Source organism: Phalacrocorax carbo, chromosome 1 (genome assembly GCF_963921805.1).
Source record: "Phalacrocorax carbo chromosome 1, bPhaCar2.1, whole genome shotgun sequence".
NCBI classification, from domain to species: domain Eukaryota; kingdom Metazoa; phylum Chordata; class Aves; order Suliformes; family Phalacrocoracidae; genus Phalacrocorax; species Phalacrocorax carbo.
The window spans coordinates 51,462,555-51,523,502 of record NC_087513.1 but is presented as its reverse complement, the minus strand read 5'-3'; the positions used below and the strand labels follow the sequence as shown (position 1 = coordinate 51,523,502).

The 60,948-nt window shown below is 42.4% G+C and overlaps 1 protein-coding gene across 2 annotated transcripts; it reads right to left on the bottom strand.

Moving 5' to 3' along the window:
• Positions 1-813: 813 nt before the first annotated feature.
• On the bottom strand, positions 814-42,347 carry ELK3 (ETS transcription factor ELK3). 2 transcript variants are annotated; one of them, XM_064451315.1, is made up of 5 exons: positions 41,890-42,347; positions 24,743-24,951; positions 13,753-14,547; positions 8,248-8,370; positions 814-2,445 (listed from the first exon to the last, which is right to left on the bottom strand). In XM_064451315.1, exons 2-5 carry the CDS (start codon positions 24,947-24,949, stop codon positions 2,347-2,349), a joined length of 1,224 nt encoding a protein of 407 aa, XP_064307385.1. In that variant the 5' UTR covers positions 24,950-24,951; positions 41,890-42,347; the 3' UTR covers positions 814-2,346. The 2 variants fall into 2 exon arrangements, with proteins under 2 accessions (XP_064307385.1, XP_064307395.1); XM_064451325.1 differs by lacking the exons at positions 24,743-24,951; positions 41,890-42,347 and adding an exon at positions 15,839-16,032.
• Positions 42,348-60,948: the final 18,601 nt, after the last annotated feature.

The window sequence follows — 60,948 nt, the reverse complement described above, 5'->3', positions numbered from 1 at the left end:
CAAAGTCATGAGAATCTGGATGCTTTTTCTTCTAAGAATCTTTTCTCTGTCACAGACTCCCCGCTCTCATCTTCATCTCGGGTTTTTTTGTTTGGTTTTTTTTCCCCCCGTGTGGTGCTCAATACTTCTTACTAAATCAAAGACTGAATTTTCATGAGTATCTGTCTTTACTGTTTAAACTCTTAGTGAGAAACACTTCATCTCTATGCCTTGTTCTCCCATTAGCTATACGGGCGTGTACAAGGCGAGACTTTACTGAAGTAGGTGTTCATACTTACTTCAAAATGAGATGAGAGTTGGCTCTAGAGTGTGAATAATTGCCTCTCTGTTACTTAGTTACTGAAAAATACTCCCTGTACCTGGGAGGAATCTACTCACAGAGAAATGTTTGACCTGCAAGCCCTTGTCATTTCATCTCCACTAGACTAGCGAAGCCCATCAGTTACATGCCACCTTTTCTTCCAGCCTATTCTGATTTTACTTAGCGTAAAATTTCCCTCCACTCATATGTTTTGCATAGGTTCGTTGTCTGGTTTTGACTCCACGGGGTGGTACCTCTGGGAGCTCTTACAGCGCCGATCCAAGTGAACGGCTTCCCATGTGTTTCATTCTGTCTCCTGAAGTCTTGCACCCAATTGCTGTGTTTATCAGCACTGGTCTGTCATACAGATACAGCAGGTTTTTATCCCGTTAATTACTGCGAGTGAAACTAAGGAGTCACTTTTGGTTGTGAAACCCGGGAGCCTAAGGAAAATTCCTGCTGTCTTTTGTCACACTATCTCTGCCCCAAAAATGGCTTTTCAACATCAGAACTGCATTAATAAAATGTTTATTTAGCACCTTTCAGGTTGAAGGATCCAAAAGCACTTTACAATTAACTACACACATCATCACTGAAATGCATCCAAACAGAAAGTCAGCAGACAACTCACTGCGTAAATTTCAAAAAAGAACAGACCTCTGACCAGCCGCTTGGCCAGAAAGCAAAGTAGAAGCTCTAATGACCTGTAGCAAACAGGATTCTGATTTTGGTTTGGTTTTTGAAGGTCTCATCTGAAAAACCTACACGGTAAAGCTGCATTCAACCTAATTTAGCCACCTCAGAAAACTGAAGATTTGCATCAGGCCTGCCAAGATTAGAATCGGTGGTGCCGGGGAGTCTAGCCTAATCCTAACCTGACATTTAGATGACTAAACCATCACCTCAGGGTAGAGGACATACCCAGTAAATTCAAGTTGCAAGTATATGGTAACGCAGTGCTGTTTTTTAATCCAGGGTTCAGCTGTTTATACCTAAACATCCCACATGTACGGTACGCCTCTCTGCAAGCGCCAGGCATTAATTTACACTCCTGTAACTTTTCCAGCTTTGGGGGAAGGGGAAAAGCGACCTTCTGAGCTTTAGTAGCTCGGATCATCTTTCCAGGGAAATGGTAGAAGGCACTTGGCACGACTGAACAAAGCACCTGGAAATTCTCGATCGGGAATGATCCTCATTCCCTGGGAGGGCAGAGATACCTGCAGTCTTTCCAGCTGAAATGTTGACAGTTCGTAAGAAGAATAGGCCAAATAAATTCTGCGCAACGTCTCCTTTTCTGTGGAAGTATTCTCAAATGCTGGAAATGTCTCATGAATATACACCGCCCAGTTCCTCCCTGTTGCAACTCCACAGAAGAACTCGGGCATGAATGTGTAAATGTTGGCTTTGTTACTCCTAAATGCATCTCCTGACTGTAACGTTGATTACGTTTTTCACTTCAGCAAAGAAAAATTATAAGGCTATTTTTATACAATTTGAAAGCACTTAATACAAAGTTACATGAATACACTGGATCATATGGCCTATCCGTGGAGAAAATACTGAAATACTACCATAGGGCTGTTCAATACTAGTTTTGTCTTTCAACTTTTTATCTTAATACTAGAAAATATATAAATCATTTACATGACATTATGCAAAAGAAGGCACAGCCGGTTATAGTTTACACAAGCACAATGCATAATATGCAGGAAAAGGGATTAAAAAGAAGCTTCACATCCTTATTAGATACCTTGTCGCAATCCATTAGGAAAAGTACTTCATCAACAACAGAAGTGTTCAACACTTGAGAGCTATGATATAAAAAAATTATAATTCATTTAATGCAAAACAGATTTATATATACTTTTATATATAAACACTGTTTTAAAATGCTAACATAATAAAAGTAGATTATCCATGTAATGAAAAGTGCAAACCAAAGTAATAGAGGGTTTCACAATGTCCTTCTCATGACACAGGAAAAACTAGCCCATAGGAATGAAGTGTTAAATCCACCAGTAAGTCCTTGGTGTGATGAGGCGTCATCAGGATTTCTGAGCATTTGGAGAAAGCAGTACTGGAGAAGAGGCTCCATCCAGACTGGGGAGTGGCACTGGTATGTGACCATTTAGCAGAGTTGGAAACTGTAAGAGGCCAAAAGGTAAAAATTACTCTCTATCTCAAAGTGTTCAGCCTGGAAGCACGTGCATTGAGCATCAGTAACCAACTCCAGATGGTTTCAAGACATGCCATTTCTGTACAGGAAGGTAGATACCAAATGCCTGCCTCAGCCATTAGGAACACAGAATGAAACTTGAATAACTTGAAAACGTACAGGGATGTATAAATCTATTATTGGCTGCATTTTATATAAAAGCTCACATAACAATACAGCTGTCATCAGCCTGGGAAAGTGAATGCTACAGAGCAAGTTTTGCCATCCATTCTGCCTCCAAAAATGTTTTCCAGTCTACAAAATACTAATTAAAATCCACGCTTTTCATCTGCCTTTCATAAAAGCTAAGCAGGAAACAGCTTTGCAAAAGTGAAAGTTGAGAGGTAGTTTTAGGGCAGAAAAAGTACAACTGTGAATACCAAACTGGGGAAAATTACTCTCAAGTCATTACAGTTTCTCTCTGTATTCACTAAGAAACCATAAACCAGGTACGCTGGATCATTCAGTACGTGAAGCAGAATACATTGTAATTTCGTATTAAGCTTCTACTGCTGCAATACTGTGCAAAAAATACTCATTCAATACATCATAAGCCATATATTCCTGCCTGCAGCCTGCCTGCAGCGACATGTATTGAGTAGTTCTTAACATCTGACCTGAGAAAAAGCAAAGCAAGTAGGTGGAATAAACTTGCTGCAGCATGAGGCAGGAATTATCCCAGTGGTAGATACTGATCCGGCCTCGAGGCCCGGTTCCACGAGCACGCTGCGCCGGGTTTCTGTTGGCTTGAGCGAGACAGAGCTGAGTAACAGAGCTCCTGACTTCAAGGGTATGGTGTATTTTTTACCCCTTATCAGATCAGTCCTTCAACAGGCAACTGTGGTGTAATCAATCTCTACACGTGCGTATAATCTGCCTGTAACGGGATTACTCTTCCACTAAGATGTTAGTTAACGATATCTGTCTTCCAACGGTTGGCTGAAAACCGGGCCGAGCAGCGCAGGCTCAGCAGCGTGCCGCGGGGGCCTGGCACCGCACTCCTCGCGTGGCCAGGACTAGCTGTCGTCTCTGTTTTAACCAAACCAGACCTCAGGAAATGTTTCTATCGCTTCTGCCAAGGTTAATTACAACACAAAACTCAATTACAAGTTCTTGCTTTTCTAGTCCAGGTTTCTAAAGTGAGACGTGTAAATTACAATGCTTTTCATGTGATTTCTAAAGCTAACAAAAAGAGGGCTGTGTGATCTTCGGAGTCTGCCGAGGCGGGTGGCATCCTGGCACTATGGCCTGAGATGCAAACGATGCTAACGTCACGATTTCATCTTTGCCCAGGTCTCCACCCCAACCCAGCTCTCTTGTTCTTCCTGTTGTCTCTGTAGCCCCTGGGGCCAGGACGATGCTCTTTATTCACACGCCTCCGTACAGTGGGGATCAGGGACTTGACACCTTCTCAGTGCTACCGTCTATACAGCAGTAACAAAGAAAATACACTGAATTTAGTTAGCACTAAATTCAAGCTAACTTGATATTCCTCAAGTTTGGCTGCATTTTCTTGAATTAATCAATTCTGTGCAAGTCTCTTGCTGTTCCAGTTATGTGGTAATTTCAAGCTAATGACGAAACATCAAAATAAGTTTTAATTACACAGCAGTGTGGCTTCAAAGGGAAGACTTTCCAGGTAGGTCAATATATCAAGGTAAATTGTGTGGAAAGAGACTAGATTTCAGTGATGCTCTACATAGGGTGTAAGGGTGTTTAGTCGTAGGTGTATGGGAGTTGCCATCACCTTATAAGCATCAAAGGAGAGGCTTTTACCAGTTAACAAGCATCTACATTCTCTGTGAGGGAGCACGTACGTAGTCATGTCCAGCAGTGCCAGAACAGCACTCACCTCTGTGCCTGGGAAGATCATGGAGTAGATCCTCCTAGAAGCTATGCTAAGGCATGTGGCGGACAGGGAGGTGATCTGAGGCAGCCAGCATGGGTTCACCAAGGGCAAGTCCTGCCTCACCAACCTAGTGGCCTTCTATGATGGAGTGACTGCATCAGTGGACAAGGGAAGAGCAACAGATGTCATCTATCTGGACTTCTGTAAGGCCTTTGACACAGTCACAAAATCACAGAATGGTAGGGGTTGGAAAGGACCTCTGGAGATCATCTCGTCTAAGCCCCCTGCTTGAGCAGGGGGCACAGGAATGTCTCCAGGGAAGGAGACTCCGCAACCTCTCTGGGCAGCCTGTTCCACTGCTCTGTCACCCTCACAGGAAAGCAGTTTTTCCCCATGTTCAGGTGGAACTTCCTGTGTTGCAACTTGTGCCCTTTGCCCCTTGTCCTGTCGTTGGGCACCACTGAAAAGAGGCTGGTCCCATCCTCTTGACACCCACCTTTCAGGTATTTATAAGTACTGATAAGATCCCCCCTTCAGTCTTCTCTACTCCAGGCCGAACAGACCCTGGTCTCTTGGCCTTTCCTCATAAGAGAGATGCTCCAGTCCCCTGATCATGCTGAATCCATGCTAACTACTTCTGATAATGTTCTTTTCCTCTGCATGCCTGGAAATGATCTCCAGAATGAACTGTTCCATCACCTTTCCAGGGATAGAGGTGAGGCTGACTGGCCTATAGTTTCCCACGTCATCCTCCTTACCTTTTTTGAAGACTAGAGTGACATTGGCTACCCCCCAGTTCTCAGGCACCTCTCCTGTCCTCCATGCCCTTTCAAAGATGATGGAGAGTGGCTTGGCAAGAACATCTGCCAGCTCCCTCAGCAGCCTTCTCTCTAAACTGGAGAGAGATGGAGTTGATGGGTGGACTGTTTGGTGGATAAGGAATTGGTTGGATGGTCACACAGTCGCATCCAGAGGGTAGTGGTCAATGGCTAAGTGTCCAGATGGAGATTGGTGACAGCTTGGTGTCCCGCAAGGGGCCATACTGGGACCAGTGCTGTTTAATATTGTCATCAGTGACACAGACAGTGGGATCAAGCGCACCCTCAGCAAGTTTGCAGATGACACCAAGCTGAGGGGTGCAGTTGAATCGCCTGAGGAACAGGATGTCAGCCAGAGGGATGTGGACAAACTTGAGAAGTGGGCCCACGTGAACCTCATGTGGTTCAACAAGGCCAAGTGCAATCTCTTGGTATCAAGGCAGGCTGGGGAACAAAGGGATTGAGCGCAGCCCTGCAGGGAAGGACTTGGGGGGTACCAGTGGATGAAAAACTGGATACAAGCTGGCAATGTGCACTTGCAGCCCAGAAGGCCAACTGTATCCTGGGCCGCATCAAAGGAAGCATGGCCAGCAGGTCGAGGGAGGTGATTCTGCCCCTCTACTCTACCCTCGTGAGATCCCACCTGGAGTGCTGCGTCCAGCTCTGGGGTCCCCAGCACAGGAAGGACATGGACCTGTTGGGGCAGGTCCAGAGGAGGGCCACAAAAATGATGAGAGGGATGCAACACCTCTCCTATGAAGACAGGCTGAGAGAGTTGGGGTTGTTCAGCCTGGAGAAGGGAAGGTTCAGGCCTTTCAGTACGTAAAGGGGGGCTTATAAGAAAGATGGGGACAAACTTTATAGCAGGGCCTGTTGCAATAGGACAAGGGGTAACAGTTTTAAACTGAAAGAATGTAGATTCAGACTAAATATATGAAAGAAACTTTTCCCAATGAAGGTGGTGAAACACTGGAACAGGTTGCTGAGAGGTGGTAGATGCCCCATCCCTGGGAACATTCAAGGTCAGGTTGGACTGGGCTTTGAGCAACCTGATCTAGGTGAAGATGTCCCTGTCATTGCGGGGGTGGAGGGGGGGCAGGGGGGTTGGCTAGATGATCTCTAAAGTTCTGTTCCAACCCAAACCATGCTGTGATTCTATGAACAGGCTCCTGGTTCATTAAGGGAGGCATCTTACTTTCCCATAGGCTTGTCCAGGGCTTAACTGAACTATGGACATGGATGGATCCCATCCTGATTCTTGTACTTATACAAATACTAGTACTAAAGAACTGTAGGCCATGCCAAGCATAGTGCTATTGTGAAAAGCAGCACACACCTGAAAGAAAAAGGAATATAGGAGCCTGATCTACATGCAAGCCAGCATGGAAGGGTGCAGAGGCAAGCAGGCAGCTGCAGAGCTGCCCTGGCCTCTAACTGCTGGCAGGATTTAGGCTGTTTTAACAATGATCAAATGTTCTTCTGTCTCCCAGTGCAAATGACCAGGTGAGAGCAAAAACAGCTTGTGAAGAATCTCCAGCTCTTTCCTCCATTTCCTGACTAGCTATATGGAGCATGGGCTGGCTTGTGCAGGCAGCCTGGGGAGAGGTCTCTCCCCGACGCCTACGTGGGACAACCCAGCAGTTCTCAGTAGGTTTGGCTGGGCTGCAGCTGTGGTTGTCATTTTCTATTTGGCTGTTAAAATAAAACTTTACGCTGTACAGCTTTGTTATTGCGGCCTTTGCCTGAATGAGACATCATTTACAGACGGCTGTCTGGGTCTTTCAGAGGGGACAGAGCCAAGGCCACTTTTAATTCCCACAGGGGCTGGCCAGCATATGTCCGTACAAGCTCATTCCAGGCCATGGTTCAGACACTTTCCTCTCAAACGGAATGTCTGGCTGTTTTTAACCACGTGTACAAAGCTAAGGGCCAATAGGGATAAATGAGTTTATCTGAAATACAACTAAGGAACCCTAGGGCTCCATGCTCAGCTGTCCCACTGGAGGTAGAAGAACTTACTACCCCAGTGAGGACCGCACCTGAGCAGAGCACTTGAGCTCAAGCCCAGCCCCGGAGCTGGGCAGCCAGTCTCCTTGAAGGTTCAGAGACTAACACAGGATCCCTGCCTAGCAGCAGTTGCCTCCTGTTAGTGTTGGCCCTCCACAGCAGACAAGGAGTTCATTCCAGGGGTGCCCCTGCATTTTTCAGCTGCTCAGATAACCATCGGCTTCTTGTGCTTCTTGCCAATCAGCTGATCAGCAGAATTTCTTCTCTGACTTACTGAAGCAGCTGTTTTGCAGCAGCTACAGCTGGAGCTGCTAACCATCCCCACCATCCTCTTCCTAAGCCTCGAGCAAATGCTGCAGCTGAGTGCTGTGGCCACCATGGTTTACTTAATAACTTCTGTATTTACCACATCTCTATAAAACTTTGAGATTTTTACTTTCCCAGCACCCATGAGAGAGAGAGGACAATGCTGCCTTTCTCCTGTTGCATACAGAGAGGACGTGCTCAGAGGTGTGAAGTAACTTGGTTGAGGACGCCTGGCTAATTTGCAGGAGAACTGGAAATGGAGCCTTCAAGTTCAGAGTGCCCTTATTGTAAATACAACTATGCCCTGTCTTACTGAGTGAGAAGTAGCTCATTAAGACAGAAGGATAAACCTACACCTACCTTACTGTGTGAGACCCAAACTGGTCTTGGTTTTGCCAGAGTCCATGTTCCACCACTCTCCTGCTGCTCCCTGACTGGTCCACACTCTCTTCCTAAAGCTCTGAGAGCTCAGTTACCTACTCTTACTGGGGTCCAGCATTTATTTCTGTTTCCTTCATACAATATGTGTGTGCTTGCTGCAGTAGACACTTCCCAGGAGGTTCTGACTTGACTTTGCTGCCAAGAGTTTAAATAGAATACAAATAAGTAGGCCTCTTTAAAGGTGCCTGTCAACTCCTGTACTTTCTTAAACTATTTGAAAAGCTCCAGACCAATGTGAGGAGATGCTCCCCTGACATCTCTTTCACATGTGTACTTTCAGAAATGACACCTGTGCATTGGAAAGACCTACCTGGAAAAGAGTGTTTGGTCCCTGCAGCCTGGCAGGACTCAGGGGAGCAACGGGACTGAGGCTGCTCCAGAAATGAATGCTAGACAGCAGCGGGCTTGGGGTCAGCAATAATCCATTTGGGGTCTGCAAGACAAAAAAAAAAAAATCACCCATGATGCATGCCTTGGGAGTTACGGCTCCGTACAGTAGTCACAACCCCATAAGTTTTACACTTCACCTACTGGCTCTTCTTCCCGGTGAATGCAGACATACAGCATGCCGAGTACACTGGCCAGCAGCAACTGCCCATTCAGCCCTGCATCCTGTCTCCACAGTGGTCAATACCGGATACCAGCACATTTAATATTCCTTCATATGCAAATTGATTTCACTTCTAATGCGATTTGCTTAAGGAGAGGCACAGTTATTGTTTATTTGAACCATGCTCATGCAACTGTATAAAACACCATGCGTGCCCCAATGTCTGTAAACACAGCCTAATCTCCTTCAGAATAGTTTTTTTTACCTTTTGAAGGGTAGCAATTGCTTGAACTGACTGCAGCTTTTGAAGCATGAATGCAATTGCATGTGGAGCCAAAAGAGCCACTGCTGGCCTTTGAAGTTTACTCCTCTGGTGGCACCTGTTCAAAATGGAAGCTGTTTCAAGAACGTGGCAGGGCGCAGGCTGATGCAGCGAGAGGCAGATGTATGGGTTGGGTGCCCGGAGGGACGGTAGAGAGCACAGCTTATTGTTTGAAAAGGACCAAAGTGGCAAGCACTAAGAACCCAAGGCTTTTCCCAACTCGGAGGTGGCTCCTTCCAGTGCCATGGCGCACAAGAATTGCTGGGAACGTTCTCAGTGCTTCTAAAGCACAACTGGAGGGGAGGCAGAGTTAAAGCACAGGCAAATCTCCAGTCAAAGGAAGAATCACATGAATTATTCTGTATCCAGAGTAATTTTTATCTTTCCAAAGAAGAACATGAAAGTGCTGTGACAGTTTTGAACAAAGTAGTTGGCATAATGAGTTAATCTCACCAGTAATCTTGATGCCAATTATCAAACTCCGTCCTATTTAGCAACGCACTTAATGGAATTTGAGTGCACACTTAGCAAGTAAGCGCGTGTTTTGCTGTGTAGGGCAAGTGCCTCGGTGCTCTGCATCAGTTTTTAAAATATGTAAATAGAAGACAGAAGATATGGAGTATCTCCCCCTAGTAACCAGCACGTCATGCTTTCTGGTACCTACTAGCTTCCCACCAGGTCACAAATATGAAGTCCCACATGTGGCATTTGTAACCGAGGTCTCACTTAACAACTGCTTACACCACAGGCTGTCACATCCTGTTGCCAGGACTCTGTGGTAAGCAGGCTCAGAAAGGCAGGTACCACAGGCCGTGTGGATTTTCGAATATGACAGACATCCTATTTGCAAAGCAGTGCCTGAGGGAGCGGCTGTGGTGTTTGAGGCTCTGTGCAAACGCACAGGAATACAGGCCTGCTCTGACGTGCTTGCTCTGGAGTTCACAACAGGGTCAAACAATTAGTTTAACACGAGCAGAAGAGATGGGAGAGACAAGGAGCAGCAAACATTAAGGTCCTCCCAGTGATTCTGTCCCAAGGTGTCTGAAACGCCATTTAATACAAATAGCTTGGCTGCTCTGAAAGGGGGTGATTTCTCTATGGAATCTCAAAAGAAGCGGGGTTCATGGAGAAATGCGAAGGGAAAGGACACTGCCATCTTTGGGCTGAAGAAGGTGGATCAGAAACACCAAACCCCATGGGAGAAACCACAGTTATGTCCCAAGGAGCGATAAACACGTGGTATTGCTGGGAAAGCAAAAGGTGTTCACGCGGTAAAACAGCAGGTATGGTGGTCACAGGAGTACCAGCGAGGTCAGGGTTTGGATATATTTCGATGATTGTCTTGATCTTATCAAGTGACAGCTCTTGCCAAGATATATGAGAAAAAATACTTGACAAGCAGGCACTTGTGAACGGCTCCTTCACAAACACCCCCTTCCCAGGACCACGGTGCTTTCGCGGGGCAGGAAAACAGCAGCACCCATGACAGCGCCTTTTCTGTGCCACATTACAAGCTGTTGCTCACAAGCAAGTGGCTATTGGTGGAGGATTTACAAGGCTGACAAAGAACACACCGAATTAGGTCAGGCTAAATACTCAGAGATCTACTTACAGAAGAGCCTACTAACCTTAAAACCAAAGATGTAAGCAGCAAGACCCAACATTCATCTAAGGACACAGTATCATGCCAACTGTACTGAGAGCTCCAACAAGCTACGCCTCGTTTTTTTATTTTTTCTCTAAGAAACTGTAGATGTCCGGAACTGAAAATGCAGTTCCTGAGAGGGTCATTTGAAAACAATGAAGAAAATTTGGAGGTGTTTATTTCTACCTAGATACAGCCAGAGCAAGTCTTCAGAGAGAGAGGAGATTTGAAACTGAGCTCTCCTCCATTCATCTCTGGAAGCATGTTAGCATGCCTAACAACAGTGCTAAGCAAAAGCTCATGTCCTCTGATGATCAGAGCACTAATGTCTGCAAGTTCTGCCAGAGCCAACAGCCAGCCAAAGCAAGCCTCCAAATCTGTTAAAATTTAATGCCAAAAGAGCACAGGGCCTCCCAGGCTTGTTCTCAGTATCGCCATCAGCCAAGCGTCAAAACCACCAGAGGAAACGTAAGTGTAAACAACACCACAGCACAGGCTATCCTTGAATTACATGCGGAAATTGATGCATCACTTCATTTTCTGCCCTCATGCAGCTGTACATCTGGTATTAGATGCGGAACCCAGTGGGAAGTTCCTACTTAAAAAAGTCATTATAATCTAAGCTTAGAAACAGTTTAAATAGAAATAATTCATTGCACAGAGAGGATTGTGTTAAGCAACGATGCTTATGGCTCCTGGCTTCTCTGACAAAGAATGCATGTAAGTACAATCTTTCTTGTCACTTCTAGCTGTCAGAAAACAGACAAGTGCTGTCACACGTACATTGCTTCCCAGGTCATTAGGCTCATGCTGGAGCCTGGATGGTGTATGTGGATACAATACAGAGCACGCACACTACTTTGTCCATAAGGAAACAGCATGTTGTAAATGTTACAAATGCTAAAGTAGAGGCCTGAAGAAAAAGAGTGAGTCAAAATTATATATCCACATTGGCCACGGGAGAGCCAACAAAAATAATAAGCAGGAGTAATCTGTAAAAGAAGCAAGTACTGAACAAAATCGAAATATCTCTCTTTGAAGCCAACCAAATGGAACGCTGACATTTTTCTACTGAAGTATGGTACTGTATGCACTGACATCTTCAAACCCATTTTTCTGTTCTGAAATTGGTTGTGCATATCACATGCCCTTTCACAGGGCTCCACCCGAGGGTATTCCTCATGACTGGCAGACACAACGGAAAGCCATCTGAAATACCCTCGCATGCAGCAGGACCTTCTCCGAACCTACATCACTCCTGGAGCAGGAACTGGTTTCTGACATCCTGTTCTGCACCTACCCATGGCAGCAGGTGTCTACCATTGGGATCCGATAAATCAGAGGTCATCTGAGATATGATGCACGCTCTTCCTAGGATAATGGGATGAACTGCATATTTCCAGCTTAAATGATGCCTTTTTGCATCATTTTTCATTGTGGTATTACAGTTATCTGAACACAGTTGTTGCATAGTTTTTATTTTATATTCACCTGGCCAAGTATTTAGGATGCATGGTGTTTTTAATCCACACCAGAAATAGAAGGCAAAAAGAGAGGAAAAAAGCTATGTTGCTGTATAGCTAAAAGTTGAAATAAATGGACCCATGAACTACCCTACACGGGTGCCATCTGCCTCCGTGGATAACCTGTAAAAAGAGATTTGTAATGGCATTAAGTTGGATAACAGTTATCATGGCCTTAGCTACCCATCGTGCTAAAGGAGAGCCACACTCATTTACCTAATTCCCTTCTACATCTTTCAGGGGCAGTAAATACACCAGTTAATGGATGAATGAGAAAATTAAATGTTCAAAGAAATAATTACAAAATGAGGGATGTAATCTCTGTTCATACTGAGTTTTGGGGCAGCAGTAGATTAAAGCGAGCTTGCAATAACTCATACTGTCATTGTGTCTGGCATTTCATATGATTTATTTGTCAGATTTGCTCCCTGTTAGCAAAATACTTACTGTGGTTATACCACAGTTAGAGGTTATAAGAATCTGTCAATGCACCTCAATTTTGGTTTGCCACACTTTTCTTCCTGCCAAACGTAACTTCACTTAAAGGCTTTACAATGTCAAAAATGACAGATAACGGCCCACAAAATCCTCTTTCTTTGTGACACAACTTCTTATCTCAGTGGCTTACAGGTGTGTCTGAACTGCAGTGGCTTTGCACAAACTTGCCCTGCAGCCAGCCGAAAAGCTCAGTTCAATAAGAGCAAGTGCTGTGCTGGCTGAGAGCACTTGCCGACACTCTCACCTCTGCCAGGCCTTCGTGCCGTGCAGGCACACAATGCTGCCCACAGCCAGCTCAAAGACCTCTAACACCTGGCTGCACTGCAGGCATCATCCATGCAAAACCTTTTCAAACAGGCATTCTGGATTCAATGGGACCCCTAGACAGCCCGAAGTAAATGACAGCTTGTAACACACACCTTTGTACTTATTTATTTACTGTTCAGTTTGTTTCATTCAATGCTAGGATTTGCATCAACTTTTATTACAGCGGGGGGCACGTTAGGGGGTATTCCCCACTGGGATAATTTTACTCTTGGATTTTTTTGTCTAATTTGGCAGTGGTAGCGTACGACAAAACTCACCAATGAACACACCAGGTCATTATGTACATGATTTTCCTCTTCTCTGAACTGCTAGATTTTTTTCATAGACTTGCTTGAAATGAGAACTCACCATTGACAAATCACAAGTAAGTGATTAAAAAGAATAACCTACTGGTTATTCAGTAGGTCTGTGCTGAAAGGAAGCTCTGGCAAGTACTCTGTGGATCTGTAGAACTTTGGAAATTAAAAGTGGCTTAAAAGCCTTGTCTTAGAAACCACTTAATTTGCTCCATGTTCAAAAACTAATTAAAAGGTCACACTGTTTGAATGGATACAACATCTAGAAGAGAAATCTAACCAAGCATTCCACAATGCACATGCTCAAGTCGTGACCTACAAAAATCCCGTGTTCTTGTTGTTGCTTTTTCCTGCTTGTTTTGTAGACCTGGAGGCTGGTTTGAACTGATAAGTGATTCACTCGTGTTAACTAAGGGCTGCCTGTCTCATCATCCTTCCAGGCAGTCTGTGAACTGTGACGGCTTTTCCCACACTCACGTAGGAGCCCTAGGAGGAACCTACTTTCCACCCTTTGTTCAGACCTCTGCTATGCTTCCCTCTTCCCCATACGTTTTTTTTCCATCGGATGATGACAGACCCAGAGAGCTAACACTCTTGCCGACATGGAGGGAATACCTGGCTAAAGCAAGAGTACAGAAGACAGGCAGGTCTTACCTGTGCAGTGAAGAAAGCTGGAGTCAGGGATCCCGAAGGAAGCGCGGGGCTGTTGAGGGCGATGGAACCAATGTCGGTGCTGGAGAGAACCATAGGTGGGGCAGAGATTTCCAAGCCTTTGGGTTTTTTAGCCTTTGGGGGAAGAGATGGAGATTTTGCCTTGGAGCCTGAGGAGAGGTTCAGAGGCTCAAGGGAATCTGAGTCGTGGCAACTGGACTCAAGGAAGAGGCTCCTGTGTTCTGCAGGGAGGGGTGAGGTGGGAGACAGAGACGGCGACCTGGAAGAAGATGACGATGGAGAGGAAATGCTGGCACTGTTGGGTAGCATTAAGGAAGATATTTTAGCTGATACTGATGAGCTGAGAAAAGCAGAGGCAGCTGCTGTTTCGGAAGTGGAAGGCAACGACACCATGGGCCTCATAACTTGTTTGTCTGTTTTGTTTGTCACAAATCTTATAACAGTCCGAACTTCTTCGACTGGTGTGTTTCCTTCTGACTTCTCCTCCAGTTTTTCTGTTTTGATTGGCTTGTAAGGGTCTGGCTGGTTCTGCAGAGAGTTGATAGTGAAAGAGGAGTACAGGCCAGAGTGGATATATTCATTACGGCTTGTGCTTTTCAGGGCTGACAAGCTGTGCTTGTGCTGATCCCTGCTCTCGGAAGGCATCTTACAGTCGCTGTCCTGCAGCAAAAGGCTCTCTCTGCTGATTTCCACAGCATGTGGATCCATTTTTAAAATCTCAGGAAAGGAGACAAACTTGTACACAAATTTTTGTCCGATCACTTTCTTGATGATGTTCTGCAAATACAAAAGCAGATGCTAGAAAGATCAGCATTTTAGAGGCACTGAGTACAGCAAAAGTGAGGGGTTCACAAGGGTAGGAGGGCACTGCTCCCTCCTCAAGCTGAGCAGGTCATTTCAGTGGGGCTCCTAACACTGCTCATCCTTGCTTCATTCCATACTTCTGCTCAGCCAGGGAGACCGTGTCCTGCTCCTCATGGGGCCTAACAAAATCACCATTCCTAGGTGATAAAGTCCTACTGGTGGGTTGTTTTCCTCCTGCTTCCTCTGCAGTAGCTCGGGAATATTTTCTTTCTAGCAAAAAACAATTCTGCCACCTTGCAGACTCGAGGCATGCCACCATTTGCATTTCACCATGAAGGCAAACTCCTTCATTTTTGCCTCCCAAAACTGACACAACTACCCTGAGTATAAAATACTCTCAGAATGTCTGCAAGGGACAAAACCACCTCAGCCTCCCCACTCCAGTCATTTACCCTCTCTTCCTGACCACGTGCAGAAGGATTGACCTAGGATGACAGTGACTGTCTTTCGTTTAACAGTCATGAAGTATGTCTGTGACAAATGCAATCACTTGCATGGGGCGGAGAAGTACTTGTGTCCTGCTGTATTCCCTGTGCTATCTCCAGGTCTGCATTAGGCTCAGGATGCTCACTGCTGCAGGCAGAAGGCTTTCGTCAGTCTAAACTGGCTTTTAAAAGTAATTATTGAAAAAAAATCCTGAACCACTGATTCCCTTTGAAACTGAAAGTTTTCATGAGGGTCCTGTTTCCAGTCCTAGCTCTCTTACTGCAAAGCTGCGTATGCTGCCTGCTCTAACACAATGTGCGGTATCCCCAAGGATGCGGTGTGAGTTCTTCTGCAGAGGCACTTTATGGCACCAGGTGCTAGCCTGGCCTAGGAAAAGGACTGGAACATTTACCACCCTAATCCAAGTGCTGTGGAAGACAAGAAGCAATATTTCCTGAGATTTCCATGATGATTTCTCTCTTCTTGAAGCCTCTGGTGCAGAGTTTAAGTCACCTCTGAAAAACCCTTCCCAAGAAGCTTCCCTTTAGTGCAGCACATGCCTGCTGCACCTCCAGCTGATACCCTAAGAACAGACATTTGCTTTGCTATACATATGGGAATGTAAATATTTATAATATTCCTAAAACTCTAAATTGTTTATCATTCTACTACAGATTCTGAGACCAGCAGAGGAAACATTTGTTAAGTTGACTGAAAAGGAAAAACAAAAAAAGAAAAAGGAATACAAACATGATCCCTATTTATATATGGACAGTACCTAGTGCTGGGTGCTTGCAGTGTCCGCACCTTTTTTTGTCACAAAACCAAGGCTCATATTGGGAAAGAAGAGCCTGCACTTGGGTATCGGAACGTCTTCCGTCTTTCAGCTGAGCTACTGCACTCTGTAATTCATCTATCTGAATGTCCTGGCATTTCATTCAGGCACCTTCTTGAATACAAAATTAATCCTACAAAGAGCCCTGGGATGTAGCTTTGCTTCACAGGTCAGGAGCTGTGGCACAAACGGAGAAAGTTGCTTCCCAAGGTGATAACAGGGATCTGTAGCAAGGAGGAAAATTAAATTCAGCAAGCTCAGACTAAAGGCACAAAACTGCCCTCTTCCATGCCATCTACCCACCTGGTGGATCCTGCAATGCCTGTTTTTACCCTCCAAAAGTTCAGGACATACAATCAGCCCACAGGGTCTCACTCTGCCTGAGCTTTAATTCCCATGGCTTTGGGCTTGGCCTAGGTTTTTTTTTTTGGTGCTAATTAGGTGAAATGTTGGATGGACGCACTTTTTCTGCACTCTCAATATTACATTCTTCTTGAAAAAAGCAAAAACTTCAAACCATTCACATATGAAAAGAAACACCCCCAACTGGATTTTGTTATCTCTTTTTAATATATATTTTTTAATTTAAAATAATACCTCCCCTCTGCTCCTGGCAGCTTTGAGTTATTGTTACATCAAGCACTGGCAACTGAGATCCTACTTGGAAAATGTGACTCCCAGCAGAAAAAGATTAAATGTATATAAAGGTGGCACATTTACACTGGCGCAGGCTTGAAACAGGGGAACATTGCTAAAGAAAAACAACTGAATGGGCTGGTGAGTTTACACTTCCTCTGTTATTATTAAATATAGATAAATTTTAAGAAGGTCTCTCAGTGTGGCTCCTCTGACTCCGTAAGCCTGCAGAAAAGCCCACTTAACAATGGCTGGAGATGAAAAGGATTCAAGTGCAGATCCCTGAAGCACTTAGCAGACTTCTCTTAAATGTGGAGCCTGAGGAAATCTCCATCAGCGTGTAAGACAAAATAAGGATGTGAATTAACAAAGTGCCTCCAAAATTCCACTGACTTTTCTAAATTTTTTTCACAAATAATTGAAGTGAAGGTAAAAAGCAGCTTATTTTTACCATCACCTCAGCGATCAGTCAGAATCATTCTGAGATGTCGACAATGGTTCAAATCACAGAAGACAGTGGCAGGCATCACGACAAACAGGGGTTTTCCACCCTCAGTTTGAAAGGGCAAAGAAGGCTTCCTTATACTGAGGACTGCATTTGCAGGGAGACTAGACCACTTGCTTGGTGGCAGGACAGTAAATGTACATGCGCATTTAGCCCTTTTTTTTAATTGTTTGATTTTTCTAGGTAAATTCCCTCGTGAACAGGCTTGCAACGAGTGCTAGTGGCTGGCGGCCAGGTCTGCAGGGAGCTCCAGGGCTGCGCTGCCAGGGAAGGCGACTGCTGGGCCAGTGCAGCTGCTGGGGAGGAGAATTAGGCAACCAGGCCAGGAGCAGGGGCTCCAGTCCAACAGCTTAAAGGAAAAAAAAAAAAAACCAACCTTATCAAGAGACAGCACTCACTGATGTTTAGAAAGAGGGCAGGGCGCTGGGAATGCCACTCTCCTGTTGGCTTCTTGACTGTTCCTCACTTGAACACTTTACACTTCCCCTCCTCTGTCCCCAGACTATAAAACAGTGACTACAGCAAATGTGACCACCCCCCATTGCAAAGTGCTTTGAAAGCTGCTGATAAGAACTGGGTACAGCAGTGCCTGACATCTGCCCTAGCGCATCAGCCGTGTTAGGGAGCTTAGGCTCATTTACATCACATCACTTCAGACGCTCACTTTATGAGCGCCTCCAAAACCAGCCTTACCCAAGTACTCTGAATCACCAGCTGGAGGGATGGGTCTCTCCCCCGTCCTTCTCCACAGACCAGCTGGCTGAGCTGGATGCCAAAGCCTCTGTGGCCCAGTTCCCCCTGCAGCTGAAACCAGGCTATAATGTGGTTGGGGTTTTTTTGTGTGAACTATGCATATGCACTACTACTTTTGGAAGCCTTCCCGAAATACACAGGAGCTGTTTGCCCGCCCCAACAGCACAGTGGGTTTTTTCCATTTTTTTCTTTCCTCCCAGAAGATTTCCTGTGCATTGGTGGAACTCAGACTTCGTTTCTTCTATCATGTGTTTATTTTCATCAGCTCTGACTCTTACTCCCTGTTTGAGCCTTTTAGAGCCAAGGTGTAACCATACTACCAGTGTGACACAAGGACTTTAGTGGCTTGGCTCAAACCTGTTAGCTAGCAAGTTTGCTGGCTGCAGGAGCCGCTCAGGAAACTGAGCTGGGAAATGGGACACAGTTCCTAGTTGAACTTCAGACTAATAAGGGGCTTTGGGGGCAGGAAGACCAGACTGAGACTTTTTGCCTCCTCCCAGTAAGTGACCTATAATCAGGGTGCCAGAGATCTCAAAATTCATGACAGAACAGGATGAACTTGTCTGTAGGTACTAAATGTCCCTCCCTGGGAAAGAAGGAGAAGGACCAGAGCTGCAGCTGCTGCACTTAACTCCCATTTGGATGTGTTACAAGTTCCCTGGCTCCAGGAGCACTGAGGGATGCAACACATGTACGGACACTTAGGCTATAAATTCCTCACAGGACACTATAAGGAGGGAGCCGGGCTGCCTCCAGCTATTGGGAACCCTTCCCGGAGAGAGGGCTGCTCACACCACAGTGTCTGAAGTACAAAGCTGGCAGGAGGTACCTGCAGCTGCATGGTTTGCTCCAAAAAACAGGGCGTGTGTCCACATCAGCATGTGCAGGCAGGCAGATTCTGCTAACATCATACTCTATGCACTTATGCTTATTATACTGTGTGCGTAGAAGCTAGATTTTGTGAATTTTTTGATGGAGGCACAGGTGCTACTAGATTGTGCACCTGTACTGACCTTTGGAAGCGCAAGTCTCTCATTTAGCTGGGTATCAGTCTTTTCCCACCCACCTCCACCTGAAAGGCAAAGGCCATTCCTCTGGCTGGCACCTTTGGCCAGGCTCTCTGCTCCCTCTGCTGCAGTTCACTGGGCATCCCTTTCCCCTCATGTCACACATGAACTCTTTGTCACTCCTTTTGGGGCGTGTTAATGGATTTTCTCCTCTACCCATCACCTCTTACTGTGTATCAAATTCTTTACTCCCATCTTTCCATAAGGATAGCACTCAATAACCATTTTTATGCCACTTCAGACAAGCACTTTCTTGACTTCTACGCATCACTCCTGAAAGAAGCTCCTTCCAATTCTCTATAAAGCTATTTTCTAATGCTCCTTCACTTATTTCCTTATAACACCTCTTACCTGCACCACTATGAAACATATAGCTGGTACTCTAGTACCACCATACTGCTATTGTTTCACTGTAGCGTTCTATTTCCCTCAAGGTAACTCAGGAGAAGACCTTCACAAAAGTAAAGTAACAGTTTCCATCATCACTGTACATGCTGAAGTTCTGTAAGGAGATCAAGCACAGGACCCTCTTCCCAAAACAACTCTTCCTTGCTGCCACCCGCACCTGGGCATTAGAAATAGGAGGCAGTAATCAGGCTACTGGGTCTGACCTGTTATGGGAGGGGAGGGAATACCATGGGCACCTCTGAATCTGAAGAGCACCTGAGAAGCTCTGTTCCCTGCACTGCAGCAAGCACAAAGAAGCCTGTATTATTTATGTACGATACATCATACTGCCAATCCATCTAAACAAGCGGGCAGCCATTAACTGAAACTAAAATGATTTGTTCTGTCTTTAGAAGACAGATTGAATAGTGCTCACTGAGTAAAGCCTGGGGCCACATACTGTTCAGAGAGGATGCAAAAACATTGAATAGCTGCTCATTGCAACAGTATGTGACTGTGTAATTAAAAATGCTGCATAACTTATGCAAATATTAAGGTTACCCAGGGAACTGTGATTCTTGCATTTCCTAACTTCTGAGGGCTTGAATTCTATAACTGTTACGTCCTATTAATGTCAGTATCTGCATGTAATTTCCTGGATTCGCCCTCCTTCCCTCAAAAAAAATCCCCATGGGGACAACTCACTAGCTTCCCTCTTGTGGTATTATCTTGAAATGTTCAAGGGGACCTTTAGTAGTCCTGAAACCTCTAGAGACTTCCAAAGGGTATCTCTTGTTACAGCTACCAGAAAAACAAAGTAACTGGGCAACTTTGACAAAAATAAACCTACTAATCCTACTTATAAAGGTATTTTAGTTCTACACGTCAAGCTAAAGTGCTCTGCATAGGACTTGATGTGAAGGGTTTCCTTGCCTGGAAGCATTACAAGAGATTTCTGACCAGCAGAATTGTGTGATGTGATGGACATGCTGCTCAAGCTGTAGGTAGAGAGAATGCAGGATGCCTTTCTTCAGCACTATCTGTCATCTGTTCTGCTGCTCTGTTGAGGCAACAGGGGAAATGCATTAAATAAAAAGGAGGGGAATTTGGGTAACAAACGAAACAGGAAATGGAAAGTCTTCAGATTATCTACAAACCTTTAGCAACCAGAATCACGACAGCAAATTACAATCAAGACGTGCCACACTCAATATTTCCTGGGGTGCTTTATGCGTGAATTTAACATAAATCTAGCCATCAGCCTCAACAGCACGTCATGCTTGCTTTCAAAGCCAGGCTAAGGAACTTGTCCTAATTGTGTTATTTTTCTCCACTACTGAAATTAATTTACTTTTAAGTTCAGATGAATCAGATGATGAATTTTAACAAGCCAGTGTTCCCCCAAGCAAAATGGCAGAGCTCATAAACCTCCATTTATCCAGTGATCAGTTTTTATTTCTCCACAGTGAATAATTTCAAAGCAAACCATGAAGCAGTAGCTCAGCTAGTGTCAGCTATATGCAGTAGCAGCAGAGGGCAGCCCAAGCAAAGGAAGGCCCATCCCATGTGCCACCCTAATTTCTTAAAAAAAATAATAATAATAAAAAAAAAAAATCAGCGTCCTTTGCTTCAAACTCATATACTGCTATATCATTTGGGTTATAGGCAGATAACTCCCTGTTGATAATTCCACAACCCAAACAAAGTCTTGTTTAGAGTTCCGCCTCTTGCCTTTCCTGCTGCCACTCCCCAGCCTGCAGCACGTTTATCCTACTTACTCAGTGTATATCCCATTTGCCCCAGCACATCCAGCTCTCAACACATGCATCACTGCCAGCAGCAAGGGAGGGGACAAGGATCTCAGAAACCTCCTTAAGGCTACCCCAGGGTCTAGACTGCTCTTGGTTTATCCCACAAATTGGTAAATGGTCCTGGGGAGAGTAGTGCGTAAGTCTGAGAGGGGTTCTTTCACCTCCCCAGCACTTCCCCGTTTGTTTTGCAGAAAGGAAAGAAGAACGCCAAGGAGCCCCTTCTTCCCTCTTCAACTTCTTCCCTTTCTGTGCTATGCAGCATAGACTGAACTGAAGGCAGACGAAGTGTTTCAGACTGAACTCACTGCTGAGCACTCCCTGCCAGCCTACTAGGATTCATTATCTGCTAGCTTATGCCAGTATCTCTCACACTTCAAAACCTGCAGGAAGCTCCCATGTCCTTCTGCACTCTCCTAATAATCTACCTTCATCCACTGCCTGGGAACCAACAGGACACAACACACCATACCCACACAGACAATGAGAAGCTCCCACTGTTTGCTGCTAAAGAGTTACTCCTTCAATTTAAATAGCAATAACCGGGGTTTTGGTTTGGGGTTCAAACCCTGATTACAACACATGGGGATGAAAGAGCCTATTCTTCTTTCCATCTAGGAGCTATGACCTCCACTGGGCTGCAGAACTCCTGGGAAAATGTCCAAAATCCTTGTGCCACATCTAGATAACATTTGCAGACAGAAGAGAGCACACAGTGCAAGAAAGTAGCTGTAAGAACATCAAGCAATCATCTCAGCCAGAGCCCTGGTGAAGAAACTGTACAGCCACTCCTCTGGCAGATGCTGCGTGAGCAGAGACAAAACAGATGATAAAGGTGTGTGTGTGCTGGCAGGGGGCAACTGAAAACAGTGCAAGGGTTAAAAAAAAAAAGGTTAAGGGATAAAAGAAGAAAGAGAGCCTCAAGTAAGGAGCCATTATATTCCATTTATTTGAAGAGATCAGAGAGATCTCAAAGGACAAGTGCTACAGATATCTCATCCCTTGTTTTTAAGCAATGTCTGCTCAGTCACTGTGTATTTGGGCTCTGCCTGGATATGCTGTTCATTCACCAGCAGGCACTCTGTCTCCATTGATCCCAGCCAAGTTTATAATCAGAGGGGTTAGAGTCATGTAATGAGGCGAGCTTCCCCATGCTGAGCAGAAGCCTTTTTAGCACTTAGTGAAGGGGGATTCATCACACCAACTGCTTAGAACAGCCGCTGCACTGTCCTCTCAGAATCCTTTTGTGCCTTCTCAGTCAGGCCACCTTTGAAACATGTGAAGTGGAAAAATCTGACTTCTAGTGGACAAAAGTACTAAAAACATTTCATTGCAGAACTTACAGCTCTAAATCTGAAACTAAAAAATTCTTATAGGAAAACGAGGAGTCCTTCCAAATTCCAATGTGAGTAAACAAAATTCCAGTGTGGGTTAAAAGTCTGATCATCAAATTGTGCACAGTTAATTTGCAGTCAACAGGTTTTTTGATTGTGTTAGACTGGCTGCATAGTGCCCAGTCCCACTGGGCCCTTCAAGAATTAGTGCACTACAAGTAACACGACAACAGTATTCTGAGCTCAGTTCAGCAACAATATCTAGCTTCATCTTCCTTGTGCAGGCAGCAAGCATGTCATAACTGTGCTGAACACTGGTGTTACTCACTGTACAATCTCATCTCACTGCCTTTTCTGAAAATCAAGATGAGAACAGACCCCTAAGCATGGCTATGAAGTCTTCCTTTTTAATACAAAAAAAAAAATCTCTAACAGTCCTTCTTTTAGATATTTAATCTTTAAGAATACAGGAAATAGTAAAACCTATTAATTTAGACATATTATTAAAACATATCCATTTAAGGGGAACTAATCCTGAAAAGATTTAATATTGATTAGTAAAACTGATATAATGTTTATCCAAAAAAGGCTGGAGAAACAATTTGGAAACTCCCCAAATTCACTAGAGTCTAAAATTGAGAAAGGTGAATATGCAAGATATTTTAGCACCTCCATATTTGTGTTCTACAATTTTTTCCTTCCAGTGTCTTGATACCTCTGAGAGATACCCTCCCTTTAAGTATCTTTCTATTATAGCAATCTAATACATATCCTGGTTACTCGCTGTTCTCATTTTTGCATTCTCTGTTGTACTGTTGCCGCCTTGCTTCATGCTGAAGAATAAGACCAAGGACTAAATGTCAAAGTGAAGGACGGTTTCACGAGAGTGACTGTGATCTTATGAACCCGCACTATACCGCAGAAATTTTATTTTCAGTGGTGCTAGCTACCAGTAACCTCTACTGACCTCTTCTAGATTGCAGGAATGCTCATGAAAATCGAGGCAAATTGAGTCATCTAAATAATTCCAGATTACTATGTTCAATACACTATTATTTCAGTTTTAAATAAAGAGGGTGTAAGTGGAGCCCTCAACAGCTCTGCACTAAGTGTACGCCTACACTACCTGCCTGTAACCAGCTTCTGAGAGTGTGCGAATAACCACAGCTTGCCAGTTATAAGGTTGCTGCTTAAACTATGCTCACTCGTTGGGTCATATTAGTTGTATCAAACTTCAACAGATGTTTCCATGAAGGAGGGGCAAAATTCAGTAGGTCTTGCAAGGGCAGAAAAATTGGATGAAGAAATCCCTACCAAAGCACGTGTTCCACTATTCTGACTTGAGACACCCAGAAGGTAAGTTCCCAAGTGGGAGTAAATTCAACATTCTACAGCAAATAGAGTCTTCACCTGAGATGAGCTCAGTGTGAATCTACTACCTTGACAAATAGATCCAAACATACCCATTTTGACACCCACCATCTGACCAGCCACTCGTCCCTCTGTTTGCTAATCTTATTATGCACTTTCATCCAGTAAGACATCACATTAGTGCTCCCTCATATACATTGCTGCCGATTAAATTATAGGAACATATAATCTAGACTATTGTAGAAGCTAACACAGATTTTGTCTGAAAATAATACAGTGGAAAATTTCCAAACTCTTAGAAACACTGAGCATTAACAAAGGAATAGTTACAGTGAGATCCTGCTGAGGTAATACTACACTGTCATAAGTGTTTCAGCATTGTATTTCCAGCTAATAAACTAGGACCAATACAACTGTAGAAAAGATTTACCAGAAAGCTCAGGCAAGACTAGCTAAAACACCAGCCAACAGGATCTATGCTCCACAAGATGTGTCCCGTGAAAATTCAACCCCACCCTCTAAGCTGTTGGGTTGTTTGTCTTTTCCTTGTTCTGATAAGAGGTGATAGCTGCTGGTAAAGCTGCCACGCTGCCTGCTGCATTGCAGTATCACTGCTTTCTACCACCTCCCTGCATTCCAGAAGATCCTATGCAGGCTGTAATAATCAAACAGTTCTCCGTTATCAACAGTTATTTTATTGTTGTCAAAAGCTACAGAAAATATTGGGTAGCCAAACGCATAAACACATGAAAGCATCAGTAAGTGTAAACCTAGGTCAAAACCTCCCCTTATGAGGAAATGGGATGTGCAGTGTTTTCCTGGGCATCTTTTAGCTGCCCTCTTACCTCCACCGTGATTGCCTTTAATACTCTTGTCTGTTGTAAAAACTAGTTAGAGGAACTTTTGAATAGCTTCCACACAGAGATGAAAATATTAAATGGTAGTGTTTCTATTTTCTTAGTCTGCATGAGAATAACAAAATTTACCTTGTCATAATAGTATCTGAGCGCTCGGCTCAGCTTGTCATAATTCATATTAGTTTTGTTTTTTCTGAGTCCCCACAGCTTAGCCACTTCTTCTGCCTTGAGTAGCTTGAATTCGCCATCATTAGACGTCCAGCAAATCAGGTGCTCATGTTTCTGGTCTAGCAGCAACTGCAAAAGGAACTGCCACAGTGTGATTGCACTCTCCATACCTACAAGGGACAAAGGAGAGCAACAGTTTAAAAAACATTTGGGAGCAGGTGTTCCACCCAACGCTCATTTCAGTAATAAGCTCTGTGTAGGAGTCATCCTATGTAATTGAGCAAAAGAAGCTACTGTATCATTTACAGCCAACCATCCACAAGACCTACAGGTCTTGCACTCCCGTTTCAGTACTTTTTCCACTGCTATTTTCTGAAGGGACACATAAAATAGAGTAAGTCTTTAGAAAAGCATTGCCTGTGTAGTTCACATGGTACAGGGTCATCTCCAGTTAGTGTCTTCAATTCAATGTATGCAACCACCCTTCAAAGGAACGTATGGGGCAGGGGGGGGGGAGGACTTGATGTCACTACCCACTGAAATGAGCTAAAAAACTGCTATTTACTGTCATGAGAAGTAAACTGAACTCATTCAGACATGTCACTGTGAAAAAGGGGAGGAAAAGGGAAGGCCGGAGCAGCTGCCTTTGGTTAGGGGACCAGAAACCACACTCTTTCCCCCTCCCACCACACACACCTGCCTTCCCAGTATCATACAGCCTGTGGCTATTTTGTTTCTTCCAGGGCCTGAAATGGCTCTTGGTGCTTCTGTTTGCCAATCCAACTAGCTCAAAAGACATTATCTATTCTGTAGAAATGCTGAAAGTTCACTACCCTTAAGCACAGTAAAGTAAGTAATGTTTACCCTGAACCTTTCTCTAACATGGATCTTTCTTTTCATTATCATTCATATGAATGAGAACAAGGAATATTTTTAACAGTGCCTGAGTTTCACTTCTGAGGATGTTTGAATATTTTTTCTCTGCTAAAGGTCATTTGAATATTTTTTTCCCTCTACTTACTGCCTGTGCTACTGAGCCCTTCCTAGAACAAACCTTTTTTTCAGGCACTGCAATAGAAGGATAAGCTTACGAATGACTACATTCCAACTCAGCATGGGCATTTACACAACTTAAAACCTGGGAGCGCTACCACTGAAGACAATTTAGTACTGTAACGAAGATGTAGCTAAAATTGACCTTTTAAAATACAGAACTACAAAATGAGATTTTCCCCCACTTTCAACAACCTTGCCAGCCTTAGCATGTTAACACTGTATCAAATAATTTTTTTCTTAGCCTCTTCTGATACTTAATTTGGACGCATTATGTCTAACTAACGCAGATTTAAAGATGCCAGTATTACCGGGTTAACTGACTATGGTGCTAATGGGGCTAAATATTACCTGACTTATCTTTGTACACGTAACAATGGATATTTTTGTCTTTATCTAAACAAGTCATTACTTTTAACTTCCTTGCTCATTTTTTTTCCTAATATATTACTGTTTGTGTCCTAACAGATTACACGGCCAGAATATGCCAGGATTACCGCCTGACGCTTCCCTTGGTGTGTTGACCACAAGAGGGCACAAGGCTTCCAACTATCTACCGCCGGGAACCACAGTACAGCAGCCGGCTGAGGGAAGATTGGCCTCAAGTCTCCCCCAGCGCTAAGGAAATCAGATTGCATACGTTTCACTAGTATAAAGGAAAATAAATGGCATGAGCTTCACTAGTGTAAAAGCAAGTTAAAGATACTAGAGAATGTTGTCAATAGTTTTACCGAAAAACAGAACTTGGAGCTCTATTTTGGTCCAAATAATTTGTAAGTACACTGGCCATACAAGGGTTTGCAGAATTAATGTTGGGTTTTTTGTCCCTGCAAAAGCCTCATTTCTCTAATTACCTGAGAATCCAGTCTGAATGACAACGACAAAAATATCTATTCCTGACACCCAACTGTGTAACACAGTGACTACACAGCACCTTCAAGAGATGGCAGAGCGTCCCAGGGCAGTTAAATATCCTTGAAACAGAACTGCCTATGTGGATGATTTGGCACTTCCAAAGGTTTGCATTTCCTTCATTGCATTTTTTTATCACTTTATACAAATCTTTTTCCCCACAGTGTAAGGTGAGAAAAAAACGTATAGCTAGAGTTAAATAGACCTGAAAATTATATACTCACTTTACAGTCTTCAAAGGTTCCTTTAAACTACACCATCTGTGCAAGTATTAACATCTTTAACGAATTATTTATCTATAACATCATAGCTAATAAAGTATCCCTACTAATCTGGCACCATATATACCTACTTTTTAATTAATAATTATAAATTTTGCAACTTCACTAAACATGCATAGGTATAAGCAGCCGTATTACTTCAAAATAATCTTAGTTTCTGTACATCACATACTATACAGCAATACTCTGCATAATTTCAGCTTTTATCATACAACTCTTCCAAACAAGAAATCATAAGCAGAAATTTTATTTTTTTTTTGCTCTGGAAAATTAGAATTAACTTATAAATATATTTTTCAAAATTGTATTAAAATGTGTGCAGGCGTCCCATGCTACAAAGACCTGTCAGTAGAACTTTAGCTGAGGAAATTAAAGATGGAAGAGAGTTATAGAAGCACCAATACAAACTCCACCACCATGCCATTAGTACAATACCTCAGAAGTGCAATTCTCCCATCCAGACCTCAAATTACATCTTCCTTCAGATCATCAGCAACCATGCCTCTTCAGAGAGTTTAGGTGGAACTGAACTCACAGTGAAGCACATTTTGCTGCAGTCTCCTCCACCCCCATTCACCTCTGCCCAAGAAGACTCGCAGGATAACCTACAGCTAACATTGCACTACGCTTTCGATTATGAACCTGTTTTCTGATGCTTATAGTTTATAAAGCATAAACAGGTTTGGATTCCATTTTATCTACTAAGTGTGGGCCGCATGGTGACTCAGCCATAGGCGTAATGAAAAACGCATGAACAGTGCAAGCCTTGGTGAGAACATCCTACAGGAAGACCCACTCCACACGATCTGTCCCGCTGACTAAGGAGAGGGGACTTCCATCAGGTTATCATATAAAAGGTTACTGCCACCTTTTTCAAAGTGGTTCAGTTCTTGGTGATCAGTTCTTCAACCAGCTGAGATACACACATAATCTCGGGGGGGCACTTCAGGTGCTGAATCCAGGGCAGATGGCTGTGGTGGGATTCAGATTTACGCAGCTCCTCAACACCCTGCTTGCTTTAACATCAACTCTCCAAGTGCGCAGCTCTGAACAGGCTTCATAAAGGACCCCTGCATCTCAGAATTCAGCACTGATGGGCTTAATTGGTATGTGCATAAATCTTCTACTGGATATGACCCAAGTCTGCCCATACAGAAATGAGATTAAAACAGCTCAATGCTGCATTGTACTCCATCCCTCCATCTGCCACTGAGTTCCTGAATAAAGCTTCCCATATTGCTTGTATAACAACTGTAGGTATACAATTCCTACATGAGGCAAATCATGCAAACTACATTTTCAGCTGACCATTAATTTTATGGTCCTTTTCTTCTAAGCACCCAACTTGAGGCATTCGGGTCTGAGTTGCACTGAATGTTCACAGCTGTGACTGCCTAACTACCTTTAACAGAAGCTTTGTGCTCAGCATATGCGGTGATGTAAAAGCTTAAATACCTTGAAATCAGTAAACTGGTGCTAATCTTTGAATCTCATTTACATTCTCTAAAATGTCATTTTCAGGGGAATAGTAAAAATCTAAGATCCTGCAGCGACAGGATTTTTGAATATGCAAAATATTTCATTTCCAATGAGGTCAACAGAAATATTAACCTGCCTTTCTCTATGGGCACCATTTGGGGGTTCCACAAAGTATTAACTATCCTCTTGGGACGACAATGTGGCCATACAGTGTACTAAGCCCTAACTTGTGTCTCATTTGAGTGGTAGAGCAAAAGAATCACATGACAGACGTATTACAAGACATGTAATTTAACAAAAAATGTGCTACCTGTACTAAAAGTTATTATAAATTATGACTGGGAGGAGCCAGAAATCTTCAGAAAACATTGTATTTCATTTATGTATCTTCTAATTCTTTTGAATTTTTGCTGGCTCAAAGAAAATTCAGTGTCTTGCCTTAAGTTGACAGAAACGGATGTTGGGATGTAGTCACTTCCTACAGGGCGTATTTCACATTTCATTCAACTATTTATTAATAGTAAATAGTAATAATAAATATTCCTGTTACTTCTGTGCTCAGTACAGGATTTGAATGCTGGGCAATAAATAATACATGGAACCACATACTGAATTACATGTATTAGCAGAAAAATAGTTTTTTAAAAAATCACTTATTTAGTGACATCCATCTACGGTACAGAATGAGACAAGCAACCTATGTAAGAAACATATATTCTGTGTCACGGAAAGCCTAATTAAAATTCATATAGACAAAAATCAATTAATTCTTTCATCCATTAACTTTAACACATGTGGGTTTGTCATCTTACTGTTTTTTAAGTATTTACACAATGCATCTGACTGTCAAAGATATTTTCTAAGCCACGAAAACAAAATTTCCTAGGCTGACCTGACCTAAATAGCCTAGTAATTTTACTTTGTGATCAGTTCCACTACCACTCATGCAAATAATCACTGGCATAGCTAGGAGGAATTATACATAGAAATGCTGTTAGACAGCAAAAGGATATTTCAGGACCAAGTTTCCTGAAAGTCCATTTCTCAGGCAGCTGTGACAGGCAACCACACTAACACCCTCTGCATTACCAATTTACATTCTTTCAAACGTGTGCCCCCTCATACAAAGCCTACCAACTGCACGTGATATCCACACATCAGATTTTAAGTTCAGGACTGATGTGGGCAGGAGGCAACTCAAAATATCTGCTGATAATACTGCCCCTATTCATTTCAACCAAATTAAGGGACTAACGGAAATGCCTGAACTTGGAGCGGCAGCGAAGTCAACACCATAAACTCTCCCTGAAAAGAATAATAGAAAAGGTCCAAGACATCCACAGGGCAAAGCATCCCATCTAAGAGCTGATTTTCCTGCAAAAGGGGTGCCCAAATTCTTCACTTAGGTGAGGGGCCCAAATGCCAAACACTGGCTCTCTCCATAGTGTATGGAGACTGACTTCTAGCAGCATGAGCAAGCATTATGAAAACTTTATGCAAGTTACACTAGAAACGATAAAGACACATGCTGATAAGCTGCGTTACCTCTTTTTTTGACCAAGACAATACGCACAAAATTCCATATGGCAAAATGTCAGTAAAGTGGCATTAAGGTCAAAAAAAAAAAAAAAGTAATTAACCTGCTGGGCAAAATGAAACAAATAAGCAAGCCATCTTAAATCCAGCCAGCAGAAAACCAGGAGGCTCAGAGACAAAGCTCGCTAAATAAAAAGCTCAGTATCAGAAAGATTTATGACATGAACCATGAGATAAGTAGGATACTCTTTGGGGCATTAAGTTTTGTAAGACTCTTGCACAGGAAAAGCTAAAAGAAAAAGGCAGAAAGCTGCAAAGCAGCTCTGTAGCATTCAGGATCTCTGCAGAGGTCCTTAGCTTCCACACAATTATGTTACAGCTGTGTTCTAATCATCTCCCACATACTCCAGGTTTCCTACCTGGATTCTTTTTCCCCACTCTATGTTAGTTCCCCCACAGCCTTTCTAAAATAAAGAGATATGCTGCTGACACTGGACCATCAACAAGTTCCGAAGGCTAAAATTAGGAATCCCTCCAGGTGTTAGGATCAAAACCAGCCCCTCATTGCACTAGAGGGTCCACAGAGGAATATGTGGGACTCTGAGCTATAAACCAGGTTGTAAGACTTGGGGCAGAGGAGGGAGAGCTGAGGGGGACAGACTGGCTGGGCAGCCCAGAGGCTGAAAAAAATCAGCTGGAGATCAATTACATCAGGAAGACAGAAAAGGTGTTAGCCAGCATTGTGCACTATTGGTAATCACAGAGAGACGGTGATCCGACAATGTACTTGAAAAGGATTAAGAGGCAGAGTCAGGGCAGGGAAATTAATTTCCCTTAGCGTGTGAAGAAACCCCTGATTCCTTCTGTAGGCAAAGCAGCTGCAAAAGATCCAGCTCCTTTTCATATGCCCCACCACAGCAGGCACACACCTCCACTTACATTTCCCTTACAGGCAAGTGTGTGCTGTTGCAAGCACACAGCATTTCTCTGTAACGTGCTCTTTTTTTGTCCTTTTTGACTACTCTGTAAAAATGTGTGTATATTTTTTGTACGTCCATTTACTACTTTTGTATCCTAATTCTGGCCAACAGCACTTTCCTCTGAGCAGCGTGACGTGGGGCATTGTTAGCTTCTCATTCACGTTAGCATTCGGCTTCCTTTATTTCTGCAGGTTGCAGCCAGGAAACTGGAAAATGGGCCACAGGAAACCTGGCCTCCTACATCTGTCCCAGTTTGTAATAGCAGCTCTGGTTTTATTTTTCTAAGTGTCTCAGGTTCATTTTAACCCTTGAGATGACTGCTGCAATAACATGTGAAAGTACATGACTGTTTTGTCATTATTTTTCTTGACCACCATTTCTCAATAACAGAAATTGAGATTTTGCTAAACCATACGCATTTTTGAAGTCTGTTAATACTTATAAAATGAACAGTTATGTGAGTTTTAAAAAAATGTTCTTGGAAAATAGTAAAATAATTCCATTCTATAATGACAAATATCAAAGAGAAAAATATTTAGAGAATTTAGAGAAAAAATACGGAATAAGGCAGCCTCTAGCTGTTTCAGCTATATACATTTTTAACATAGTTCTAAAGTGAATGTCCATATGGAAAGTTGAACAGCTTACAAATCCCCTAGGCCAATTTTTCTCTTTTACATTTTAGTTTCTATAAAAAATTGAAGCACTCTTGTTTTGCATTTCATTACAGAAGCAAAAGTGTGCTGATCAAGAAAAGAAACTTTTCCAGAATAATAAAAAAATCAGTTGGCTGTAACATTTTCCACTGAAAATTCATCTGTATAGCAATGAGTATATCATAAGAGATTAAAGACAACTGCCAAATCTGCCCAAATGTTTGCTCAGAAACATTTGAAAGAACATGGCAAAAATCTGAGTCAGTCCTCACACTTTATTTCTCAACAGAGATGCTTCAAGGGTGATAAATAGGATGTGGTTGGTGAAAAGTTAGTGATTCTGCCAGAAAGGAGGAAAAACAAATATCAATTTGTTTACTCAGAAAGTTTTCAAATACTCATCAAAGGAGATCTTACTACTAATTTAATTGGCCTTGAAAAAATAAGCTCGCAACTAAGTGTGTAAATATACCTGTTTTAACTTGTTGCAGAACTTTCTCTGTTAAAGGTAATAAATCAAACTAATGGTGCAAACCATACCCAGGGCACTTTAGGGAACTGACTGCGTGTATGATACAGAACACTGGTAATTTTTCCACATCCAGCAACCAGGACATTTCCTGCCAGAGCATCCTCCGAGTTCTTCCATTGTGTTGAAACTGCAAAAACTTTCTAAATCAGGACTTCCTCCTATTATATTTTAGAGGCGTCTTTCTGGGAAATGCAGATTCAAGTGAAAAAAAAAAAATAGGAATTCCTGCAGCACCACCCAGTGGAAACATCAGAAAAAGTTAGAGTGCCCCAGCATATAAGTTCCGATTTGCTGCAAAACTACAGTAATATTGCCACATGAATCCAGACTGGTTTAAGGATGTGCCAAAAAAGCACAGAGGATTTTGAGGGCCGATGTACTTAACAGAGGTTAACATGAGGTATGGCTACTCTGCCACTCCTGCATAATAGTCTCCTCCTAACTTTATATTCTAATTTAAAAGATTATTTACAGTAATAATTTACAAGGTCTCCTTCTCAAGCAAGAACACCCACTGTTCTGGGCCAGCACATTTGAAAAAATAAACAGACTCCTGTGGTTAAGAGCAACACAAAAGAGACAGCAGCAAGATCTAGCAAAATATTACAGGATAACATCAAGTTCCACTGCAGAAAAGAAAGCACTCATATACATGCCCAGTAATGCTTTCAGCAAGTACATTTGTTAATACAATGTTGGCAGTTTTAATTTTTTTTAACCAAGTCAAAGAAAGGCTGAGGCAGATGTCCAAAGGAAGAAAGTTCTGCAACCTCCAAATTAATACAACAAAGGACTGGTCGCCTGCCAAGCAGAGGTGTGGTGACACCGCCTCTAAAACACGAGTGTTTTCAGATTCTCCATAAGGATGCAGTTCAAGAAACAGTTTTAATCTGACAAGAGTAAAACCCCTTAGCAGGAGGGAATATGGCTTCTTGTCTCCCTGTGAAAGGCTTAAAAAAATAACCTGCTCAACTATTTCTAAAGCTAGCTGTAAACAAAACTACATAAATCTGTAATGGCTCCAACTGTTCACCTTGGGACAGACGTAAAATGAATGCAGACTCCTCACACTGCTTTCTGTCTGCTCATGTGGTGCACATCTGTGGCATGCTGGCAATACACTACACTCCAATCCGAGGGACTTCTGCTTTCAAAGCCAGCTCTATATGTTTATTTTTCCCATATGACTTTCTCTTACAGTTTTGTCGGCATCAGTAGGACACAGATCATGATTATTTGACTGTCCTAGATAAAATTTCTGATAGCCCCTTCGATAAAATCAGAGAAAATATGCATGAAAACAAACAAAAAAAAAACCAGCTCAAGAGGGCAGAGAATACAGCCTCCAGGAACAGTGACTATTCTGAAAGTTTACTTGACATATCAAGCAATGATTATTCCCAAATGCAAATGCGTTTTCCTTATCCGTTCTCCCTTCTTAAACTGAAGAATTAAAATTTCCGATTTTGTGACAGCAGACTGAATGCTTTGTAACTTATGCTAGTGGCTCTAGTATTTTAAATGGCACATTAATACTATCAACCATCTCAAATGTTGCTTTTAATACATTTCATACTCAGATTTTTAAACTAATCTTCCCCTCTCAACTGATTTTTCCTAGCCTAGAAACTTAGATAAACAAGCAGGTCTTTTTAATACTGTAAGCAGGGAGGAATCTGGCCAAAAGGACAGGAAATGCAGTCCTGGGAGTTCTGTTCAGGCAAACCGAGGTGGCTGGCAATTTCCGTGAGACCTGAAGCACAGCAACATCATCCCAGCCTACACTGGCAGTCAGAGCTCGCCTTCCTATGCACACTGAATTTTCAGAATTTGCTGGATTAGCAAAATGAGCCATTAAAGTGTTAAGTAACATACGGGCTTACCTGTATATTCTCACGTTGCACAGGGAGTCAGTCATAGCATTATACTAGAACTGGTGTAACACAATTCTGCATACATATAGAGACATTCTACCTGGGCAATTTTTTACCAAAACATTAGTGTTATTGCAACAGTTCTTGAAGAACAAGCCAGGGTGTAAGTTCCTTAGTCATAGGAAATGAAAAACTAGTCACAACACTAGTCAAGGTCCATATTTTTCACTTTAAACGCTATTATTTCTCTGTACAATGGTCTCATAGTGAAAACCTAAATTAAGAATCGCTCTTACATGTCAAAATCTCAAAAATCTGCTATTCTCTTCCTTTCTCAGTGCTAATCAAAGTTCTGAACTGCACGTTCATCACGCGCTAAGCTACACTGAAACCCAATTAAAAGATTGTTATCTTCTGACATTATTCACTTGTCTACTACACCAACAAGAACCTGAAGGTCACACCTACACACTTCCCCTAACATCGTTGATTAAACACTGGAATACCCAACAGAATGCATCATAACATACATGAGATTTCAGCCAACAGAAGATCTGGTTGTTACTCTCTTGTACTGTCTATGTCCTGTGTACTTAAACTAACTCCCATGGTTGCTGCAAACTACAAAGGAGAGACACGTGGGACGCTATTTCAATGACTGCAGCAAACTTTGCTGTATACAAAGTACCCAGATTGCTTACGTTTAGAAGTGACATCAATATACCAACTGTTTTTTTAGTGCCTCTGCTGCCCAGGATACATAACAGCCACTGTTTTGATTTGTGCACTGAATCCTGGATAAGATCCCACATTTAAATAAAACGTAAAGACGCTATCCCCTCTCCTCAACTTGGATGAGACTGCACAGTCAGTTTTATTGTACCTTACTCCCAGGGAATCAATCTAGCCTCGATACTGCTCTGTTTTGGAAGCGGTTGCATCGCAGAGCTTCAGTACTCGAGCAGCAGTACTGAAGGAGTGCTGCAGTCATACTTTCTATACCAGCCCTATTCCATCCTCACAGTTTGCTAAAACTAACCACACATGCCAGTTGCTCTGAGTCTGCTCTGAGTCACCAGACTTCACAGAAGTCTATATCTAGAATCTAAACCCACATTCCCATCTCAGCTATATTAGTATAGCATGGAAGAAATTCTCTGAAGGTAGTCAACTTTCTCCAGATTTTGCTAACAGAGCTGCAATAGGAATTTGTTCTTACTTTCTAAATGCTTTTTAAAGATTGTTTCTTCTCATGAATTACTCTTAATTGCCGGGAAGAGATAATAGTGGTACTTGAGTCTATGAACTTTTTGTTTGTGCTGTATTGTGACTTGATACAACAGAGGCCACTCAACATTACCACAATATAAACATTTAAAAACAAGAACGCTCATTAGCATCCTTCCCAAAAAGCTTAAACTGAAATACATCTGATCCATTTTCTTCATATTAAAAAAAAAAAAAGAAGAAATATACCGAGATACAGTAAAGAGGTACTGTCACCACATTAGAGGCAAATGGATGCATAATAGAAATCTGTTTACCAGATGAACTGTCAGCTGTTTTGCAAAATGAGGATGGGAAACTTATAGGAGGACATTTGATTAAAAACATTTAGATTTTTCAGATTAAGTATATAATCTAAGTGTACTCTTTTTTGTACAACTGTAAAAGCATATTTTACGTAAACTTCTTTGCTCATTCACTAATATTTTCTGAGAAAGACCCATCTTGTAAAATTGTTTTAACAGGACTGAATACTTAGGTTAGTGCTTAGAAAGCTTTTACCAATTTCGAATGATTGGTAAGAATCATAAAAATTACAACCAAATTAGTAATTCCATAATTTAATGACAGCTAAAACTAAAAGACAATGTGTAAGACTTAAGTTTTCCTCTCCTGGTACCTCAAATGATCCTCAAGTTAGGATCCACAAGAAAACACTTTAAAGCTGAAGAAACTAGGACGGGGTTGTTTGCATGAAAGCCAAAATACATTAACATGTAATAATCGGTATTTGCAAAGATTATCCAAGCTATATTCTGAGTCTTCAAATACTGAGCGGTAAACTGGCAAGCAGAGACACTGATGTGATTGAAATGACTCTCTGAAATGGATCTGGGGGAAGCCATAGAATGGGCAGTATCCTCCACGCGCTCAGTACATCCTGACAGTGCAAATTTTAGAGCAAAGCTATGGAAGACTAGGAGGACACTTGCACAGAGCAAGCAAAAGCTACTCCAATGCCTTTGTCACATTCAAGGCCTAAGCTAGTATTTAAATGTTTGCAACATGCAGCTAGTCTCAATGCACTAACAGAAGTGCTGACACACTCAAAAATAAATACAAGCCTAAGTGCTTTAAAAGATCAAAACAAAGTAAGTTTGGGGCTTCCTACAGAAATTCTTCTCCTGAAGACCCTGAGCAGTACCTAACCACTCAAATACAGACAGAGCACACGGTATATGGTCTTTAGAAACCTTTCTTTACATAGCTGATTGATATTTATCTTAAAAGTTCATAGGTGTCATCATACAGGTGAGCAGTTTTCAGCACATGGCCCATGCATGCAGGGGTCAATGGATTCCTCCTGAAGGAGAGGCAAGAGCAACACAGTACTACTACAGTAGGCTCAACTGCAACACAGGCATTTGCACAAATGCTCCAAAATAACTGTGGATCCACAGATAAGGAAAGGACAAACCCCACTGCTCTAGTCACAGCAATGCTACTTGAGCATTGCTCAAGCGAGACACTGACCATGAATTACACTGATTAAGCAGATCAAAAATTCCAGGGTACTTTCCGGTGCTGCAAAAACTACCACAGCATTCATGCAAAATTAAAAATGCAGAATGAATATACAGCTATTAATTGGCATTGAATTAACTGGCAGGTAGTGCCTTACTGATATTTTCATATCAACGCTTATGGCAGGTATTTTCTTTAGTTTTTGCTTTCAGAAAAAGCAGCAAGTCTCCTTCAAACAGCTTTTGAATTAGAATCCACTCTTGACAGCAAACCCTTAAGAATCTGAATTCTGATATAATTACTGGCATATAAAACCACAATGAGTTAAAGTTTTAAGGACAAAGATGCATTTTCTTTTTGTGAAGCGCCCAGATAAGAGGTACTTTGTGCTTCATCTGCTTTGTTTCCATAAATGCAGCCTTGTATTTTGCAGTGCAGTGAGCTGGACTTCCTGTACCTACACCTTGACATTCTCCTCAAAATCATGACTAATTCTTTAATCATTCATTATTCAACAAAATATTTCAACATGAGAACAGATATATTCAGTCTTTCAAGAGCTCTCAGCAGCCTCCAGAATATTAGTTGATTCATTTAACAAGCCACAGACGAAGTAAACATCTGTCTAACGATTCAAGACTGTGAGATTCCCTATTGTGGGAATCACCGAGGAGAAAGCCATGGTGAATCAACCTGGGGATACAGAGTACAACACGATTTTCAAAGGCCCTAAGTTACAGCCTGCTGCATGACCCACTGGGTGTGGTTACAGAAGATACACAGCAGCTCAAAACCAACAGTACTCTCTGAAACTGGCCCAGGCTAACAGTGTCCTATAATCAGTGTCATGGCTCTAAGATGGATTCAAGCAGCAGCACCAGGCATGCTGCATGCCGGAGCCACCACCACCAGAAGAAAACCACGGACTGATAAGTAGTCTGAACTGCACAAATGAGTCCAACCTGCCATATCTTTGTGGGAAGTACTAGCTAATTTATCAGTTATTTGCTATCTTAGATTATTTAGTACTATGACAGAGAACCATTCACAGAGATAACTGTAGCTACATGAGCATACAGGTTTTATATTATGTCACCAAGATAAACCAGCTAAAATAACTTTTTATAAATACATGCAACGCAAATAACTGTATGTTGGTTCTCCCAGCCATATCCCACTCATCCTTAGTAGCCAAATGACTTTTTATTTCGGCATCTATTTGTTTTCTTTAATTTTCTGAAGCAACATGTTGTCATGTGATCGCATTCCCAAGGCAAAGATTTGCATTTTCTGTAAGAGCTGATGGACCTCAGTGGGTGTAAGTATTATATATACACCTATCTTCCTACATGGAAGCAAACATACGACCCTCAGAGCAAAGCACAAGCTCCATGCGCCTCGGTGAACCTGCAAAATTACTTTCATTCTGTGCTAAATCCTCCAGAAGAGATTTTTAAACTACGGTAGGTTTCAGCTTCAGTGATATTGAGCCACTTGAGCAGTAACACCTTCCCGAAAGAATACCTCTAACATAACACACCCTTAAGCTGGCCTCCATCCCAAGAAAGGCATTACAATCAGAAGGTAAAGTTTACATAACTGGACTTCACACACAGCTTGACGTGAATGCTTCATTCTTTGGAGCGAGATACTTCATCTGTTCTCATGATACAAGTTTAATGAAATAACATTAAGTAACAGGAGCAAAGAACCACTGTGGGTCAGTAAGCAGTGAGAACTGCTAGCAAATAAAACAAAATAGATTTTTGTATCTACACATGAAAGCATCCATGTGTGTAGTGATTCATAAACACAGTTACAAGGAAGGCTGTGGCTGAGCTTCCCCCCCTGAGATTGTGTTGCTTATTTCAGCTGCTGCATCTAGGTGGAGTCGGTGATATCGGAAAGAATACAAGCCTGTAGGTTTTTACTTTTTAAGAACAACTCACGGAGGTGATTTGGAAAATTGAGATATAAGCAATTATGACAACATCTTATCCCTTAGCAGACAGTACATATTCTTCTCACACATTTATATTTTATAAACTAAAATAGGTAAAAAAATAAAATCAGAGTGAAAACACCTTTAAGACATTTTTCTTATTTGAGTAGAAACCATCACACACTGTGAGATATTTGGATTTTTTTTCTGTTCCAAACAGAACTGTTGTACTTTTAACACATCTATGAATTACTTTTTATTCACTCTTTCAAACATACAGAACACACAACCAGTACACTACTACTACATCTGTTTTCCTACGAGGACATCAAGATGTTTTTACTTATGCTGAGTGAATACAATATATGAAATTTATATAGTGTAGATAGACTATATATACACACACACATATATCTGTAAGCATGAATGCGTGTGTTTTATCTACACCGATTCAGCAGATGGCACACTGAAATTCCAGCAATATTTAATGCAATAAGTGGACAATTTAATGTCCATATTTCAAAGAGAGGTAGTAAGAGCTAGGGAACACTCTTCAGTAAGAGTTTTGGTGTTGTACACCACACTAACTGTCCCACAACCTATTCAACAGGTTTTTGAACATTACGGCCAGTAATTTCACCTCTCTCTCTAAAATTCAGAACCTTACAGAAGGAATAAAACTCCAAAACCAGAAAATAGCTCTCACTACCTGATGACTGCATTTGACTGAAACAGAGATCAGGCATTTTCTGGTTTTCATAGTATTCTAAAAATTCTTCTCTGCCCAACTAGGGAATCAAGAGGCATCTGTGTCTGGATATTGTGTCACTAATCCACTAATAAAAGTCCTCTGTAAAGTGATGTTAATGAAGAACTTTTCTGTGCAGCTTGGACATAGGAAGTACAGGAAACACTGAAGATCCTCAAAGGTGAACACGTGGTATACCGCAATTAGTTTTCCATCCAAGTACGACTTTTTTGCACAATATTTGCTAGTTTAAAGCTATCACAGGATAATTCAAGTAAGTAGCAAAGTGTTATTTCCTATTACATGCAATTTTATTCACATTCTTTGCCATTTCTTTAACTCAAAACCCACTTGCAAGCAAGACTCCATTTTCTTTGTTTGCTCCAGACTTTTTTTTGCAAAAAGTTGTTAACTTTAATTTAAATTAAAGATCGGTGCGGCATGGCAAAAATCTTTCTAGTTGTGAACACAGACTTTTTTCATGACCACTATGAAAATAAATCATCACAAGATAATTACACAAACCACTAAGTCAAGGGATATGTACAAAATTAATATCTCTTGGAAATTAAATATGTAAAGTACCAACAGAGCAAGGTTACATGAGTGAATATACTTTTCAGACATGCCCATCACATTGGTATCTTGGCAAGAGAGTCTTTTAGTCATGCAATTACATACGATTGTCACAGATGCACAGAACCTGCTTATTGTAACAGAGCCTTCTGTGTACCCCATTTCTGAACTTCACCCTATGAAACTATTTATGCATAAATTACATTTAATCTGAAATAACCAAAAAGTCTGTATGAGCAAAATATGAGAAGAACCATGACTTTCTGCTTGAAATTAAATGAAACCATTGACTTTTGAAGTTGGAGTCCTCATGACTGAAAAGATGCCGCATTGTATAAACTAGTCTTAGTGCTACACCTCTAAGTAAATAAAGATGTAAGTTGTCTCCCTTTCAACTGCAATGTTAGAAAGGCTGACAGGGCTTCACAAAACCCTCCTGTGTTAGGGAACGGAAACTCCTAATGAGATTAGTTGGTGTGTGTGCAGACATTACTTAGCCATGACTAAATGGGCTCTCTTCCTGCAGCCAGTGGAAAATTCAGGGAACTTTTTCCCCCTGCAGCATCAGAGTCCCTCTAACCTTCAGCAAAGCCAGATCCAAAAACAACTCTCCACTTTCTCTCCCTTTCTCTCTCTCCCTTTTTTTCCCCCCTTCTCTTACAAACATTTTTAGTGTTTTTTTCGGTTGGTCGTGGAAACTATCCACGTCGGCCAAGGGGTCTTGGGGCAGGGGGCGGCTAAGAAGAGCAGGGAGGGCCGGGGAGAACGCAGAAGACTACAAAGGAAACTGTAAAAAGGAGCAAATATATAAACCTGAGAGGGAGAAAACCACAGAGTTTCTTTGTGAGCTGCAGTGACTCATTTTCAAGATGTTGTCTGCTGCCAGTTTCAAACCGGAAGCGCATGGCAATTAGTCTTGCTGTTTCCAGACAAGCCAGAAACTCTCCCGACACTTTTTTTTCTCCTCTTTTTTTTTTTTTTTTTTTTTCCCTTTTTAAAGCCCCTTCTGCAGTTTCTGCAGGAGCCTTCCCCCCCACCCCCGCCCGCCCCGCAGCGGCGCCGGGGACCCCGCGGCTCCCCCCGCCGCCGTGACAGGCACCCGGGCGGCCCCCGCCGCCCCACACGCCGTTATCACGATGCTGCCCGTGCGTGGCCGGCCCGCGGCAGGGGGACACCGCCGGGACGAGGAGACGCGGGGGGGACGCGGCGGGGCAGCAAGATGCCACCCGGCACCGCCGAGGGGTGCCCGGGCTCCCCCCCGAGCCGGCCCGCTGCGCCCTGTCAGGCAGCGCCCCCCGCCCGGCCCTGCCTCTCCTCACACCCCGGCCCCTTCCCGCCCGCCCCCCACCCACGCTCCGTCCCCTCACCTACACCCGCAGTTCCCGCGGAGGGGGGGGGACGGCGGGGCCCCTGGTGCAGCCCTCCGCCCGGGCGGAGACCCCTGAGGAAACGCGACCCCCTACCCCCTCCCCGCAGCGCCCCCCAACCGCCGTCCCCTGCCCCAGGGGGCAGGACGGCCGGCCCGCCCGGCCCCGGGACAGGACCCCCAGCGCCCCCGGCCCTGGCCCTGGGACAGGACACCCGGCCCCCGTCTGGAGCTCCGAGCCCTCCGCCCCCACAGCGCACCTCACCCCCAGCCCGCGGTTTGCCCCGCCGTGTCCCCCCGCCTGCCCCACCAGCGAGGGGGGCGCCGGCCCCTACAGCCCCCCGCCGGCCTCCCCTTCCCTTCCCCAAAGCCCCCCGAAACTTTGCAGGAGTCGGGGCAGGCGCCGCAGCACTTGTACCTACCCAGAGCCTGAGGGACTTTTCCGCTCTCTCCTGGTAGTTTAGAGGGAGCTGGGTAAAATCCCCCGGTTCTCCATGCTGACAGTCTTCTGCAAACGCTCTGTTGCTCTTGTAATGAGATCCTGATTTTTTTTTTTTCCCCTTTTTTTTTTTTTTCTCCCTTTTTTTTTTTTTTCGGCCGGGGGTGTGTGTGTGCGCGCGTGTGCCTGTGTGAGAGAGCGAGCAGGAAGTCAGAGCAGTCAGACAGAGAGCCGGCTCACTTCCTTTCCTGCATTATTCCCCAGGCGGTTTGCAGTCTGTGTAAACAGGCTTTTCCTCCCCTCTCCCCTCGCTCTGGCCACTGATGTGCAGCATGGCTGTAATATAAGACACACACATAGTAAAATGGGTAACGGCAACTCCACAGGCTCGCAGGGAGCTCCGCCGGCTCCCCCGACCTCCACCTCTTCCTGTGCTACACCCCTGGGGAGGAGCTTGCCGCCAGCCCAGCGCTTGGCCCACCGGCGGCACCCCGCCACCAGCGGCTCGGGTCCCTTGCCAAAAACACACCCGCTTTTTCCCCGGCTGAGGGTCGGGGGATGCTTGTGAAGCGCTTGCGGGCGGCGCTCCGTCCTTCCCGGAGCATCGCGAGGGGCCCCGGCGAGGCGCTGGCCCTGGCAGCGGCCGCCGTCCTTGTCCCACCGAGCTTGGGGGCTCAGGTGGGGGGGGGGGGGGTGGGGGGCGGGGGCGAAGCGTTGGGTGCCTCCGCTTCGGGTCGGTAGAGGTTGAGGGGTTGGTGGTGTGCATTAGCTCGCTAGATGCGCTGGCCGCCTTCCCGGGCTAGACCTCATGTCGGTGCAACATGGCACAACACGGCACAACAACATAAATTGAGAGAAATTACATATTAAAAGTCAAGGGGCACTCAAATCGTCAAATCCGACCTGGATCTTCCAGCTCCACATTGTATCTCAGAGGCAGAGCAGCGGTATTTTGCTGATTGAGATTTAGATTTTGACCCCCAAGCTCTAGACCTCAGATCTAAACCGTTGGTTTGGATTTATTAAAAGGGATGCATTTCCAATATTTGGAGCTTGCATCCTTTATGTCCTTCCTGGTGTCTCATATATCTGCATTGTACTACTTCTCACTTTATTTGGAAATTCTCAGAATGAGTGACGTTATCTTCTGTCTGCCCAGTACATCAGTGATGTTCAATGCATCATACTTTAAAATAAATATTGCACTGCTGTTCCTTTTAACAGTCACAAGATTTATCATTCCAGCACAATAACTGCAGTTTAGAATGTTCTTGACGTGCAATGACACAGAAGCTATGATCATTTTTTATTGCTCTGTCGGGTTGTTGCTTACGATGTCATTGGGAACAAAAGTATGCTTTGATGGAATTAAAAAGGTCGTCACAGTTGGCCACTAAGCATTAGTCAATAGCATCCGAACAGCTGGCAGTGAGCAAATTGCGAGTCTCTTGTGGAGGTCCATCAGGTTTCTTCCTTCTTGTCTTCTAACATGCCATGGGGGAGCAAGAGTAACACCGTACTGGCACACCAAATTGCGTAACTTTGTTACTTTCCTTAAATAATTCCCTTTTGGAAGTCATTCTGAATTTTAGGATACAGATGTGAGGTCTGCTAAATCCTCATTTTGTGTTTCCCAAATAAAGAAGCATTAAAATGAGATGGTATATTTCCTGGATTAAAATGTGCAGTGGATGAAGTCCTTGCTGTTTTAAGCATTAGTTTAAGTCATTGGGATGCTGGAATCAATCTTTGTTTGGAAACTACAACCGAAAACCCAGTTTTGCAAAACAAGGGTAGACAGAGAAGCTTTCATGGTACCAAGATGTAATGTTGGACTGACAGCTGGGGGTACCAGCATTTATCTTCCACATTTATCTCTCATTGATTTTGTGAACAAGAGAAGAAGCGGAGATGCTCCCAGTTATCAGTGTGGAGGTCTGAGTCGATAAATTCTCAAAACCAGCGTAACTTCTTTTCTTTTTAAAAAAGTAAATAACGCTATGTCTTTTTAAAAATGTTTAAAAATTAAAATGTTTCTTTTATTTATTGTGTTGTAACTTGGTTGACAGCACTGGAGTTTTTTTGCAGCACCGGTCCTTTTTTTTTTTTTTTAAATAGTGAGGTAGAAACCTAAATAAAGCTGCTGTGCTGGAGGCTGGGTGGCCACTGGATGAGGGCGCTTCTATTACCCTACGGATGCTGGAGAAGAAAGCGCGGAACTTGTTTAATGGAATAAAGCCACCAGGATATGTTGGAAACACAAGGAATTCAGAAAGCTTTGCTGGAAGTGGAAGAAAATGGGAGCTTTTGGCCAGGGCTACTGATTCTAGCACTATGGATGTTATCCAGAAAATGTTATTTGAAACTACGTCTATATGCTTGATAAAAACACTCTGCTTTACAGAATGGTTGACAAAGCTCCCTCATCTGCTCTATCTGCCTGCCTAAACTGATCTAGACTTATGGTTTTGCTTAAGGATTATCTGATGCAAAAATACAAGATGATGAATGAGGAAAATTACAGGTTTGTATCGTGTAGGAGCCTTTTTCTTCCACAAAAGCAGTTCCACTCAGAAAACCTGTTTGTTTATGTAGTCATAAAAATGCTAGCTGTGTTTTTAGTAGTCACTAGCCAGCTTCTGTGTCTTCATTCACATCCATCCATCAGCACTTCTTATCATTACACTGTTAATTATAAAGCCCGATTCCTGTCCTCAAGCTGTGAAGATTTGGGGTTTTAGCTTTGGAAATTGTTCCTTGCTCAGAGTTGGTCCAGACACCAGCTGTCACACTCATAAAGGACTAAGAGTAACTCGAGACAGCTCCCCTTCAGCCAGTAAAGGAGGTTACTGCTGCTGAAAGTCCTAATCTGATGGGCTCAGGCGATCCTTGACCAAACACATGGACCCAGGATGTCTCTGTGTCCTGTTTATCTAGGGATACTGCAGTTTGTAGAAGAGCCTGTATTTATAAACCTGTCTTTCTGATGAAAAAATTGCCCCAAAGCATTCCTAAGTATAGTGACTATAATTCTGCTTCATTTTTATTAGATTACATCAATTAAGAAACCAGGCTTTGTCTGTCCTTTCAGATTGTTTCTACTGTATTTTTAAACTGTTCATAAATCTTATGTGCTGCTGTAATTAACCAATCTGAAACAAGGAAACAAAAAAATAAAGGTAGATTTGCTGCGCTCCAGATCTCTATTTAAGCTTTTTAGGCTGAGGTTCATATCTGTGTTGGTCTAGCTTTTCGTGTAATTTCACTCCGAGCCTGTGTCCCACTGTAATTAAATTATTAAATTAAATTAAATAATTGTAATGTCACTTTATGGTACACTACTTTCCTTAAATGTACATAGATGCTTATAATCACGTGCAATTATCATGAACAAAGTTGAAAGCAGTTGGAAATAACTGTTGTTTCATTTACTATTTTAATTGCAAATATATTTAATGAGTGTATACATTGTTTCACCCTCTCTAAACATTTTGTTTTTCTTTCTAGATTACAGGCTCTGTAGTGAAGAGGTTTCAAATTTGTGTCTGCCTTTATGACAACTAACACAATAGGTTCTGTGGGAGAATCACTTGTAACCATTCTTCTCTCTTATTTTCTAGTAATTCTAGTTTGAATAACCACCTGCCAGGTTACAGGGGGATTTCCAGGGGATTTTGGAAGGTGGGTATGTAGAAACTAGTTACCTGAGTTGGAATGAGAGCTTAATTCACATAGGATCGTGGTCGCCCTTCACAACATAATATTTGAATACTTAATATGTAAATACTTAAATATTTAGATACTTAAATATTTAAATACTATTTAAATGACTTGCAAATGTTTCCTCAATATTGATGAATGATCCTCTAGCTCTTCTCTTTCACACTTTCCCATAGCTGGACAAACACGGGCTTCAGGGCCAACAACTTCATTATTGCAAAAAGTCCTGGGGGATTCATACCGCCCACAAAGTGGTCAGGTCCTCGGTTTTATCTCATCTTGCAGGCAGCTTCACTGGCAAGAAAAGTCCCGTCTGCAACACTGTCCAGTGCTACCTCCAGGGTGTAACGCTGACCCTAAACCCGTGGTAGCTCAAGAGACCGGACTGCACATTGTTCCCTGGCAAGCATTCTTTCTTCCTGGGCTTTTTGCTGAGCTATCTAGAGCAAAATTGTGAGCTTTAGAAAAGGTTTTAGGTGGCAGACATCAACAGAACTGTTCGCTGTTGAGAAACCTCTTGTTCAAAGTTGGATCAGATTAGTGGAAAAAACAATTGCATGTCATCATCAAAAGGTTCAAAACCTCATGCCACATTTTCTGCAACAGAGGAATTCTGCAAGTTTTAACCTAAAATGTTTCCTGTCAGAGGCAGGAGAAGGGCTAAGTGCTTCTTCACACCCTGAAAAAAGTATACTGTGCAGATGGCAGGACTTCAGCAAGGAAGCGGGAGTTTCTTCCCTCCTCCCAGGAACTTCTTTTTGCCTTGGGGAGCATGTTCTGGTCCCTCATGACAGAGGCTGTGAATGAGAATTACTGCTGGGTTGCAATTAGAAATCTGCCTTCAGTCTTAAGGGAACAATGTTTTGGAGACCCCAAGGTTTTCCTCTTCTCCCCTACCCACTCGCGGAAGGCTGTGGTCCTTGATCAGGAAGGAGTGTTTGGGGAAAATTACTGCTTTCACACTCCCCTTCCTCTGGCACATTTTTGCTTTCCTGAATGTTTTGCTTTCCCTCTTTGTTGTTGTGGAACAAAGCACATGACCCAACATGTTTCGATTAGAAGCATCACTAGTGTGTACTATTTCACTAGGTTTGCCTTCTTAGTGAAAGATTTATAAGGAATTACCTCCTGCATGCAGTGTAATTGCCTATGATTTTCTGTGATTTCAGGAATGTTGTGTCACTGTGTGTTGAAAGAGCCTATAGCACCTAAATAAGCAACCCAGGAAAACAGGGAAAGAGGATTCCAAGAATCTTTGAGTAACTGTGAGGTCTGATCTAACTGCAAAGATTAACTATTTCAGGGGTCACCGTGGTTCTTAAATCTTTGAATCTGTTCTACTGCAATTTCTTTTCCTGGCTAATTAATTAAAGGTCTGAGCTAGAATTTTTAGTTGCATTTTATCAGTCTCTTTCCCCCACCACTACTGCCCCATCTCCCAACTATTTTATTCTAACCTAATCTCTAAATATAACTTAACCAAGGTATTTCTACTGCCAGATATCACCATAGCATCTGAATATAATTAAACTGCTTCTACTGTTCTCAAATGCTTTTGGTCAAATGGAGCGCAACTCACTGCCACTTCTGTTCAGCCCACACTAATTCTAAGACTTCTAGATGACGAATGAAATGGCGCAGATTTTATCTTCAACATGTGACCTTACAGCTTTTATGTTTCTCAGTATGACACACACACTAAGAGACATTTCTACTTAACAGCTTTCAGTTAGGTGCAAAGTTTTTTTTTTTCCTTTTAATTGTTGTATGTTTGATTATGATGTTCCAATGAATGTATTATCGTGTTTGTAGTCACAAAGTTAATTATGCATATTCTTGGTGATGTTCATTTTCTAATAAAATAATCAATGCTTTCTTAAAGTCCTCCCTGTTCTCACACTCCATAGCCATAATAATAAACTTAATAAAAAAGACACTTTGGAAAAGCAAATAAATCTTCTTTGGGTTTTTAAAGTCAAAACTAACTCCTTAAATAGTGCAAGCCATAAACTACGTGCATTATGTGTTTCTTATGGGAAATGACTGCTATGAGCATAATTGTAGCTGCCTTTTGCCTGCTAGAAAATCCTTTTTCTAAGTCACGTTACACAAAAAAGTTAAAAAAGGAATGTTTCTTAATACCTTTACTTTCCATGTACGTGTGCACTCATTTTTCTTGACGTACGTTAAACAGAGAGAGACTTCAGAAAACAATTCAAAGCATGTAAGTTAGAACCCTGATATGAATGATCTGGAGGTGCCTGCTTCTCTCCGCCAACTATGCAGGAATCCTGGGAAGCCTCCCCAGCTAACTCATCTGGCCAAATTAGGTTCTTAGTGTTAGAAGGCATAGATATCCCTTAGCTTCATATTCTGCCTTCAGTACAGCTAAAATGTGGGATCACTTTTCAGCTGTCTACAAGAAGATTTATACAGAGGGGGTTTTTGCTTTACATTTGAATTACAAGTACAAAAAGCTTTCGGTGTAGACATACATCTAAGTCATTTAAAAGTTACAGTGTTTTGATCCTTCTAAAAACTCAAGTAATGTAGGCTTGCAATGCAAACTCGATCTTGTTCTTCCAAAAATTCCCAGTTTGTACATCTTTCATATACTGGTTTGCTCTATACTAGACCAGGACTGCTATCCTGCCTGTACCTTAAATGTACACACATTGAAAATCTGATACCCGTTTGCCCATCAGATAACTTTTTATCACATACTAGCAATAGTCACACTTTTAAGATTGCTGATGTGCAGCAGCCAAAGCTAAGGTTATACAAATATTGCCTTGGCTGTTGTTGTGCGCTCTTGACTGGGTGTTATCAAGAGATGCCTCGCTTACACGGAAAGCTTTTTTGATACAAACTGTAGGCTCCTTCCATACTCACTAAACAAGTCCCCACAAGTTAACCATGTGCTTTCATGTTGTGTTTAACACAAAATAAATTAAGGCAACCACAAACCTACGGGAACGGCTAACATGGCTGTAGCCCACCTTTGGTGTCATCCAGTGAAGCACGGTTGTTCCAGGTGAGAGGACAGGGCATCAGCCATAACCCTCTCATCTGTATTTCAGCTGCATGCAACACCAGATTTAAGCACATTCTTAAGCCTTGCTGAAGCAAGGCCTTACATCCTTGTGCAAAAGGTGTTGAGGTTATGGTGAATTTCTTCTGACCTCAGTATCAAATCAGAGTTTCAGTCAGGGATTTATTATGGATGTACTTTTCAGGAGAGCATCGGTCAAATACCAAGTTTCTTCAAAATTCTACAGAGACTGTAGTATAAACTGGTTAGCCTGGCACTTGCTCATTCTGCCAAAAGGAGGATGCTATAGCAAATAGATTATTGCTTACGTCACTGCATGTAATATAGCTTGCATAATTCAGGTTAAAAATTGCTTCGAGATACTATTGTGAGAGAAATTGCAAAAATGCATACACATAGAAATGTATAGTAAATTATGCTGTAATGTAAGTGTCTTTAAACATTTAAAGAGAAAAAAGGAAATGTTATAAGCTGTTGGTAAATTTTTTGGATGCTGTTTATGTTTGAACTTTTCTCCGTTTTCCTGTAGAAACTTCCGTATCCTCTTCCTGTGTCCCTACAAAGTTTTGTACAATGCAGAACAAGAAATGCTACAGGGATTGTGCTCCACCTTTCTCCTTCCTGCTGGGATATCCTTTCTGTAGAGAAACGTGAAGTATATAATATTCAAGTAAAAATGTTATATTATTCTTTATCTCAGTCATTTTCTCTTATCTACAACATATCAAGCTGAGCGCACATTGGTTGCAGAAGTACACCACTATTTTTACATTTTTATGACATATGAGTTTCTCAGCCAAAGCTAGCTAAAATGTATTACAAAGTTTCTTGTTTTCCAAAGTCTTATCAAGGGTTCATGTCTAAGCCAAACAAGACAAGGGTGGGTTGGGTTTTTCTCTTCATTGTTTCGACTGAATTAACAGGAAAGGGGGAGTGCTTTACCTGTCTGACACTAGAGCAACATTCATTAGCTCCCACTTTTCACTTGTCTGTCTGTCCAGACTCTGTCTGCATCCTTGTGGGAATTGTACTGGAATTTCTTAACTCCCAGTAATAAATGAGGAAATTAGTAAGGGCCTTTGATATGATTCCAGCCTTAATTCATTCTAAAAGCCAATACTTACAATAAAGTGAAGGACCAGGACTTTAAAAGCTTAGTTAATGTTAATGGACCATGTTCCTGAGCAGCCAGTGTAGGCTCTTACCATTGTACTGTTCCTCTGAATGTTGGAAGCCTGTTTTATAACCCTACAGACATATGAATGCAGATGTATATATGTGTGTTTCTCATTTAGATCATATAGTAGTTCCTCCCTAGCAATAGCAATAAGGCATGATGGTGGTCAAGTCAGAAGAGAATTATTCTGTAGTCTGGAAGTCAGGGAAGATCAGAAAACAAATGGATTATTCTTTTCAAATAAAGTTCATGTATGTAAAATAATAAATGATCCAGGGGGCTGCCAAATTAAAAATAATGGAAAAAGGCAGAAACGTTTAAAAATATGCAAAGGTTTCAGAAAAGTTGTTGAAATACATAGCAAATAGGAAGTAGACCTTTTAAAATTTACATTTACAATAATACAGAACAAAACTGCTCCCTCTGCATGGATGAGATCTGCTGAGTTAAACGTTTCTTATAGTTATCAGTCCTTTATTTTCTCCTCCACCTTCTCTGATAATGTATATATTTTATTGACTTTTTTATCTTTCTTTTTGTGCTAAATAGAACAGGCAAACAGAATAAGGGGAAATGTTTTGACTTGAAGGAAATTAATAGTATGAAGAACAAAATAAGGATGTAGCCAGCAAAATTCATTATTTAAAATTTGTGCCTTTGCTGATTACCAAACTGATTAAGAAGTATATGTTGATGTAATCTTTATTTTATTTACATTTTATTTATCTTACTTATTTATATTATAATGCTCTTGCCTGACCTTTATTTCTGTAAAAATTATGTCTTTAATAATAAGTAATCTAGCACAAGGCCAACCTGTGGCAAGGAATGGTCTCAAAAAAAACCCCCTGTGATTAAAATTGATACAATGACACTGTAAATTGATGAGAGTGGTTTTTTCTAAGCAAATCACAAAATCACAGTTAGCAGTGGAAACTATACTTTGCATGTGGCAAACATTTATGATTGTGTTAGAGCATTCTGCTTTTGTGGTTGATAGATGGGACTCCAATTCCTGTTCTGCTCAGGCTCCCTCGTGTCTAAATTAACAGAACTGTACTGAAATCGTTGGTGTTACTCTGAGTTTTCATTGGGCTAGTTATGAACAATTTCAGACCTTTGCTGGTGTTTCAGAAATAAATACTGGCTTCCCAATTGCAAAGAGGTGGAAATAACCTCAGCCCATTTTTTTAAAGAAATGAGTCTTTAGTGATCGCACACCATGTGAGTGCAGATGAGAGAACCTATGTCTGTGCAACTGTAAATTTGCACACTTTGATGCACTTGATGGGGTCTGCCAGTTCTCCCTGATAACACATAACCCAGCTTTCCCATTTTAGCCAAATTGACAGAAATGGTCTCAAAGGTCCAACCAACAGCACCTCAAATTCCATGAAAATTCTGTGAAAATTAGCACTTGGAAAGAAAGCCCCGTTAATGCTACGTCAAGAAGTGTAACTGAACTCAAGTAGTCACGGACACCAGTGAGGCCATATGATGATACGCTGCAAATGCCTTAATCATGTGATTAGAGTCAGTTGGAGTTTGCACTTGCTAGGCACCAAAAAGCCCAGTCAAAGTATGTAAAGCCATATGAAGCCAGACTTCATTAGCTCTTCTTTTCTGGAACAACTTGGGTTTTTTGCACAGCTTCACAGAGATATAAATTCTTCGCTTCTTGTCCAACATGAACAAGAGGCTACTAGGAAAGACTGGACTGTTTTGGGGGCCAGTGTTATGCCAGTTAAACATAGATTACTTAACAGTCTTCGACCGGCTCCTCCTTCTTTATGTCTTTCTTCTTTGGTCTTTCTGGTTCTCTAGATAATCTTGGTTTGCCTATCAAAGCCTCATGAAACCACATTTCAGAAGGTATAGATAGCTCTGTTCTGCTTTCAAAAGCAGTGCAAACAGTTCAATACCTTCCCCAGAGGTTGCAGGAGTCTTCTTTCCTTGAGGGCATCAGTGTAAAATTACACACGTGCTAGTAATCTTAACAAGAACAACATTTACTAAAAACAAGGTGAAATCTCAACAAAAACAAAAGAAATGTGTGTTTTGCCCTAATTTATCTGTTACACTTCTGATCAGATACATTAGATAAGACAGTCTCAGCTGAGTTATGTAGAGGAAAAAAAATACAAAGAATTAGCTTGGTGAACAGCTTGCTTCAGTCTCCAGAGGATTCTCATGTCGCACAGACAGACACACAGTTTTGAACCAGTGGCTTTCTGAACTAGTTTCCCCAATTACCTGTAGGCATAAGGCTGTAAACTCGTTCCTTCCTCTAGGACAAATGGAAACCAGCATTAGTAAAAGTGGAGTTATGAGACACATAGGTGGTTGGTTTCATATGATGCTTGTGTTAGCACATTTTTATCACTGCATTATTGCTTGGTGGTGTCACAAGGGGAATCCAGGCTCTGTGGAATTGAACAGGGGAAGTTCTAGTGAAAGACTTTTTACTGGAGGTAAAGAACAACTTCTTGAAAGTTTAGCAACTATTTCAGAGCCTGCATTTTCAGGTTGTTTTTTTTTTGTTTAAACCTCATTACAAGCAGCACCAAAGAATTATTACTTCACCCCAGAAAAACTGTTTCATAATTTGATTACATTATAAAAAAAGATCTATGCATGTGTTTCTATGAGGATTTTATTGAGGTAAAGACAGATCAAAAAGATGAGTGCTCTGTGTAATACTGAAAACAGTGAAGCCAGAATCGTGCCTTGCGTCTCCTGTGGGAGGCAACCAAGTTGGGCATTTACCATGATGCTGAAAGGGTTTCCTTCCTCTTCCCTGTACTTCCCCAATTAGTGTGGTCTGGAAGACCTCCATGCACTCAAGGGCCGCATCACTAAATCATCACTATAAGTCATATTTAGAGCAGGGCTGCATCTGCCCCTGCAGGTTCCAGTCTCTACTTCCATTTCTCTCCCACATGCAAAAACCTTCCTTTGGGGCCTGATACTTTCCTTAGTCAAACAGAACAGCTGTCAAGGGGGTTTATGTTTGTGAAGAAACAAAAATGAGTCACAGGCTAAAGATTAATTTAATAATCTAGAAACAGATGCCCTTGAGGATGTGTGGTATAATGGAGGAAACAGCAACTTCTATGATGCCTGTCTTTCTCCCAGCAAGAATCACCTCTGTCTTGCCTCACTGCAGCTTTGCCAGCTTCTTTTAAGGTAGGTCTGCCAGTATAGAGACTTCTAGGCACAAAGAAAATCTGGAGTTGTTGCATTTCGGTCCTTTTTAATGAGTTCTTCTGCTCGCAAAACTGCTTAATTTCCACGGAAGTCTACCAAAATACAGCCTGTGCCTTTTTTCCAAGATGCATGTTTTTTCATCACCTCTCTTCAAAGTTCTGCATAGCTGTTCAGTGGGGTGAAACAGGAAACTGAGATGTTCTTGTTCATGGCAAGGGGCTGGGAAGTCATGAGTGGTTATTGATAGAGGTCCTTTGCTTCAGGAATGAGGAATGAACGTAGCTGTTTCAAGGTCTTTGCTGAACTGTGAGAATATTTTACATCTTTAAGGGAATATTATCTTGCAGTTATTTGGAAATTACTCTATTGTCACCCATCTCAGGTCTGGAGAAAAAAAGAGGTAATTTGCCTGGAAAATATGTATTTGTACTTACATGAGGGGGAGGTGGAGCCCCAGGTGTTGAAGTTAGGGCTTCTGGCATTATCTGATAACCTTTTCAATTAAACTGCTTGGAAAGGGGAGGACAATCTCTGCTGGTAAGATATCAATCACCCTGTCACTCTGTAATAGGTATATGCTATTTAGGTGACTTCATGCAAGACTTACACCGAGTCTTGTGTCTGAAGATGACAAAGAGTCATCTGTCTGTGAGATGAGGATGGGATTCTTCCAGGGTATAGAAGAGAAAATATTAAAGATGGAAAGGACACAAAAAACCTGTTTAATCTAGTATCTCCAGCTTCCTTGTATGCAGCATGAAAAAGGTCTGCTCTGAAAAGCTGTAAAGCAAACAGCACATTCTTTAAAAGGAGAAGAGAAGAGGAGAGGAGAGGAGAGGAGAGGAGAGGAGAGGAGAGGAGAGGAGAGGAGAGGAGAAGAGAAAGGATTTAGACTGTGTTTAGCTATATCTGACGGCTTACAGTATATACACTAATATGCTAAATCAGGACTTATACCCTCAGATGTAGCTGTTTATGTGCTTATACACCCAACAGAAATTCTATGTGTTCACTAACATTAGTGCTTATGTACAGGGTTGCTCTGTACCGACTGTGCTACTGTATGAGATTACAGTACATTACTGGGTCCAACATTAGGGATTGCAGAAGATTATTGGTTTGTAAGATACGAACTGAAGAAAGCTTTGAAGTGGCTGCTTTGGGCTGTCATCTTTGCTTAACAAGTTTCAGAAAGATCTTGCACTGATGTCCTAATTAAAGAACTCACTTTTTTTGTCAATGACATCAATGAAATCTCTGAAAAAAAATCAAAACTGTTGTCATATTTTCTTTCTAATATTTTGGCAGTTGACATCTTGCATATTGTAAGCCAAATGCATCGAAGAATTAGAATCTGTACCTGTGTGTGTAACATCTTACATGTTTTAAAATTGTGAAGAAGAAAACCAGGTAAGAACCAAAACCCTGTTTTTAGTCAGATACATACTTGGGATTTTTTGAGTGAGCCTGTATTTTGAACATCAAAGTTCACTGAGAATGAGGATTAATTTCCTAGTGAGAATAAGGATTGTAGCTGCGTGTGCTAAGTGTTCAACAGATAAGTATGAAGTCTCTAGCCCCACATTTTTTCTGTGGGGGTTTTCAGGTGTGGCTTTTATTATGTTCTTCCTCAAAATAGTGAGGAAAAACAAGTTTATGTTATATATGTTAAATTGATTAACTTATAGATCTCATTGGGATGAATTTTATGTTTCGCAGATCAGTTGTACATTTTTCTAAACCTTTCAGCCTGGAAACAACCCACACACTGCGCTGGAGTGTATGTGATGTTAATATCTGGAAACTTCAAAGTAGCCTTAGTCTCCAATTTAAAAAAAATAAACAAACATCCTTTTAAGTAGTGTGATGATCAGCAGCAGAACTGTTATGCTACAGCCTCATTAGGGTCAGAATTTAGCAAGGAAATTCTTGATGAAGGTAACAGATCATCTTTCGAAGTGTCATCTCTCCAATTTTTTTTTCAGCTGTGATGCAGAGACTTTCTTTTGCTAGCTAGGATTATTTTATTTTCTTTCTTCAAGTCATGTCAGCATTTATTTGGCTTCTGCAAATCCTCACTCACTTTGTTCTTTTCATTGATTTTTTCAGGCCTATGATGCTGTTTTTTCAGCTTATTTTTCTCTTTTTCAAATATGTTGTTTCCATATTTTGAGGATATATCAGTTAATCTGGCTTTCTTTGCCAAAAGAAAAAGGTTTTACAGGTCTGGATTTTATTTTATATTCACATTTAGACTTTTTTTCACATCTGTTTCTTTTTTGCAAGTATTCTGAGGGAATCACTTTGCTTGCATTTTTTTTTCAATATAAAAGCACTCAATTTCTGTTCCTATTTATTTCAAATGTTTTCATGTTCAGCTATCTGCAAAATAAAGTTCATCTTCAGCTCATTCTTGTTTCAAAATAAAAAAGACTATGGTTTTAGGAGCCAGACAGGAAGTTATGCCCTTTTGACCCAAAGAACTAAGAGGAAGGTTGAGAGGAAGATGATAAAGAAAAAGCAAAGGAGGATACGATTTGTATGCACTGGTCATAGATCTTCAAAGTTTTATATTATCCCAGGGGGAGGTATTTGGGGAGCAATCCCAGGCAGAATATGGAGGCATGTTTTAGTCCACCACGCTGTATTGACTTTTTCTCCCTGTCCCCTGGAACAGTAACTTGGATACAGCTATTCCAGCACATTTCATAAAACACGGGGTTTCTGTGATCCTTTCAGCAGGTTCTGTGTGAAATTAGTGTTTCTGAGCACAAAATGCTCCTGAACAGTTATGTCAATCTAGGAAGTGCACACTTCGTGGAAGTGGAAGCCTCAGCTACACAGATACTTGGGATCATGATTTCTTTTCTGCACCTTCTTCTACTTCACTCTTTCTCATGTCATAATTTTCTTCCTTTTACTTATATACTTCTCTATCTTGCAGCTTTATCTTTTTTTCCTTAACATTTCTATTTATTTGTTTTCACACCTCCTAGCCTGCTTGGTAATCTTCCAGTGCTGGAAAGGAAAATGGGGCAAAACATGTCTTTTTCTATTCTGCAGGTAAAAATCCAGAGGATGCACACAGAGAGATGCAGAGAGACAGAAGGAGTGTTGTTGCTATGGGAGTCTTCTCTGCTTCCTCGCTTCTGCAAGAGCTTATCCTTGGAGAGGCCTGCAGGATCCTGGGGACTCAGGACAGGAAAGGACTCTGAAACTCTTGCCCAAAATAGGAAACAGGTAACTTAATCCTCCTTTTATTCCACACGAACCTGAGGATGAATGGGTGTGTCCAGCAACTCTGACAGCATTAGAAAGTCCCATGGAGGAGGATGCTGAAAGGGAAGAATGTGCAGAGAGGCCAGGACTTTGCTTTATACATCTCCTTGGCATGCAGAAGGACAGGCAAAGGCAAGGAATGGCACTGAGACCCTCTTGCATTGGCCAGACGGTATGGTTGGACAGTGAAATAAGTCAGTCCCACCACCATCATTTCCCCAAGCTCCCCAAGGACCTGGGGAGGAAGTCTCACTGCCAGTATGTCCCAGTGCTCCTCCTGGCCTGGGGCAGCTGAGTGCAGAGGCCTCCTGAGACCTTGGAGCAGGCAGAAGGGCCCGGCTAGTAAAGCAAAGTGGCAAATGTGTATGGGCATTTCTCATAAACTTAGCAAGGTTTTCAAAGTCTATGTCATGAGATTTTATGCCTTGCATAGATTTTCTTGGTGAGTCAAACACCTTGTACAGGCAAATTATTAGCTGCTGCAGTGAACGAAACTTGTCTTTAATTAAAACTTCCTCCAAACACCTGAGACATCTGAATCTGTGACCCTTATATTTATTAAACCAAACTTTCCATACATCTGTTGGATTGAAGTGTTATTGGAGCTTATGTTTTCAGGCACTGACACCAGACAAATAGGAGCTTAATAAATGTCTGAAGACAGTGATGAAATTGTGGTAGAGAAGAATTTGGCCCATTCTCTTCAGAATCAGGAAATATATAGCCAGGTATAATAACCCTACTTCATACTTGCACGGATAGATGCACATGAGTTTCTCATAAATTCAATTACTTCATTCTTGTTGATCATATGTGACAGCTTTTACCTATACTTGTCCACTTAATAGCTTCCCAATACATTTGACAAAGAATAAAATGTAAAGTTGCTGATAAGCTGAATTGCATGTTTCCACTTAAATCTGCATTCCTTGTTGGGTTCTTTTGTTGGTTTTCTTTAGAAATGTCCCAGCAATTTGCCTACTGTATTTGCAGTATACCTGTACTTAATGCTCTTTCATTTCCTTTGTCTAGCACAAGATGCTGTTATTCCACAAAGTCCCAGGGAGAGTAAAAATAAAGGAAAAAAAAAGTTAATTTAGGAAGTAAATCTGCTCAGTGTTTTATCCCAGCATCCTGTCCTCCTGCTGCTTTCTATATGACCTTTTGCACTGCACAGAATTCATTACTATTATAAAAACCATGGTTTCATTCCTTACAAAATTTCAAGAAACCCATGCCCTGTTTTAAAGTAGACAGGATTCACAAATGGCAAAAACATGCCTTCATCCAAATCCTATTCATTCAGTAGTGATTCCCCAAGTTTGCTAATTAGACCCACTAAGCAAAAACACCCCAGGAATCACACCATGCAGAAGGAAAGGAGAAAACATCATTATTGCTATTTTATTTACCATTTCACTGCAGGACAGTGCAGGAACCCTAACCAGGTCAAGACTGCATTGTGTCAGGTACTGTACAAGTAAATAGCAGTTCCTGCTTCAGGAAACATGAAATTTGTGCATATATTTATAGCCAGGTTTGTGGCCCCATGGTAACTCATGTCATGATTACCTCTACAAATGCTAGTGTAGGCACCCAGAAATGTTTGTTGCAGGACACAAACACCTGTGGTTTTCCCTGGGCTGAAGCCCAGTATAGTTTCACCTCCATAGAAGGGTAATAGCGCCTTAGTGTAAATGGGGTGGAATAAGGCCCAAAACACTTCGCGTTCTTTAAATGAAAGACACTTTATACACATATATGTTTACTGAAAGGCCTTTCAAAGAGGCATAATTACACAGGCATCTCTGTGTAATTTGCCTGGGTCAATGCTAATATTAGTAAGTACTTATTCTGCGGGTCAGATGTATTGCTGCAGTGTGCAGTCCCTGGCCTGCGTGTCCGTAATAAATCACTCTTCAGAAGAACTAGACTAACATCTATCTGTCTCAGCTTTTTTAATTGCAGACCACAAACACTGATAGAACCTAAAATGTTTGCTCAGTCTAGACTGAGTGGAGAAATGGAGGCGCACATTGAATTTGCTCTTTGGGGAGTACCTTCTGCTCCTTTTAAGGAGGCAAAGTCTACACATGACACCAGAAATGTCAGACTGTATACCAAAGCAACAAATGCGAATAGTCCCAGGCAGTTCCTTAAAAATTGTTTACATTAATAGAAAACAATCAGGTTTGCATGTGGACTTTTAGAGTTTGGGAGTGCATTTATTGTCTCTGGAAAAATGCTGTGTCTATTGTCCAGCCACAAATAGCAGCAGCAGGTGGGACACTGCCACTTTCCCGGTCCGGTCCTACAGAGGACTGGTCCTTCACTGGCTGAAATGAGCAGGGGAGCTGCAAAGGCTGGCATCAGAGTCATGCCAAGCTGTGCCTGGCAGCATCCTGGCCCTGATATCCCTTCCTGCACCCCTGGCTCCTGCAAGGACAGGCATGCAGGAAGAGCCACCCCGGCTGGCTGGCCAGCCGACGGGGATGAGCCTGTGACCTGAAACAGCAGCTAATGATCACACCATATCTGAGAGGTCTCTTCCTGCAGACAGGCAGCTATAGGGAGGGACGCGAGCCCACTCCTCCAGAAGACAGGGGCGAACAGGTGAGGCCCTGCAGGCTGTGGTGTGAGCAGAGCTCCCGCAGCTGCTGCCTCCCCTCTGCTGGGAAGCTGGGCGCCCCGTTTTACTGGAGCTACCTTAAAAATGGCAGCCAAGGCCAAATGCTGGAGTATTTGTCAATTGAAAGCCCCATGGCACCCAAGAGCGCTTGGCTTTGAGTGGCGGGAAGGGGCACGCTGGGCTGTGAGTCAGCCTCGCACTCCTCAGCGAGCCCATAGCTGCCATTTGGGTGGTCCCTGGGCCATGGTCGGTGTGCGGATCATGCTTCTGGTTTTACTGCCTGCCTGCCCCTGGTGTGTTTGTCACAGCGCCTCAGCACTTCTTGGTGGAAATCATGCCTTCCATTGAAAATAAAAAGTCACTTTCTAGGTCTGATGGGAGCAGAGGAAAGTCCAGTACAACTAAAAGGCTCAGGAGCCAGAAGGCAAATAAAAACAACTCCAAATGCCATCGTTTTTTTGTCTTTTCTTAAGAAATCTCCAGCCCAAATAAGCCTGATTCATAATTTCTCTGAAGGTGGGGTGGGCCATGGAGGCGCTCCTCTGGCTGACTGTCCCTTTTCCTGTGATTTCCACCCAGAGGTCCCTGAAGGCTTTGCTAAGGGTCCCCAAAGCCGTTTTTAAAGGGCAGTGCCAGTAACTGTGGGAAAGTGCCTTAATGGGAGAGATCCACCCAGACTGGGACACCTGAAACTGTGTCCTCACAGCCCTTATGCTCCTGTCCATGCCAGCCACCAGCACAGGCCACGATGCCACCAGCTGCCATGGGGGCCCCTCACACCACAGCAGAGCTGGAAACCAAAGGCAGGAATTCCTGACTCGTCTGACCTGAATCCAAATATCTGAGATTAAGCATGAAAAAAAGAAATAAATAAAAAAGCAGTTAACTCTTTTCAACTGAGTTAATAATTGATGCATTTTCCAGGCTTGCCTCTTGTCTGTCTGGGAGCAGGAAGCAATGCCCCTGAAACCCTTTGAGACACCATTTTCACGTGTTGCCTTGGCACGTGAAGGTCACAGAAACATCCTACCGTCTAGGATGCTCAAGGTGGCTCAGCATGTAAAAACAAGCATCCAACGCCCCTGCATCCCTCCTTGGAGCCCTGGATTGATAGGCATCAATCTGGAGAAGGTTTTAAAGGGTTACCAGTCTGTGAGAGGGAAGGGTGGGGAGCGGAAGGCGAGGGGGAACCGCGGTTCTCTTACAATCGTCAGATCAAGTCACAGGGTGGAGGAGGATTTTCCAGATCCTCTGACCTTAAGGTTGGGGAGTGAAAGGAAGAGGAAGCACATTTGCACAGATGCTCTGTCAGAGCTTCCTCAGGGAGGGGCTCAGTCCTTCTGGCCCTTTGCTACATGCAGGGCCATGCACACACATATGCACAGCTAAATAAACACAGGAATGAAGTTCAAAGTAGACCCACAGGAGAAAATCTAATCTATGGGAACCTGTTATTAACACTTGTGTTCACCAGCCCCTCATATCTTAAACATTAAGTGTTTAACCAGCCATAAAAGAAAACATTTGCTGGGTACCAGGAATACCTTGCAGTCCTGGAGCACTTTCTAAGATTTTTCAATCACCTTATGAGGCATTCAGCCTGATCATACCTTTGGGTAGACACTCTAGAAGACTCAGAAAAGTAAGGAGAATGAGGCATAAAACATAGATTAGTTGGTGGGGTTATTTGAGAACCCTGTGGTAGAGCTGGGCAGGGAGCAGAGACCCCATAGTTCCCCATCACTCACTTTGTGCCTGATCCAATTGCCATTGAAAAAAACAGGAGTATTTTATTGACTTTAATAGGCTTTGGCTTAACCTCTTCTCCCACAAAGACATCATCTTTGTATTTTATAGAACATCTGTACTGCAGAACAGCTGTCTGAATCCTCAGCATAGGTTTCTAAGACAGTAAGATGTATTAGAAATAGGCATGAGAGAATCTCTCGCATTTCCCCTTTTTACTTTTTTCTCAAGA

What these genes read in the sequence shown, in the direction of transcription:
- ELK3 (XM_064451315.1), bottom strand. Translation starts at nt 24,949, where the DNA reads ATGGAGAGTGCAATCACACTGTGGCAGTTCCTTTTGCAGTTGCTGCTA. An exon ending in TCAGATACTATTATGACAAG is followed by an intron (nt 14,548 to 24,742) that starts GTAAATTTTGTT and finishes TTGTATTTGCAG; the next exon opens with AACATCATCAAGAAAGTGAT. An exon ending in GACCAAACACTCTTTTCCAG is followed by an intron (nt 2,446 to 8,247) that starts GTAGGTCTTTCC and finishes GGCCTCTTACAG; the next exon opens with TTTCCAACTCTGCTAAATGG.